We start from the raw sequence: 72,089 nt of genomic DNA, 5'->3' as shown, positions 1-72,089 counted from the left end.
TATGAATGTTTAAGATACATTTTGTAAATTCACACAAAAAAAAAACATCAACTCTCCTATAATTAAGACCGTCCTATAACATAGGACGGGTCCAAATAGAAGAGAAGCCCAATATAAAAGTGTAGTTACAAAACCATAACAATGTTGGTACCGTAATGTAGTAGCAGACTAACAAAACCGTAATTGGCAATAAAATGGGGAGAAAACACACTGCTCCTCTAAAATGTGCTTTGCTAACTGCTGCTAATCATCATCCTTCTGAGCATGTTTTGATTTCTTTTTTTTTTCATTGATAAATTGAATTAATCGACATTTAAGTTATTAATGCCTATATTTTTTTTTTGATTAGGTAAGAAAAGTAGATTAATTCTCTGGGATATGACAAACTTATCTCATCCTTTCGAATGAGTGAGGTAAGTTGAACCACCGACTTTCAAACCACCTCAAAAGGGTTGAACATGAATGTCTAATATAAGCCATTTACAGTGGCGGCCCGTAACAAGTGCAATTCGGTTCGCTGAACCGGGGCCAAACAAGGTTGGGGGCCTCATCTGGAAACAACCCATTATAATTTATATTTAAAAGTTTTTAGTTAACAATTGTACTTCCCCTGTCATAGTGGTAGATACAAGCAACGTAAAAGCTCAGCAAAAATCCAAGGCTCGATCCTTAGAGCTGTCATTTTTACATGTTTTTTTTTGTTCGCATGGGCAACATGACCTCATTTCCTTCGACATAAATTGCCAGTTGATGAGTCACTCCCTTAATATTCTTTTTCTTTAGTTAGTTTAAAATTTTGCTTCCATTCTTTCTTTTAATCTCTTTAATGTTTTTCATTCATATGTTTTAAAAAGTCATTTGTATAAATTTAACCAAAGAGTAATTATTTTGTGAGACAGACTTATTTTTGTGAGACGGTCTCATTATTCAAATTAACCGCCTCACGTCGTGAGACCGTCATATTAAACAATTTATGTTAACCAAGATATTCCGTTCACCATATTAAAAACAAATCTACCTACGATATTCAAGAAATGATTCATTACCAAGAAATTGTTGATCTAAAAAAAATTGTCAACTATTACAAGCCCGTTTTTCTTCAGACGGCTATTTCTCGTCTGAAATAAGACCGATAATATGTTATCATTTTACAATAAAATGTTGTTATTTTCTGATAACATGTTACCATTATTGTTCACATCATTTTCAGGGTAAAAAATGACACACCTCTAGTCATAACATTTTGTGAATTAATTGATTACATTTTCTTAAAAAATGGCAACATTTTATCTGTCTTATTTCAGACGGGAAAAGAGCCCGTCTGAAATAAGAATTTGCGATTACACACATGTTACTATTAATGGTGCACTTTCACTACTCAATTTTTTCTTTGTAGCCTTATTTTTTTCAAATTACTCTTAAGAAACAAATTGTGTACATGGAGGGAATATATATTTACGAAACTAGTACGATTAAAGTTTATGATTAAAATCAATAAATCGACGTCCTTTATTTGTATTCACATCTCGCAACATTCGAGATTTTGAATATAGCCTTATTTTTTTCAAATTACTCTTAAGAAACAAATTGTGTACATGGAGGGAATATATATTTACGAAACTAGTACGATTAAAGGTTTTTTTTTTTTTTTTTTTTTTTTTTTTTTTTTTTTTTTTTTTACAAAAAAATATGAAATACTTGTTAAAAAATTTATTCAAAAAAATGGGGTTAGAGAGAGAAAGCTCTGCCTTCTCTCTAGGAATCTAGGGTTCTGATCTTGCACTATGGCAAGGAAGGCTATTACAAAAAAATCCCAAAAAAAACGTCAAATTAAATCGCGTGCAAAACTTCGTCTTTCTTTTAGCAATTGTTCTAATCTTGGGTTTGATATGGCTACTACTGAATCACCGGCTAGGGTTGATACTGCTAGTGTAGAATCATCGCCTAGTATTGACAAGGATGTTGGAGAATCTTCGTCTAGGGTTGAGGGGATCCCACAATCTGAGAATGCCAAAACTACGCGTGAGATGAGTGAGATTGTTGGGATTCCGACTCTAAACATGGAGGTCATTGTTGAGGACGCGGCTACTGATTCGGAGGATGAAGAGGCTGCTGAGGAAGGCTGGACAGAGGTTAGAGGTAAGAAAACTCCTTTGTCTGATCCTCCTAAATCATCAATGCTTCAACTTACCCATGAGGATGTGCAACCAGAGATTGAATACTGGAAAACGGCAGTCGTATGTTATGTGTTAGGAGGGAATCCACCTTGGGAACTCATCAATGGCTTTGTTAGTCGCTTATGGGGGAAATATAAGTATGATAAAATTGCTCACTTACCCAATGGTGTTTTCCTTGTACGATTTCCCACAGCTGAATGTCAGTCCTTGGTGTTGCAACAAGGGTTCCCTATGTTTGACAACAAACCTCTTGTCGTCAAACCTTGGACTGAAAATGGAAGTCTTACTAAGGAAAGAGTGCAGAAAGTTCCAATATGGATTCGTATGTGTGGCTTGGCTCTTAAATTCTGGGGAAAGACTTGTCTAGAGAAGTTAGCATCATTGCTTGGCAAATTCTTGAGCTGTGATGGGGCTACCTTAGATAAAACTAGGATTGGCTATGTCAGGCTCATGATTGAAGTGGAGGTAGGACAGGAGTTCCCTGAAAAATTGGTATTCCTGGATGAGAAAGGGGAGGAGGTATGGATCAGGATAGAATATGAATGGAAACCCATTATCTGTTCTATTTGCAAAGGAGTGGGGCATGGTAGTGATGTCTACAAAAAGCCTACTAAGGCTCAACCTATGAATGCTCCAGTGCCTAAAGTTGCACCCCAACCACGAAAAGTTTGGAGACCTGTGGCTAAACCTCCACAGAATGTGCCAGTGAGACCTGCTCCCAGTAGTGCTAATCCACCTACTGCTGGGTTTGTTAGAGTCCCTGACACCACACCTGTTTCTGCTGTTACTAGGATGGTTAGACAAGAGCATCAATCTGGCTCATCAGGACCTGGGATTGCTGGGCCTTCATATGTTGTTGTCTTGACCAGTCCTACAAAAAATGTGAATGGGGGAGTGTCTGAACCACCTGACATTGTTAATAATGGATAATCTGGGCTGCTGGAATGTTCGGGGTATGAATAAGCTCTCTAAACAGTTAGACATTAAAAGATTTTTGCATCACAATAATGTAGGTCTTTTTGGTTTAGTTGAGCATAAAATAAAGGATCAAGATATGAATGGAGTTCTTAGTAATTTGGGTCAGCATTGGCAAGGTATTAATAACAATAATCAGCATCCTGGTGGTAGGGTATGGATTATATGGATACAACAAATTTTTCATATTAGCTTAGTGCATATGTCTTCTCAACAAATAACAGTTAGGGTTAATGAACTCTCTTCTGGTGACACTTTTCTTTTCACTGCTGTTTATGGTTCTAATGATGATGAGGAAAGGAAAGATCTATGGGTGGATTTAATGCATATTAAAGATGGGTGTAATGTTCCTTGGTGTCTCTGTGGGGATTTTAACAATGTGCTGGACTTCCATGAAAAAATAGGTCGACCTGTGTTATGGGCTGACATTGCTGACTTTAGAGCTTGTGTTGAGTATTGTGAAGTTACTGATGTCAAAGGTCAGGGAGCTTTCTTCACATGGAACAACAAGCATGAACCTTCTACTCGAGTCTTTTCCAGGATTGACAGATGCTTGGTTAATGCTGAATGGATGAGCAGCTATTCTGAATGTTATGCTTACTTCCTTCCTGAGGGGTTATTTGACCATAATCCTTGCATCTGTTATAGGAGAAATGTAGCACACAGGAAACCCCACTTTAGATACTTCAATATGTGGGGGAGTGATCCTAGTTTCAAAGGTCTCATTCAGTCTTACTGGAATCAACATGTCTCTGGCACGCTCATGTATCAAGTGGTCACCAAATTAAGGAATCTTAAGAAGCCTTTGAGGGAGCTTAACAGAAATGGGTACTCTGATATTGAGAAAGCAGTGGGGGTGGCTAAAATCAGACTGGACAGAGTTCAGGAGCAGATGCACAATGATCCTGCTAATCACTTGATACTGGCAGAGGAATTGGAAGCTGCTTCTACTTATAGAGAGCTTTGTAAGGCTCATCATAGCTTCCTCAGTCAAAAAGCTAAAGTGGCATGGCTCCATGAGGGTGATGAAAACACTCAGTTCTTTCATGCTCAAATTAAAACTCGACAACTCCAAAACAAAGTTCTTCAAATTCAGGACTGTGAGGGTAACAGTTACTGCAGTCCCCCTGATATTGAACAGGCCTTTTTGAATTATTATGTAGACCTGCTTGGCACTAGCAAAGCCACTACTGATGTTCACAAAGCTACTGTCAGAACAGGTCCTATGCTTACTGAACAACATAAAACCACTTTGCTCAAGCCTGTGCACCCTGATGAGGTCAAAGCTAATATTTTTGCTATCCCTGCCACAAAATCCCCTGGACCTGATGGCTTCTCCAGTCAGTTTTTTAGGGATTCATGGGATGTGGTTGGTCCTGATATCACTGCTGCTGTCCTTGACTTCTTCAGTACTGGAAAGTTATTGAAACAAACTAATACTACCACTCTTACACTTATACCAAAAGTCCATAATCCTACCTCTGTTACTGAATTTCGTCCCATTGCTTGTTGTAATATCATCTATAAATGCATTGCCAAGATTTTATGCACAAGACTTGGAGAGGTTTTACCTGACATAATTAGCAGTAATCAAGGAGCTTTCATTAAAGGGAGGAACATTGTTGAGAATGTGCTTATTTGCCAAGACCTTGTGAGACTGTACAATAGAAAAGCTGCTTCCCCAAGATGCTTAATCAAAATTGATCTCAGGAAAGCTTATGATACGGTTGAATGGAAATTTGTTCATCAAATGCTCATTGCTATGAAGTTCCCCAAGAGGTTTATTGAGCTAGTTATGATCTGTGTTACCACACCTTCCTATTCTTTGGCCATCAATGGAAATTCCTTTGGCTTCTTCTCTGGCAAGAGAGGGTTAAGGCAAGGGGACCCCCTCTCCCCCTTGCTCTTCACCCTTTGTATGGAGTACCTTTCTCGAATCTTAAATGTCATTGCTCAGCAATCAAATTTCCAGTTCCATCCTCTGTGTAGGCCTCTTCAACTTAACCATCTCCTTTTTGCGGATGACCTACTTTTATTTTGCAAGGGCACTGAAGTTTCTATCATGTGGTTGTTGAGGGGGTTTGCTACTTTTTCTGCTTCTTCAGGGTTATGTCTTAATAAAACAAAGACTGACATCTACTTTAATGGTATGCCTGGAACTACTATGGCTAACATTCTTCAGGTCTCTGGTTTCAGGAAGGGGACTTTACCTTTTCGATATCTGGGAGTTCCCATATCATCCAAAAAATTGTCCAAAAATGAATGCTCTAAGCTTACTGAGAGAATAGTTGCTAAGATCAGAACCTGGGGCACTAGGCACCTCTCTTATGCAGGGCGTTTGGTGTTAGTTAATTCTGTACTATCCACTATTCACACCTACTGGGCAAATATTTTTCTGCTTCCCAATGGGATCATGAACAAAATTGACTCTATTTGTAGGAACTTCTTATGGAGTGGCAAGGATTCATATGCTAGAGCACCTAATGTGAATTAGAAGACTTGTTGCACTCCTAAAGAAGAGGGAGGGCTTGGTATTAAAAATTTGAAAGAATGGAATAAAGCTTTGCTTGGGAAGTACACTTGGTGGATAGCTGCTAAGAAGGATCACCTATGGGTTCGTTGGGTGAATCATGTCTATATGAAATCTGGTGACTGGCATGACTACACTGCCCCATTGGATTGCAGTTGGTCATGGAAGAAGATTGTCCAGGTTAAAGATTCCTTCAAAGCAGCTTATGTTGGTAACCAATGGCTAGCTCAAACTAAACCTTACACTGTGAGTGATGGTTATCAATGGATTCGGTCACCAGCTATGAAAGTTCCATGGAGGTATACTTGCTGGAACCCTCTTAATATCCCAAAAACTTCATTTATTTATTGGGCCAGCAAACTGGAGCGTTTATTGACCAGAGACAGAATTGCTCGCATGGGTTTTGGGCATGAGACTACTTGCTACCTGTGTGAGACTGAAACTGAGACCCACCATCACCTGTTCTATACCTGTGAGTTCAGTAAGCAGTGCCTCAGATTTCTGCAGCAGAGTTTATGTATCAGATTTCCTTCACATTCTTTTGATCAATGGTGTGCATCAGGCAGAGGTAAAAGCAAGTTACAAAAGAGAGTGGTTAGTGCTTGTGTGGTAAGCCTTACTTATGAAATATGGCATGCAAGGAACATTGCACGTCTTCAGCAGCAGGTATGCAGACCTGATATTCTTGTGCGCAGGATTGTCACTAATGTTAAGCATCGCTGGAGTAAGAACAATTACAGTACCCTACATCAGCGTGATAAAACTTGGATGGATAAGCTAGGCTGAGAGTTTAGTTTTTTTCCCTATTGTTCTATGAGAATGTATATGCATACGAACTAATTGTTGTATTTGGTTCATTCTTTTATTAATATACTTACCCTTCACCAAAAAAAATATGAAATACTTGTTGGAAGGGTCTCCGTCTAATATTTGAAACAGGGCCTCAATATTCCTTGCGCCGCCCTGACCATTTAAGGTATTAATGCTTATGCCTTACCTTATTTGATGAGCCCTAAAATTAACACTTTTTAAATTAAAACATCTAGTTTTCAACTTATAAGAATTAACACTTGTTATATAAGTGACTTAAAAAGATTTTTGTTTTAAATTTACAAGAATTATAGAGTATTTTTTTTGGGGTTATAAGCAACAACATGTCAACTTAAATTTAAAAGTGTTAGTTTTTAACTTAAATTATGCGGTTTTTAATTTATAGTTATAATATTTCAAGGCCAGACCCAGTCTCATACGTTTTCATAGTGTTCAACTAGGATGACAATTTAAGAAGTCAAAATAAAAATATTAGATTTTAACTTGAATTTAAAAGTTTTAGTCTTTAACTTAAATTGCAAGGTTTTTAAATTATAGTTAACAATTTTCTAGTTCAAACCCAACATCATACTTTTTCTCAACTTAGACATTGAGTTTTAAACATAAAATATTGAGTTTTATATATAAAACTTGAGTTTGAAAATAAGGTTTGAATTGCGTAACAAAATTATGAGCTAAAACTAAACCATATGGTTTTCATCATGAAATCAAGTTCTTACCTACAGACACGGTCTCTTTAATAGAATGTACGTAACGTAGATATAGATTAGATATTTGGATCGTCGCCATTGTCAAGCTAACTCAAGCATTCTACGATGTTCAGCCATAATGGTCCTAAAGTTTATTACATTAGTATTTTCATAGTCAATGTGAGACTCGAACCCACACCATATGCATTGTTGCATATACTCTTCCATTTAAGCTAATTGGCTTTTCATATATTTGACACGTACATGCGTTAGTTCCAATTATCTGCTTTTATATAATCTCATCCATGAAGGCATAAAGCATCAAGAATAATGATCCATAATCTTGAACTTAAAACTATAAGTTTTTAACTTAATACTTAAAATCGTAAGTTAAAAGAAAACGTACAATATACGTGGGAGGTTATATATTTTTGCCTGTCAACAATATAGGTATAGGCTTTGGACAATTAGGTATTTTATGGTTTGGGCTTTAGATTGGATGGTCTTATAGTCGTTTTATAGGACAGTTTATGAAAAAAAAATTGGTTAATGTTATGGATGATGCTCACGTAAAAAAAAAAAAAAAAAAAAAAAAACAATGATGTGGTGATGTTTCTCATGCACTTGTCATTTAATGATAGTGTACCTTAATGATGATTACACAAAAAATAATCACCAAATTGTACACCTAACAAACCCTACACACAATAAATAAATAAATCACCAATTTGTCCTTATGTCCCCTCTTGCACAAAATTCGGCCCATTTACTTGTGAAATGGTACTATTCGATCCGTCTCTCCCTTGTGACGGATATAGTCCGTCTTCAATGAAAATTTGTGTTATATTATTAGCTACTTGTACTATTGGGTTTTGGGAGCACTTTGGGGGCCAATATCCATTTGACCAATTTGGAGACAAGCGTCTACGTCATTTCTGTTATTCTTATATGCTGGTGAACGGTTATAATGTCTAGCAGTGTAGCTTATTTTATCAACATCGATTATGGGTATTCTTTGTAGAAAGAATAAGGTAGGAGTTGTAGAGTTCCCTCCTCATTTACTCCAAAATTGTACACATTGTTCTCGAGTTTGTTTGACTCGTCGGGCAGTCTTGAAAATTATCTGTACTACATTTTTATGTGTTGTCATATTTGTTTAGATTGCAAACCACTTTTGTTGACACACATCATTTACACATTATTAGCTTGTGACCTTGTAAGGGGTACTTTTTTTGAGTAAAATGTGCACTAGTGCATCTGTTACTGACACACTAAGGCACTTGATGAAGCTATTGCTAACATATCTTCTTTTGGCGATGCTTTTAGGAGAAGATGAGGTACAGGGACGACGCCGTTAGAGGGCTATGGAAAAAGTAGCACCTTTCTGCTACATTTGAAAATGAGTTTTTAATGAGTTAGATTGTTAACTGTTTCTTTGAGTTAGATGGATAAGGTAGCCTTTGTTTCTCCAGGATGTTATGTTCTCGTGTTATGCGTCATCCCTTGTATCAAGCAAAGTTAGATATATTAATATACATGATGTATTGGGTTAAAACATTAGATCATGAAACAACAAAAGCAAAGAGCAAGGGGAATTAATAACTCACTACTAGAAACTAATAAGTAACCACATAATAAATTATACGGAAATTTCTCATGGTACCCTCGAATTTTGGCAGATTACACATGATCATTTTAAATTTCTACATATGGTACCCTTGTGTTTAACTTTTTCTTTCCCAAAATACCCTTAGCAGACTTTCCGTCATAACGCCGTTAGTTTATACTCCCTCCATTTTCCTATTTTCACCCATTTCCCTTTTTTGGCAAATTATCTATTTTCACCCCATTTCTCTTCTTTCCTTATTTAGACTATCTTTTTCATTCTTTAATCATTCTTTTCACCTCACTTACATCTCTTTTATCTATATCTATATCTATACAATATAGTTAAAAGCCTACTTAAAGCATTTAACATTAATTACTTGATTATCTAACTAAAAGTAATCTCTAAATACCATGTGTTATATACTTATAAAATACAAACAAAATACAAATATTAGATGTAAATACAAAAAACAAATTAATACAAACTCTTTATTTTCCTCTCATAAATTTGGTATCAATCTACCTATTCATTTAATTTTTATTTCTTCTATTTAATAGATGGTATTTTGGGTTTTCCTCACAATTATTATACTTTGTATTTATTTCACCATAATTTTTTATCCCCCCCCCCTTAGTTCACAAAACATTATTTTTCTCTCAAATAAATTCTTGAAATTAATTAGATAATTAATTACAAAAAATTTCTTATATAAATATTACAACAATCCTATTTTTCATTTTCATCCAAAAAGTTGGTGGGTAAAGTATGCATATATAACCAATTGAATTATTAATTTTTTTTATTATTATATTTTGAATTAATTAAGAGTTAGAATCATACTCCGTATTTAATTATTATTGTTGTGTTTGTATTAAAATTGCAGAAGGATGACATACTCACATATCAAAAACATTGCATGAAATCTGGAAATAATGGTTATGGAACTTCTTTGCAATTATCTTTTGACTTGAATATATTTTTCATTTTTATTGAGTTTCCTCTTTTTTTAGGGTTATTTAACATAAATACTTTAAACTATAGTGGATCTTCTCATAATACTCCAACCTATATTTTAACTCAAAATAAACCCAACTTTTGGGTATCCTCTCCGAAAATAGAATTAGATTACCGATTACCTGCTTAACAAGTCATTGCCACTTTAATGAACAATAATACAATATTAATAATAAAAAGATATTTAACCCCCATTCTCCATCACTCACCCATTCATCCTGATTCACACCACACCTCGCCAATCACCTGCTTACGGCCACCATGGGTCAGCTTCCTCTGCCCAAAATCAATCAACCACCCAAGCTTCTGCCCTGATAACCGTGAACCTCCACGGGAATGATAATCAGCAAATACAAGTTTCGACTCCGTTCCGGCATCGATGCACAAACCAACCCATAATTCACCAATTGAATCTTTATCAATCCATCCTCACCCTCCAACCACCATTAATACAAGCATCACAACGAATTCGGCTCAGAACCGAATCCGATATCTCACGCAACACCACAACTACGACAATAACCAGGCAAGCCCACACTCACTTCCGAGTTGACACCATGGTCTGGCCTGACGCAACCTAGAAACGCTGAGCCATCAATTCGACATATCGCTCACCGCCGTGACGTCTGTATCAAGCCAAATGAGGCCACCCCCGAGCCCAGGTCTAATGCTACTACTTCGAGTTTAAGCTGACGCATACCACCATCGTGCCCCACCACCGCATTTATGGATCACCACCACTTCCATACAGTCACCATTGCAACAATATCCACACTCGTCAAGCCACCGAAGCTCCAGGTGGTGGTGGCGGTTGTTGAAGGAGGAGAATAAGGATTTTTTTTGGTAGAATGTAAGCTTTATCATTAAAATCAACACCAACACATACAATTTCAGTCCTATGATACATAGTTGACTCTAACTATAAGACAAATTTTAAAACAGCTCAAGAATTTTCAGCCACTCTATATCCCGATTACACAAGACAATAGGCAGCTTACTCTTGAGACGAATTTTGACAGCCAATTTGATTTGATGAACAATCCAGTCAGGCTTCATAAAGAACCCCTGCATCCTCACCTGATTTCTTTGGTGCCAGACCGAGTACCACACTGCAAGGACAATCACAGTGGTGACTCTTTTCCGTACTACTTTAGACCATCTTTTCTGTTTGATGCTCATGGGTTTATTGGGAGTAGAGAAAATTAGGGTTTGGGAGGATTGGGAATCAGAGAAGACGGATTTGGACAACTCAACAAGTTCATTATTGATTGTTAAGGGAATTGGAGGAGAGGGGTGAGATTAGATGGGTAATTAGAGCTAAGTATCTGAAAATTGGAGGAAATTAAAGGTTGAATTAGAAGAAAATAAAAGGATCCAAATAAAAATGGAGGAAATTGAAAGGAGGGAGGAAAGAAAGAAAAATGGAAGAGCAAGACGTGGTAAATAGGAGAGAAGGAGGAAGAGAGAAAAAAAAAGGGAAGTGGGACCCACAATAAAAATAACCCGTTGCTTCAGGTTAATAAAAACACAATTCTATTACGGGAGGAAGGGTATAATAGTTGGGTATAATGCTAGTTAAATTAAAGTCTAGAGTGATTTGAGAAGTAGGCATCATAGTTTGGAGTATTCTTATTAAATAATCTTATCTTAAATAACAACCAATATTAAATTTATAATAATATTTTGAAGATAAAATATTTGATTACTTTATAAAGTTTCATAAATTGTTCTACAAGACTGTCTTATAGCATAAGACCAGCCCATAACGCAAAAATCAAACAATTAACTTATAACTCTCTTTTTTAATCAAATAACCAAAAGCCCCCAAAAAATACTCCCTCCTATTCACTATATATAATCTTTCCTTTGTTTGTGGCACAAGTATTAAGACGAGGAATAAAATAGGAGTAAAAGAGTTGGGTGGGTTTGGTGATAGGAGCGATGAATGAATAATTATGAGTTAAACAAGGAATTGTGAGCCAAAACATTAAGAGAAATAATAAAATATGAGTAAAAGAGTCGGGTGAGGTTTGGTGATAAGAGAGAGTAGTGGATAAAATAAGAGTAAAAGTTTCAAAAAATAGAAAGGGTAATAAAACCTGAATAATCCACTTTAGAAAAGAGGGAAGATTATAGTGAATATGAGGGACTAATTAATAGACTTGTAAAAAAATATTTTAATAACCTAAAATTTTACAGAATTACTTTTTCACATACGTGATTTACTATTTCACATACATTTTTTCATTAACTTTCCATATCATACCCTTTTACTAACCTAAACAAATTATGTTTTACATGTGCGTTTTCCCTAAAATCGAATCTAATCGCTACTAAGACTTGTAAAATGGATTATAAATTTCCAATTAGTAAAGTAATTAGGAGTATTAATATGTTATTATGTTGAAATTATTAGGGTTTATCAATTAATAAAATTAATATGTGTAATTGTTTATAGGCCAAAGTTGTGGAGTTTCATATTAGTGTGAACGAGAGCAATAATAATTTCTGTGACAAATTATCAGTGGCCGCGTGATGCAGTGAGGGAATGAGGATTGATTAATGGGACAATTTTGCATACAAGAACTTCATGCAGACATGATGTTTTTGCATTGATATCCATGCCTAATGCTGATGATATCAAAACTCTTCCAATTTCGTTTACACAAAACCAAAGGCGTTCAATCATTTGGCAGTAAAAGACTCATCTTTTATGCTCAAGTTTTCGAATGACGGGAATTTGCAAGTAGTTGATGAACAGAAGAGAGAAGAGAGAAGATCGAAGATTTATTGCTTATGTGCGGTAGTAATTCTATCATTTAGAAAGGACAAGTCAGGGTCGGCCGGAGCATGGTCGGTGAAGCATGGGTCGACTGGAGTATGGTTGGCCGGAGTGGGTTACCGGAGGGAGGTGATAGGAAAGGAGATGAAAAAAACTAATTGGGTGTGATAGAAAAAAAATGATAAGGGTATAATTGTAAAAGGCGTATGTGAAAAAGTAAAATTCGTATGTGAAAAAGCACAACCCAAATTTTATATTAATAACTTGTATATTTAAATATATTAATTTTTATCGTAAAATGTCGAGTTTTTTTTTTTTTTTTTTTTTGACAGAGGTGAAAAGATGTATTACATAAGGTTCAGACTCTCCGAGTCCATAATACATCCACTAATTAAAGCAAAAGCAATATCAGTAATACAAACTAATAAACGTAAGATGGAATGGAATAGAACGGAAAATGGATAACGAGCATATGCCCCAGCTTCACCTTCATCATCACAACTGACTTCCAAAGACCGCTGGCACATACGAGCCGCTGGGTGACAACAACAAGGTGTACTTACGCTCTTGCGAAAAGAACGAGATAAAAAGGGTGAAAAGCAAGACAACGAAGTCTGCTATCGATGGAGATTACTCTCCTACACCTTAGTAATCGTACCCATTGATCATAGGACCAACAAACCAATAAAACCAGCCTGAAGATAATTGAGAACAAGGGCAGTCCCGCAATCAAGCTCCATTCCACAGGGTCCAAAAGGCACCGACCTTGATTTCAAGACTGAAGCAGGACCCAAAAGGAAGCGGGACAGGACACCCTAGACCTTTGAAGGGGACTATTTCTCAAGGAGATCTTTATTGAGGAACATGATAAGTAAATTAAACTGACTAAAACAAACATGACCATGACACTTATAACTAAAATCATGGATAATAAAAAACCACCACAACCACCCTACTCAACACTACAAATCGCCCCAAAATGAAACTGCCAAATCAGACCAACACCACAAACCAATAACTATGATGAACCCGTGTCAAACGACAGAAGAGAGAGTCTCCCGAAAATCAACAAGATCAGAACAAAATCTCCCACAACAGACCCAAGCCAAAACACGAAACCTAAAACAACAAAACACGGACTACCCCGAAGCCCCAACTGAACCTTAACAGAAAGACCAACATACAACAACTGTGACCCTTAACACCAAAAGGACATGCAAACCCGAAAGGTAGGAGACACACTACAAAGCCACCCTTTACACCAACGACTCCTCCCAGGACCACCGCCACAACAACGAACAGACTGAACAAAGAGACGACACTGACAGACAAAATTGGAAAAGGAAAAGGGACCGATAGATGGAGGGAATGGGGGGATCACCACATCTGACCCAAATCACAACCACATAGGACGACAATGCAACAGACGGATGAGCTATACTCATCGACACAGGGAAACAAAACCAAGAAAACCAACCCAGAGATGGGGGATATGGGGGGATCACCCCTGGGAGGAAATCCAAAGCCACGGAGACAGGACAAGGAGACGAGGGAGGGGTCATGCAAGACCACCAAACACCGGGAAAGGACATGCAAGACCATCAAGGCCCAAGACAAGAAACAAACTGGCAAAGAGGAAGACCGTGCAACCATCAAGACCCAAACTTCGAAGGATCGGACAAGGAAAGACAAAAGAGACCGTAAAAGATCCGATCTTGCCGGCGTCGGAGAAACAGAAACCCATCCGAAGAAACAATCGGGTATCAAAGTGAAAGGTAGTTAAGCAGGAGGTGGAGGTACGACCTCCGGAGACAGGCCAAAGAATGGCCACATCTCCGGAGAGGCAGTTTTAAAGTAGAGGGATGTAGAGGAGTAGGCGGCTAGTGGTGGATCAAGACTCAGAAATTGGGGATTTTTAAGGGGTTTTTTTTAGAGGAAATTTAGAGAGAGAAAGTGGCGGCTAGTTGTTTTTGTTAAACTAAAATTAAAATATAAATTAAGTCAAATGTTATTTTCGGGCTTTTTTTTTCCTTTTGGGCAATTCTTATGCTATAGGACAGTCCTATAGAAGATTCGCTGATAAAGTTTTGAAAATTAGTCACAAATCACCTAAATTTCGGGGTTCAATCGGTTCGGATCAAAATAACAAAATTCATTGATTTTGGACTAGACTGGACCAAAAATAGAAACTTCAAAAAATGAGAATCGAAAATCAAACCTAAATGAATCCGGTTCGAGTTCAAATCAGACCGAATAATTCAATTCGCTCCATTTTTTGGTGTGGACCTAAACTTGCTTGGCCACATGTGAGTGAAATGACAACCGAAATCCCGTACAATGTAAACCCACGTCGACAACCGATTGTCTTCCCGCCATTTTCCCCACTCTTATCCCAAATTCTCGAGAAATTTCAAAATCATCGCCGAAAACCTAATTTTGTCGCTCTTTTAATTTTTCTAATCTTACACGCTATTGATTCTAAGCTACACGTGTCTTGTAAATTCTAATCCAGCTAATTTTCCGACGAAATTTCACGCTTGTTATCTTCAATTCACCTCGCAATTTCGCATGTCTCAATCGTCCGATATTTGGCGGAATTTAAGGTTTGTTTCTTAATCGTTATTCATTTAATTCTTGCTTGATATAAGTTACATTAATATCATAATCATCGCTTTTTATAATAATTTTTCATTTCGATTCCGGCGTTTTGGATTGAAGCATATGATGTCGATTAAGTTTATTAATCGGGAGAACTGTTGAGTTTTGCGATTTTCGGACGACACGTAATTGAAAGGTTTGGTTAATCAGGAATTTCAGTCAATTAAGTAATTTTAAAATGTAGTTCACTTGTATTTATGTTAATTTGACCTTATTGTTGGTGGTATGTGATGTGATAGTTGATGCAAGATTATACCAAATTACATTGTATTTGTATCTATCTTTTTGCTTTTAGTGATTGAGTGATGTAACACTTTCTATGATTAATTGATTAGGCTCCATTTTTGGTCTTATGTGGCTCTAGTTTGGTATTATGTGATGTCATCGTTGAATGCTATGCTTAACTACACTTTCTCAATTTTACTATTGAATTTTAAGTGTAAAGATGTATGGGCAATGCATAGTCATTATACAAAATCGTGTAAAGTTTGTAATCCATCTAACCGCGCTGTTCTCTAGGGCTCACTTGGTATGGGGGTAATTATTGCCGGAGTAATGAAGGCTAAAACAAGAAGAAATGGGAGGATATTGGTGGCTAGTGGTGGTTGTGGAGGGTGGAAAGTGGAGGTGAGAGAGGAATTACTACCTCCATATGGAGGTAATACATTACTTAGGGGAGGGGGTAACTATTACTCTCGTAATGGAGGGGTTATTACACTATCTTTCCCTATTTTTATCTCCAACCACCATCATTTTCCTCCATTTTTTAGTTCATTTAGTCTCTATTACCCTAGTAACAATTACCCCCATCCCAAGCGAGTGTTGTCCTTATTTTATGAATGTTCTGCTACTTACACAACACTACCTCAGTATTTCAAAGGCTTGGCTCGCACAAATTGCAGGGAACAACATTTCCTATGTATTAGCAACACATAGATGTTATTTTCGAATGATCCAAATGAAATTTGTAACGTAGGTTACTCGGATTTTTAAAGGATTGAGTAGGAATCTATGTTCTCTGGACTTGTGTACATTTATATTTCCATGTGTCGGATTCATAATTTTTCAAATTTTGAGGTATAAAGATTTTGACCTAGTATGAGGATACGGGTAAAAATTCATATATTTGATTAGATATATGAATTAGTGAGATTATCTAAAGTGAATTGCAAAGATGTATGAAACAATGATTTAAGATCGTAAAAATTCATACTATGTGTCATATATCTTTCGCTTCTTTTGTCCTGCAAGCCTTTCCATCATTGCATAGTACAAGGAGATGTGTCGAGCTCTTAAGTGCTAGGCAAAGATTTCATACTCGTAACATTGAGGGTTCATCAGACATGGTATGGCTACAAAATTGACGAGTGAATGCAACATACTCTGTCAGTCCGTTGTTAACAACTAGGCACACAACATCTTGTTAATTTTTTTTTCTTTGGCGACCAATCCCTTCTTAGTGATTTAACTTTATTCGGAAATCCTGTCTGCCAATGAAATGCTGGATATGTAGTTATGTTCTGTCAACTTGTCAAGTAAACAATTGGTTTAATATGCCAAGTTTTAAAGCCCAAGTGTTCTTGGCGAAGCAGGTGATTTGATTATGTTTATTAAGTACGGTGGTTGGATAAATGTGATGTTCCAGAGACTAAAAGGGATAAATCAGAACAAACTTACAAGTTGATAAATCCAAGGGGGAAGCTTCTGGTTACAATGATGTGGATTTAATAATGTTACATTTTTGGTGACAAGATTGCCATAGCTCGTGCACCTTATTGTCTGTTTCGAAGGTCATTTTTGGCAATCTTTTGAAGAAGTTGAATGGATTGCTTTCTAATTCTGATTTTCAGTTTTTCGCAAAACCAGCTAGCTTAGAAGCTTTAGCTGTTTTATGACCATGGTGCACTTATAGCCTAGATAAACATCAAATAACATTGCTCTACGCCTCTGCACATATGAGAGATTTTAAAATTTACTTATCATGAACAGGCTCCAAATGATGACATTATGGTGATTAAGCGTGTCTTTCTTTTTTAATTACGCTTAACTTTTTCCCTCATTGTCTTTCTCTCATTATTGAACTAACAATTTGTTGAGTGACTCCTTGCATTACAAAGAAGTGTGTTTAACATCTTAAAATTGATCAAGTAAACTTCTTGAATACGGGGAGGTAATTATGTGTGCAATATTTGGTTGAACCAAAGACGAATTTTGATAAACGATGTATTTAATAATTTTACTAAAAGTTCAGGGAGCTACATATTATTTTGGCTGTATAGTGAGATTTTATCTATTTGTTTACCCCACAACCCGAATAACAGACCAATGATTGCCTAATTAGTACATTTAATGTTAAGGCAGCTACTACCGTTTGCAGAATTGCAGTCAGGTATTGTTAACGGATTTGGAAGAAGCTGTTTCTTGAGGTAATATAATAATGATAAATGTATAAATGATTATTGTTTGATTTATGTATAGTTTACAGGCTGCTTTTTTAGATGGTGGGTTTGAAATGGGTGAGCAAACCCACAATATTCTTACATCAATATCTTTTTGCGTATGTGTTTCGAGCGGAAACAATTTAGGTCAATACCTCCAATGTGCAAATCTGTTAACGTTTCTTTCATCCAACTAAGGTTGAACGTGAGTTATCAAATTAACAGAATGCTAAAAAAAGCCGTGCAAAAGTAAGCTAACAAACTTTCCCTTGAGTTTTATTGTCATTTAACATGCTCGTCTCAGCCAGAAGCTTCAATTAACCAGAACAGTCAAAAAGTATGCATCTGTCATTTGGCTTAGGTACCCAAAAATTTAGCTCATTCTATTCTTTGGAGTTATCTCATTCGTTTTTAACACAAATATTTGGCGGAGCAGGTGAGGCAGATCATTTGGTATGGTAAATGAAAAATGATGAAGGTTATTTAGGTAGACCATATGTTGTAGTCACTAAGACATCTTAGATTCCGGAATTAGAGAAGGGATAATTCCATTGAATTGACCAATAGAGGAGTTTGGGATAATGTCAAATAATAAGAGTGTTTACGAAGTGTAATGAGCATGATATGCCATCTGAAATTGCAGGTTTTAAGCTGTTCAGCATTGAAAAGGGCTCGAGTTTAATCATCATTGGGACCACTGATGCTCCAATCTATTCTATCCACGTGTCTTAACAATGGCTAGGTGGACAAATGAGTGTCCTTCAAGTCTTCAGTATCAGGACAGTTCTTCTCAACGGTCAGTACATTTTGTCTTCCTCTGCATCTCTATTTTATTAGTAGGCTAAGCTTCTGTCATTGCTGATTCCCATTTTACTATTAGTTCATTGGATTAGATTATATTTCTGACCACATACTAATAAACAATATGCATGGATTGCTTTTAATGGTATGAACTTGTACACAATCTATTGGTTGTTTGGATCTCATATCCCAATATAGCTCCATAATATAATTGTTAAAGCTGTTAATAATTCTCCTTGGACAAATAATCAACAAATGTTGAAGCTACTGAACAGCTCATAACAGTACATAAACTTAGGCATTATTTGATTAATTTACCTAATACCTACACCTCAGCTAGACATTTTATAAAATATTAGTCGCTCATTGGGGTAAACCATACATAAGCAAGCGCTAGAGTTAAGACAAAGCTAATACCGAATCAAGTATGAGTTGTAATTTTAAACCATATATTATTCTCTGCTCTTTGAAACTGCTGTTATTATAATCCGTATTGTCTCCCTAATCACAACCATTAAGGCATTTGCATAATGTCAAGCCAATGTGTGTCATCAATCATACTGTAATTTAGTTTATGCTGATCTTTGGCTATCATATAGAATTATTAATCTCATTCTATGCTAAAATATAGAATTATTAATCTCATTCTATGCTAAAACTGACAAGCATTAAAAGATTAACAAGGGCTTGGAATTGTGTGGTAGAGCTTGCTATAACACGTATTGCAAAATTTTAAGAAGAAGACACATGAAGCAAATCTCAGTAGACTTAAAACAATAGGTCTTGGTATAGACGGGTGGGGCGAACAGACGGGTAAAGACCTCTAATAAAATGGGTAGGGGGACAAGGTGGGGCACCTCCTATGTGCTTTCCACTTTATGGCAAATGGGTATTTTGTGAGGGAAAATGGTATCCGTCTATACGTATAGACGGATAGTGTCCGTCTATAATGAGAATTTGTGGACTTAAAATAATGTTTGACTATGTCTTATCTTGGGAAGAAAAGGCTAGATAGGACACTTTTGCACATGATCTTTGATGCGCATGTACACTGTTCACATGTCTTCATTGACATACAAAATTATAAAATTTCCAGATAAATACAAATTTGGAGGTTGGAGCCATCCTGAAACTGTGATGTACGTCATATATACGTATATACCATGCCACCTGTTAGATTTGACGCAAAAATGTAAAATTTTCTTTGAAAGGAATAATGCAATATTTTAAAGGTGGCAAATTATTGTTGATTAGGTGGTCATTAAACGAAACTGCTTTTTGATCACCAATCTTTGTTCTTGGACTTGATGGCCAACTGAAGTTATGATCTATTCGCTAGCATTTTCATCTCCTCGAATCAGTGATAGATGTCATAGATCAATGAAAAAGATTGTGTCAATGTTCAAAGTTACAATCGAGTTTATGCCCAAGAATAGGCCCTGACTATCAACAAGAAGAAAAAAAGGAGCAAGTGACCAGTGACACTCATCAACTAGAAGATTTAAGTGCATGACATTAACTGATCAACTACTGATCAACTCCTCTGTCTGACTGTGTCATAGTGCGTGTGTGTGGAGCTTAGCGTTTTTCTGAATAGTTCTCACTTCTTTTGATCTAATGCTCTAGTAATACACTTTTTTTCATAATACACCTTATTTCTTTTGGAAAGCAACTGAATGTCTCAAATGACATTATATTAAGTCACATAGTGAGCTACTCATGCATTTCCCTTCCAAGCCCTTGTTATTGGGGGCTATTACTGGCTTTATAGCTACTTTCTCTCTTTGGAATAGGATGAAATAAGTCAAAGGACTCAATAAAATGTGTTTATTCAAGTTGTTTTAAAGGGCATGAGGTGAATCGAGGTCCAAGGGGTAAGGTGAGGATACGTGCCTTATAGACATGAGGAACACTATGGCCCCTATCTTTGCAAACAAATTTGTATTTTGAAAATGAAAATCTATGCAACAATACCATATTTTAGATCTCAAATAGGGCTAACATGTATAGAGGTAAAGTTAAGGATAATTTGGCCAAGAGAAAGGAATAATATAATGATATTAAGCAAACAAATATGGTAAATGCATAGTAGTGCGCCTCGCTAGTTGTTGGCTTGTTGCATAGTAGTACGTCACACTAATTGTGCCTTATATACAAGGGCACAAGCCATGGTTTTAAATCGCGGTATCGGTTGGGGTAACGCGTCGCGGAATCATCCTCGACTCGGCCGTCGCAGTCCAAGTCACCGTTATCTTGGTGATGTTTATTTTAAAATTTTGTTGATATTTGATCATATGTTGTCTATTTCATATCAAGTTAAGATTAATCTATTTAGAATAATTAATTTGGACAATATTATACAATGTTTTAGTGATTTTCATTACAACTTTTGCCCGTGCAAGTTATAACTCGGACATCTAAGTGTTTTTCATCGGTTGTTTCGGCTGATTCTTTCCTATTTTAAATTTACTCGGTATATCTCGTCGGCGGCCTCCCATAGTGATTAATCTCGGCCAATACGAAACTATCGAACGAGATTTTAAACCATGGCACAAGGCACATCTGAGGCATTTTGGCTAATGCCTTACTTAGATATGTGGGCCAAATAGCCAAATTGGTAAATAAAGTGGAGGGTTCTTGCCAAATTGGTAAAAAAACTTTCATATTCGCCAAATTGGTAAATAAAGTTGACACTTGCTACCAAATTGGTAAAAAAAGTTGAGACTTAAACCAAATTGGTAAAAAAATCCTTATGTGCCATATGAATAAAAAGTTCGGGTAAGCAACGTTCAAGCCTAAAATGAAAAGAAAAAATTGTACGACCCTAATGTCTTAGAAGAAGTGATATTGTAATTTTGCCGAATTAACTAAATTCAAGGTTATGAAATATTCTCCCCCATCTCACTCATTTGTTTACCAAATCATTGGGACAGACTACATAGTCATAAAGAAAGTAATATAAAATTTTAATTAAAAAATTAGCAAATTAAAAAGCACAAAAAATATACGCGGCTTATTTTCTAACCCAATCCACCATTAATTTTTATATTTATACCAATCTCCCTTACTATTAAGAGAATAAAACTCTTAGTAGTTTTCCCGCCTAAACATATGCTCGAACTATATATGGAAACAATAACAAAATTATATTTATTTATCGTTTACCTCATTTACAAGAAATAATCACTATCTCTAATTTATTATGCAATCATTTCCATAAATATTATTTCTTCATTAGTTATATTCTAAAATTACCCAAATCTGCTTCTTATGCAAGCTTTACTTTAATTATTGTTCATCACTTACACTCTGAAATTACATAAATCTGCTTCTTATATTATCCTTCAACAGTTACTCTCTAAATATGGTGTTTTTTTCAAGGACGTGACATTTTTTAAGTATTTTTTTATTAGAAATAAACAAAAATATTAGTTTAATTATTTGTAAATCGTCTTTTTAAATGCGTGGTGTACTATTTTCGTTATAAGGTTAATATGCATTTTAATTAGATTTTACATCACTTAATTGTATTTTAATGTCATAAATTAGTTTCATGCAATGATAGAGCATTATAGAGTTATTTTTTTATACTAAAGTAAAAATAGTTTAAAACAAAAATAACTTAACTTAAAGTGTCTCTTGATGATACTAAACTTTCATTTTCTACTTCTTAATAAGATATATTAGTACATTATAACATTAAACTGTAAGTACAGTTAATTTATACAATTAATTTAATAAAATGTCTCTTTATAAAACAAAACTAAAAAATAACGTGTTGTAGCACGGGCTCTACACTAGTTTGTATTAATCAGATTGTTTACTTATACCAATTAGAAGTGACGGTAACAAAATCGAGTTGAAAGGTTTTATCGGTTACTTAATTTATTATCTTTTTTTTTTAACAAAAAAAAAAATCGCATCTAGTTCCAGAAAATTAAAAGTGTAACAAAATCGAGTCGATAGGATATTAACTCAACTCGAATTAATTCGTATTAAACCCGAAAATAAAAAATCAAAGAAATTAAGGTTGTAGTTTTATATTTACTTCTAAACGTCGATTTGTACGATTACCATCACTTTTCTTACCGATTTGTCGCATAAGGGTTTTTTTACCAATTTGGTAGCAAGTGCCAACTTTTTTTACCAATTTGGCGAATACGAAAGTTTTTTTACCAATCTGGCGAGAACCCTTCTCTTTATTTACCAATTTGGCTATTTGGCCTAGATATGTGTGTATAAACGAAGATGTGCAGATATGAATTGTGGTAGGAGCCCGTTAATGCATTATTGGTCATTTGCAAATAGTGTGTTTTTAAAACATATAAAATTCGTAGATAGACCTCTATGTAAAACAGTCTTACTCAATAATTTGTGTCACTGGAGAGGTCTTCGGCCAGTAAATTCTTGATGCTACCAATAAATGAAATTGCAGTAAATTCCTGCTAACTTAATTCATTAGGATGTACCTCGAATATTTTCATACAAATAGTATCATATTGATACATTGCTTACTAACAATGGTTAATCATGTAGAAATTTTTCCATTTGTCATCTATTTTTAACAATAATGAAGTACAAATCCTATTATATGTTGCTCTAAGAGGATTTTGAATTTGCTTGCATTGTGGAAACATTTAATTGGACAAAGTGTTACTTTCATTCTGCTTTTCAAAGTGTATTGGGAAACTCAAACATTTGAGCCGAAGGTATCTTATTGGTTTTGGTTCTTGTTGCATCTCAAATTGTCAACTGCAATTTTTTTCCTTCTCAATTACTCTCTCCCTTCCCTTTCTTCAACTACTTATTGGATGGAATGTGTGGAGGCCACATTTCTTTCTTTGTAAAAACGCTTTTTATTATAAGGATATTTTATCATTTTATGGAATGATAATTGCATCTTAATAATGAGGCGATTGGTCTTACATAATTGCTGTTGGTACCATTGAATGAGATGTATAATACGCCTTCTGTTCCATTTATTTGTTTACCTTTTTATTCTCGGTGAGGGGTATTTTAATCAAAGGTAAACAAATGATTGGGATGAAGGGAGTATGAAATTGAACTGTTGTACAGTTGATGGCCTACAACAATATTATTTGATTATTTGTGATAATGCAGAGATATATTCTTCGTACATTTTCCAGGCTTCAATTATTAAAGGTCTTTGAGCTTAAGTTTGAAAGTAGTATTCTCCAATTACTCCGTATTAACTATTTAGTGACCTCTTAAAATTATGTAGTCGTAACAGTTCGAAATGTAGATGACACACAGTGACAGTAAAGCTGTCTCATGCATTGAGGCAGCACCATGTTACCACCATTGTTGGTTATTTTGCTACAAACAGTGATATAATTTTAATGAAGGTTGGAACAGAAAAATGCATTTTAAATGGCCACAAATTTGGGCTGAATATTAATTCTACACCATATTTAGCATTGTTTAAATTTCCTTATGATGCTTTACACTTCCATCCTTCTAGAAAAAGGATAAAGGTTACATTCTTTTGAAAATTGTCTTGAAAATATTTACTGCCCTGCTTTGTAGATTTTTAAGATTTTTTCTTAAAGAAAATAAAGCTCGTGGTGGAGTCTATAATAAATAATCTAAATCGTTGAATTTGTTTGCTCAATCATGTCAGTTCTTGGCGTTCTCATGTTTTGCTACTATTGATTGAAGGATGTGTCTTGAATTGTTTAATCTGGTATTAGAGAATTCTCTTTTTTGTGCAGTCTTTTTATTTGTAAATGGTAAATAAATTATTGAAAAGCAATATGAATGCATATTGATACTCTTTTTTTTATGTCGTTTAGCAGTTGAATTTATGGATTCATTGGCAAATCCTACATCTAGAGTGGAGAGAAGACTATTCTATGAAAAGAGGTACGGTCTTTGTTTTGGTAATGCCTGTTGATTGGATTAGGGACACTTTTACCGTGGGAATTCTTATTATTTGCTCTTTGGTTACCCTACCACATTGTTTAATTCTGCAGTTGGTTTATTTGAAAATTTTAGAGGGCTACATGGTTTTTGTCTCTGTTGTATTTGACTTGCGAAATCCGTCTCTCATTGGCTGCTGCCTTGTTATAATTTGTCCACGACTTTGGAGGTTGGACAACTCTTACGATCATTATTCATGGTATTAAATTGGATTATGACCCCATTTCATGATCAGTTTTATAGAGATTTTGAATGTCCATGTGACCGGATTTAAAGAAAGCAACTGATATAATACGCTTGCGTATGAAATGTCGTTCAAAACTAAAATCACTATTGTCTAAAAGTTGAAGGATGGCGGGTGTTCGGTGTAAATTAAGGTTTATTTACCTTGTTTAAGATCTCTCTTATTTCATAATTTCGTGGACAATTTTAGTTTTTTGCATGATACTCATCACCGCTGCAACCAGTGACAGTGACCGACTGACTGTGCAATAAATTTATAGAGTATGTTATTGGCTTGCATCCTTGCACTGGCTTGGGTTAGAGCGTTGATGAGAATATGCTACAAAGTGATGATATTATTCATAGAAAATGACTAGCTCGTGAACAAAAATGCTTTGCAGCTCTGTTTTACATTAATAATAGATGTCAAAAAAATAATAGTGTTGAGAAATCTGGTCAAAGAAAGAAGAGCCAGCTCTACTCTGAAACATTAAATCAAGGCAATATTTTCCTTGGATGGCCGCCTTCTATTATTGTCACTGACTTAGTGATTGTTTATATTTAATATTTACTACCTCCGTCTCAACAGATTTTTTACGTTTTATTAAAGTACTCCTCACAAGTGAATAAAACTGTAAAGAATTTGTTGGGACGGAGGGAGTAATATTTTATTTTTCATTTAGTGACAGTTTTACTGACTAGGTTGTATGTATATAACTGTTTTACAGAGAGAAGTCTCACTTTGATACATTACATACAATCTAGGTCTTTAAGATTCAAGCTGATTAGAGCAATTTTAGTGGTGTTGCTTGATTAAGCAAATTAGCTTTGTCATGCTGGATAGCTTGACAATAAAACAATAAGAAGGTAGAAGAAAATACAAATAGAAAAAAGAGAATGTGGACCATTTGCCAAAAACAATTTCAAGCAATTGCTTGTCATTATCGTTGCTCTAATATGCAAAATTTTCTCCTTTCCGCTTGTTTTTAGAAAAACGACATCAAATGTTCAAATTGTCATAAATCTTAAGTTCTTTGTTGTGCTTTTAAGTCTACGAAGATCTGAAATACCTATAATTCTTATTTTCCTAAATTTACATGTTGGGTTTAATGTTCCAATTCTTTATATGGTTGAACTTATAACAGCTTGTTCCCATTGTGGAAGAAATACTTTTGTACTCGATGTGAACAATAAAATTGATTGCCTAAAAACACGATTAAAATGTATCGTCTATGGAACAATCCATATGAGGTTAAACAAATAAAAAGTAAAGGGAAGTTTAGTATAGTATTAACATAGAGAATGGCTTTGTTCTTTCCGATATAATTTCAACTCACTTAAGTTTAACTCAGCATCTATTATTTCAGCTCAGCTCTAATAACTTTAGCTCAGTTTCAGCAAATTCAGCTCAACTCCTATAAGGCTATAAGTTCAGTTTAGCTCTTATAAGTTCAACTCATATTAATATTACTGTCAAGGCAAGGAAAGGAAAGCGGAAAAGCGAGAAGGGGAGGCGGAAAACAGAAGGAAAGCGTAAGAATGGAGCGGATGAAGGTTTTGTTGTCGAGGAGGGTGATGATGTGGGTGATTTGGTGGTATATGGCATTGTTAGGGTTTAGGGCTTGGGGATTTCTATAGATTTTGTTTAATTGGACAACACGGTCCCTTCCCGCTCCTTTAAAAAGAGGGTGAGCAAGAAGATGTTATCCACGCTCTTCATAGGCTAATAGCGGCTCAATTTCGACATTTCATTTTCATTGAGAGGGGCAGACCAAGTTGGAAACTCAATACATCGGATTCATTTTTTTATGAGTCGGCATATCTGGTATTCAACCAAGATTTTACCCTCACTAATTAAGCGGGAAGTAGCCTCTAGCTCTCAACAGTTGGACTAGAACAATAGGAGGAAGATCTTACCCGTCTTGAAACCCATGCAACCCAATCTCCAATTTAGTACATGCAACAAAGTTTTTATTGGAAAAGCGTAAGTTGACACTGAAGTGAAGGGGTACGTGGCCAAAGTGTGTTGGTTACAGACAGCTAATGTGAATCCTGAAAGCAAGCTTAGGAGAGTCTCCTTAATCCTCATATGATGATGACCTGTGACATACGGTACCACTTTTTATTGTATATTAATCCCATATTTATGGTACTATTATCATTATTATACAACTTAGGTGTGTATGATTATGGGATTTTTTAATGTTTTAATTATAACATTTAGTATGAGATAGTGAGAGATTATGTGATCTAAAGAGGTCTAATATTTCTCCAAAAAGAAGGGACACGTCGCCTATGTTATAAACAGAGGACGGCACCCAACCCTGTTGACTTCCCCATGTATGTCACACTCTCCTCCTTTATATACCCTTGTACCCTCTTTACGGACCTACATCATTTTTGCCCTTGTTTTCCCAATCTCTAAGTCTCTCTTTCTCTCTCTGTCTCTTAAAAGCTGTTATTTAACACATTTTTAAATTACTTCTTGTTAATTACTACCATGGGGAGAGCACCTTGTTGTGATAAAAATGGACTCAAAAAGGGTCCATGGACTCCTGAGGAGGACCAAAAACTTGTTGATTACATTCAAAACCATGGTTATGGCAATTGGAGAACTCTTCCTAAGAATGCCGGTAGGTTATCGATATTCGCCATTTCGTTCATTCATCTAGTCTTAGCCTACTAGTTAAAATTGAGGTATCATGACAATAGGTCACGGGTTCGAATCCCCCTCCTATATTATGTTGATTTTGCGCCTCATTTGACAGCAAAAAAAAAAAAAAAAAAAATTACTCATCTAGCATCAGTGAGATATTGGACACAAGGGTTTTGTGAAAAAGAAAAATATTTTGAAATGTTGCAAGTATTGAGCTATGAAGTGTCGAGGTAACATAATTTGAAGCTTTGAACCTAATCATTATTTTATTATAATGTTATATAGGCCTTCAAAGATGTGGTAAGAGCTGCCGCCTTCGTTGGACGAACTATCTACGGCCAGACATCAAGAGAGGAAGATTTTCATTTGAAGAAGAGGAGTCTATAATTCAGCTACACAGTATCTTAGGCAATAAGTAAGTTTTCTTTCACTTTCTAGTTATTATACAGATTGAGGAAGAAGTGTACAATAAGCTTTGTGATTTGTCCAAACAAGTTTCTAGTTTTTCCTTCTTTGGACCATTTTTAAAGATGTAGATGGGTTCATGCACTAAAAGATAACAAGTCACAATCATCACAATGATACCTTGTTTTTTAAGACTAATCCCTGCTTCTTTATTTGACTGTTTTAGATGGTCGGCTATTGCTGCTCGCTTACCAGGAAGAACAGACAACGAAATCAAGAATTATTGGAACACAAATATTAGGAAGAGGTTGCTTCGGATGGGAATCGATCCCGTGACCCACAGCCCTCGCCTTGACCTTCTTGACCTCTCTTCCATCTTTGCTAACTCACCTCACTTCAACAATTCAATAACATCTTCTCAAATGCACATGTCAAGATTGCTTGGCTTGCAACAACCTGTTGTTAACCCACAACTCCTAAAACTAGCCACTTCCCTTCTTTCGTCACAACGACAAAACCCGAATTCTTCTCTTATGGAACATTTTCGTGAAAACGGGCCGTTCTCCAACAATTCTCATATACAGTATGGCTTCAGTAACACAATGACACAGAGTACTCAAATCCAAATCCCAATCCAAAATCCAATCCCGACTCCCACTACAATGACGACTACTGCCACAACTACAACTACAAGTGATACAAATGTTGAACCACCTTTTAACGAATCTCAATTAATGGACCCTACTTTTGAACAATACCCAACAAATATTCCCAACTTGGATGCTCAAAACTTCGAGCAATGGCAGAGTAATGGTTTTGTTAATATGGGCCCTTCAAATCTTGGCTATGATGGCTCTCATCAAACTCTTGTGGACCCAAGTTGCATCTCTGATGAATCTATGTTACACCAAAACTTCATGAGCTACACACCATCAGTTATGTCTACTCCATCTTCGAGCTTTACTCAATTGAATTCAAGCTCGAATTCTACTTCGTATGCCTACACCAGTGGGACTGAAGATGAAAAGGAAAGCTATTGTAGTGAGATGATCAAGTTTGAAATCCCTGATTTTCTTGATGTTAACCAGTTTCATTATGTTACTTCAGACAAACTGTTATTGTAATATGATAATAATTGCTATATTTTTTAGCTTCCTTTTTTTTTTTGAAAAAAAAAAAAAATTGTGCATATATAGTGGAACTGTACAAAATATTCATGTAATTTTCAGCTGATGTATGAATGAAGACTTAGAATTTCATGAAGCTCTCACTTTGTTTTACCCTCATTGGATTGATAGTGATGGTTTCCCTCCCTGAACATAGTTATTTTTCCACATCAAGGTGATCCACAAAATGACGGAAGACAATTTTGTAAGGTCGGGGTATGCAAATGGAAAATAATAGACAAAATGTACTTTATTGATGAGTAAAAAACGTATTACGACAATAAACTCCGTAAAAAAAAACATAAATAAATTTTTACAATAATATGATAAAACTCCGTTTAAATATATTATTACTAAATTGTACCAAAAAATACGGGGAGTAACTACAGTGGCGATTTGAGGATTTAGATCATGCAGTATGACATTTTAGTAATTTTTTTTTAAGGTTCAAATGAGTGCACTATGTCGACTTTAAGAATTGAACCTCCGATCTCTTAGTTGGAGTAAGAGAACTCTTACCATTTGAGCTAACTATCAAATAATAGTGTAATTATAATAAACAGTGGCGGACCCAGGGTTCATATAGTGGGAGTGCACTTTTCAACTGAGTCGATAAAGCTGAAGCAACAAAGCAAACCGATCGGTCAAATTGGAATGTATATACAGCGAAAATTTGATTTTAATTTATAAAAAGTAAAATTCAAAGTGACATGGAAATGAATTGGCCTAAATTTTAATTAGTTTGAGATAATTTAAACTTTTCAATCACTTTATCGAAAAAAATATCATATATTTTCACAATTATTTGATGAACACCTAAAAGAATATTGACAAAATTTATCTTTTTGGTAGATTTCAAAACCGCTCCATACTTCCATCAATCTAAAATAGAACGTAATATACATAATTTATTTGAAATTTGCAAAGCTGTATGAAATTAGAGCTCTACTATTTCAAATTTTGGAATTAAATTATATAGATATAAGTTGAACAAAAAATAAACATTTAGAATAAAAATAGGTAGCAAAAAATTACAAAAAAAAAAATTATTACTCCAATAATAGATCAAATTCCACTTAAAATATACAATATATAAATTATAAAATTAAAAATTGAGGATTTCAAAACGATGTATCAATAGTACATCACACGGGTGTAAGTGCACAAGCCTTGGCGACTTGGAGTAAAGAAGACCAAAAAAGAAAGGAGGGAGTGTGGAGGTTCGAACCTGCGAACTCATGTTCACAAGTGCAAGTTTTATCCACTACGCCATGAGTAATATAGTGAAATTTTTGACGCGCAAACAATATAGATAGTTACATTTACGTTATTTTCAGAAAAAAAAAAACCAAAAACAGAGGGTGCGCACCCCCCGGTCCGCCACTGATAATAAAAATGTAAACAATTCTTATGAGCGGCCTCAACTCCTTTGAAACGGTTCTATGGATACAATGAGAGTTATTTGGTAAAATAACCTTTAAAAAAATCGAGTGATCAAGGAAAATACTTTTGCTACATTCATTTAAAATAATTGTAGGCAAACTAAAATTATTGATTCACAGGAAAAGGATATACTATATTATCTTTGAAGTTAATAATGTATATAGATAGTGAACCTATATTATTATTTGCATGCAGTGGTGGCTGGTGGATCATGCATGCACACAATTTAGAAGAAAGCTATTGAATTGATTCCTTCCGTCAATCAGTGTCGTCGTCTTTTTTATTTCTCGACAAACCTAATATGGTTATTTCTTTAATCACAAACAACCTATAAAATGCAACTACATATCTTTTGATTAACGACTCTTTGATTTTAACTTTTAATATTCATCGACTTCTATGATTGCTGCATACGCTTTGCTGACAATTATTCACGACTTTTTTTAATTCCTTAGTTTCATTTTCAAAGTTGTTCTTTTCATCCGCCAAACACTAAACTTATATACATATCCCACTAATGTATAATAAGATTATAAGGAATTATAGTTGCTAATCGTATCCAATCTCCAGCCATCGCGGTATGATTAAAAAAAATAAAATAAAGGAAAATGAGATAGCGCCACCGGGTGTTACTCAAATTCAGTAACACCCGGGATAAAATAGTAATTTGATGAACTATTTTGAATTTCAAACAAAATACTAGTGAAGGGCAACATAGAACTTTAACTAATATTATTAGTTACACAATAATTAAAGATTTTATCTAAGAAATACGTCCGTAACTAAAAAAAATCTACACGCCAATTGTAAGCAATTATTATACTCCGTCATCATCAGAATTGCCGAACTGGGCACTTGATTTTTTCATAAACAAGTTTGCATGATACCCTTTACCCTATTATTCAATGTAGATCATTCAAAGTTGGGCTATCTAGGACAAACTGTAAGCAATTACACGCCAAATTGTAAGCAATCATGCCCTTAACCCATGATTCAATGAAGATCGTCATCAAAACCAAATTCATGATATATGATTGGGTAAAAGTTATGATGTGAAGATTATGAACAATCCAGTATATTAGAACATAATTATGGCATTCACTTGTAATTTTCATAATATATGCAAAAAACTATAATTGTGTACATCAATGGTTTCCTTCTTCATGTGTCTTAGTGACGATAACGGAAGAGATTGATTACTTTTCACATTTTCAGAAATACTCTATTAGATGTAGTTTAATTTTAATGAGTATCTTTTATATTTTATTTTATTCATATAATAGATTGTGAATTACAGCTTTATCCCTACGATATCTAACGCAAAAATGAAAATTACTTTTCAGTTTTTTTATTTTTTATTTTTTATTAGTGTGTTACCGACTTTCAGTAACACCCGATGTCGCCCTAACACTTCCCAAAAGAAGGTTTTTTTTTTTTTATAACAAGAACTCGTAATAGGTGAATAGTTATATGGCCGGAAAAATAATATTTCTGAGAAAAATGTTACTAAAATTATGGATTTTACAACCGTTTTAAGTTAATTAAGGAAAGTACTTTCATAAAATTGTAGGTCCATGCTTGAACACAAGTAAATACTACTATGAGCTATATGAGCTAGATGTACATTCTATGATAAGTTTAGTCAATGCTTTATAAATAGTATTTCCTTCTAACTAATCATTTATTTACCTTTAACTAAAATATTCTCACAATTAAAATATTCTCACAATGAAATAGTACAAAGTTTAATTATTAGTTAGTGCCATTTTCGTAAAGTCTAGCCAATGCATACCAATTCATCAGTGTAGTTACGATATTAAGATTAAAAAAACCCATTCTACACATTTTTGTGTCAAACATCGGGGTATCGACAGAGGCGTCTTAAAGTAAATCGAGGTTTGGTGTACCACAAAAAAATGAGGCCCATATATAAATGTATAAGTATACTACATGTAGAGGTTTGTATTAAATTTTATTAGTAAAAGTTATAAATTCGGTGGCCAAACCTGGAGACTCGGTTATGCCGCCCGTGATTGCCCGGGGTATTAGACACCCTTGGGTATCGAAAAATCATTCTTATTTAAACCAAATGGTTTTATTCAAACACGCAAAATATAAAATAAAAATTTTTGTTTAAGATGAGTGTATCTTAAACTTTAAATGGATCAAATAAAATAGATAAGACAAACGTAAAATGCCTAAATATTAACAAAATAACTTGGTCTATCAATATGAATGAATACTATTTAGGTCCTGTTTGGTACTCAGCAGATTAATAATAGCAGAAGCAGATTATAAATGACAGATTGGATTAAAAGGTTTGACTAGTATGTTTCAATTAGCAGATTTAATAAAAATGTTTGGTAGTTAGCAGATTTAGGTTAATAGATTGTTGTATCTATATGAAAATGGTTGACAGATTCAATTTTCTCAATTTACTAATGTGAATATGCTGGGTGGATCAGCATATTGGAAAACAGTAGATTGAAGCTCAATCTACTGTTTCAATATGTCATTTACCAAACACGTAAATTAGTAGATTGGTGAGTCAAACATGCTAAAAGACTTGAATATGCTGAAAATTTATCAATCTACCGTTTATCAAACACCCCATAAACCATTTTAAGACGTACTTAAAATTAGAAAATGGGAGAGAGATTTCAAACAATGACAACTTTACTACTTTATTTAGAAGTAAGAGAAGCAGGGAGTAGTATAAAAGTAAGACAAGTTTCACAGATACCGACAGTGAGTCCCGGCAACCTTGCCGGAGACAACTCTCACTACATGTGAACTAGACACGTGTCCCACCTCTCATATGTCATTGTGACTTGTGAGTATTCACGTAAAAGTTGTCAAAATAATAGCATATGCTTTTTTCTTATTTTGTCTCACTAATCGGATGTCACGTGTCTTGAGATTTACGACTTCACCATGCCAAATAATCGCCAGGACCACTACTTTTTCGTTTATCAAGTCCCAAAAAAAAAAACTTTTTTTTTAATTAAGAAAAAAATTAATTTTTCTACTCGTGAAATTCACGCATCGTTTATATTTATATGTAGTTATATGTAGTTGTAGGTTTGACGATAATGTTTATCTTTGTTAAGTAAAAGATTATCGTCACAATGATGTCTTTGTTTATTTGTTGTAAATAGATATGAACAATTTTTTTCATTAGACACCTTTTAATTAAGGGACTTGCTACATCTCACGCACCAATTTACTCAATTCCGCGCATTTTTCCCCTTTATTCCGAGTATACCCTCCCATTTCTCACCCCTACTATCAGAAAAACCAGAGAGAATTAAACCCCAAAAAATTGAGAAACGCCACCGCCTCCCAATCACCGACGCCACACTCTACGCCGCCATAACCCCTCGACGCCGCCACAACCCTCCTGCACTCGACGCCACATTCGATCACCATATCTGACTTGACCCATACACGTCTGTTCGATATGTTTGAGAATACACTACCCCACGTCTTCCTTTAACATGTGCTTTCAAATTTGCAATGCCCAATTCACAAAATAGTATGTGCTCAACGGATTAATTAAATTTGGAGGTGTGAAACAGAAATAAAGACTCAAAATACGTACAATTGATAGAACTAAGATTCTATTAGAATAAATATTGGGTAGGGTGGTCAACGGCGAGGCTGGGTAGGGTTATGACCGTTTTACGAAAATTGGACAGTGTTGAGAAATGCGTAGGGTACTCGATCGAGTGGCCCTCACTCTTTCGAGTGCATCTCTTGTTACTCGATCGAGTAACCCTTACTCGATCGAGTAGCCCTAGTAATTTGTTTTACGTGCCTCTGACATTCACCTACTCGATCGAGTAAGTCACTCACTCGATCGAGTGACCTGTACTCGATCTAGTGACCCCTGTTTTGGGTCATATGCTTATCTTTTGACTTCGTTGCTTATTATGTTTAATTCAAAGGTGTTATTTTACTTCTTTATGCATTGTTTTACATGTGTGTCGGTCTTGATGCATAAGTTACCCAATCTTATGATATAAAGAGTGGCACCTATGATGAGTATGAGTTCGGTGGGGAGCACATGAGATATATGTGGTTATGATAGATAGTGGAAAAAGAAAAGGAAGATTGATAAGGCTTATTCACTACAAAAAAAATGTGTCTTTAGCTACAGCAATAATCCGTCGCAAACAAGTGGAAATCCGTCGCTAAAGGGTCATTTGCGACGGAATTTGCGATGAATGCCGTTTGTCGCACAATTTAGTAGCAAATGGAGTTATTTGCGACAGAGTAGTAGTCACAAAGTTTTTAGCTACGGAATTTGCGACAGAGTTTATTACTGCGACAGAATTTAATTTCAAAAAACCATTTTTCTTTTGCGATGGATTTTGCGACAGAATTTCAAAATAACATGTTTTTTTTTTTTTTTTTTTTTTTTTTTTTTTTTTACTATCAAGTTCAATTTTTACAAACACATTTGCAAATAGACCCTTATAATCCCTCTTTGTATCAAGTTCTTTCTTATACATCAAAATGAAAGAACACTTATAAACATATGGAATGAGTGTAATTCTTCCGATGTGGGACGAAAAAAAATCTAAGGTCCGTCGCAAATTCCGTCGCAAAAAATAACATCCGTCGCAAATTCCATCGCAAAAATATAATCCGTCGCAAAAAATAAAATCCGTCGCAAATTCCATCGCAAAAATATAATCCGTCGCAAAGTCCATCACAAAAATAAAGGCCATCGCAAATTCCGTCACAAAATTAAAGTCTGTCGCAAATTCCATCACAAAAAATATAAGCCATCGCGAATTCCATCGCAAAATAAATTTCATCGCAAATTCCGTCGCAATGTTTTGGCGCCAAACACCCGCCAAACTACTTTGTCACAAGTTCCATCGCAAATACAAGTTCCCTCGCAATTTCCATCGCAAATGTCATTTTTGCGACAATTTTTTGTTTCCGTCGCATAATGCTCTCGCAAAGAGCCTTTTTTTTTTGTAGTGATTGAGGCATGAAGCATGTTTTGGTGAGATGAGATGAGTGATATGATTGTGTGTTGAGTAATGTAAAAGTAAGTGGAGTTAGGCAAGGGATGATGTGAGCCTAAGGAACGTGAGAATGAAAAGATAGAAAGGAAGGATGTGGATAGTAGCAACTTGAGATGTGTAAAGAATTATGGAGGGAGATGGTTAGGAATTGTGTTGGTTAAGAATATATGCAATGAAAGGACGTTTTAGAGGGATTGAGAATACTGGTATATAGTGGACTATATGGAGACCTGTCGCGACGTGGATTTACAGATAGTGAGTGAGTTTGGGAATTTGTAGTATCAAGAGGTGAAACTAATGTGTGATTTCTTTGGGCAAGTAACGGTATGAAATGAGTTTTGGGATTCTAAAAAAAAAAAAAGTGATTGGTAATAAGTGTGAGTGATAGCATGAGATGGTCTGGACTGATTGGTAATAAGTGTGAGTGATAGCATGATAAGAGAAGATCCATGGTAAGAAAGAGTGAGATGATATTGATATGAAATAATGAGATTTGAGTTTTGGAGCAATGAGAAGGTAACCGGAGCACTAAGGAGTTAGATAGAAGTAATAAGGAGTTGAATTATCAATTGGTATTGTTGAGTGTAAAGAGAAAAGAAGGATAAAAGTAAACTGAGAAAGATGTTGACCGGAATTATGTGATATAGAAGTCGGGAATCGTCCAGATGAATGATACTATCATGAGGATATTAATTAATGGTTATATAGGAGTTTCAGAACAACATGATTAGTCAGGAGTTTCGAGGAATTAAGGGAGTAAGAAGTTGGTAGAGTATTTGCACGATAGGAGATCTTGGTGGTAACTTGGGTGACGATACAATTAAGGATGGAATTAGAAAGAGTGTTGAGGTAATTTTGTTGATGGATTTGATGTTCGTTATTTGGGATGTTAACCAAAGATAGAAAAGAAACCATGATGTTTAGAGATGAGTGTAAGAGGTTTGTTATACGAGCAATGGTGGTATTGTGGTGTTGTCACTAGTGGTTAAGGGTGATGATTAGATAAGAAAGATGGCAATTATAAAGAGGTTGATTTTGTAGAGGCTGGATTGATATGTACGTTTGTGAGGAAGTATAAGATGTGGTCTTAGGAGGCGGTAGTAGTTGAGTATTAGTTGTATGGTTACATTTGTCAGAAGATGATAGTTATGCTAATGAGAGAATGTGTTATGAGGGGCATACGAGTTAAGCTCGAGCGAGGGGTAACCTTTATCCAGTGGTAACTTACGTGATCAGGATTGACTAGTTGGATGTGATTATGGGTCTATGATGTGTATAAACGTTTGTGTGAGGTTCTGACCTCACGATAAGTGGTATGGTGTGATAGTCATAAAGTTATTATATGAATGTTTTGTGATATATGTTGGGTACGGTAAACTAATGGAACGATGTTCAAAAGTGATAGTTTGGGTGATCTGGCATGACTAGTTATATTTGGATGTGTATTCATGATATGTGTTTATTCCGTAAAAAAAAAAAACGGGTATGGATGATATTCATGGGTTCTTAAATGTTTATTCCGTATAATATGTTGTGTTGTGATCCAGTAAAGCAGTTTTGAGTAAGTTTTTTTTTGTCCGAAAAGTTATACTGAGTCAGTGTTTATGGGAATTTTATGTGGTTGTGATGTCTATCGATGTGGTTGTTGTGCCTCGGGTGGTGATCCATCCGAGCACGGTACTTCGTGTTGTGATGCAGGTATTTTCACGCTGCGGTGCGGTTGTTGGTGGCGGTGTTGCGATGCCGTCACTGGTTGTGGTGGAGTAGGCGGGATGATTACGATTCGAGTTTCGCAAGTACATACCAGTTATACATAGATTGTTGTTTTGTTTGATGTTGCTTCCTGTGAGTTTCGAGTTGTACATATAGATTGTTTTTTTTTTTGTTGATGTTTCTTGCTAATTTCAGCTTGAGAGTGAGGGTAGAGTATGATATGGAACAGAGTTGTGTATGTTTCTGTTGTTGTCGTGATATAATGATATCCTGTTGATGGGACGCTGTTGCGAGAGGTTGATGGAGTACTTGTGATGTTCTTTTAGAGGAGGCATTGATTGACTTAGTACTGGCAAGTGATTCGTGGAACATGTGTTATACAGATCTGAAAGCTGCAGGTGGTCCGTAATCTTTTGTTGAGACAGTGAGTATAGGGTGCTGGACATTAGTATCATGGTAAGTTGTGGATGAGTTTGTGGTAATAAAAGGGAGAAGTTGAGGATCTAGTGTGAGTGTGTGTAATAATTGTGGATCGTGAGTTCTAAGTATGGAGATAGGTGCATGTACATAGGACTATGTCGTTTTGGCGGTAATAGGGAACATATGAAGTTGTGGTTAAGCTAAAGATTTTGTGGTATAGGTTAGGTGGTGTGCCGAGTGAATTGAGGTATGAGAACCGTTTAAGTAAGAGAGCCTTGGATATAGGAATGGTGAGTGTTTAGCTTATAGGCGGTTATCTTTGACATGCGATGGTGATGAGGATAATGAAAAAATATAGCTAGGATTTAGTATTAGTGAGTTACGAGGACGTAACATTTGTCTTAAGAGGAGTAGGATGCGATAAAAGAGGGTTTCATGGTTGTGCATGTTGTAGTATATTTGGATGTAGAGTGTTGGTGTAGTATAAAGGATGGATCTTTGTTGTGATTGATTTTGTTAAAAGGGCATAGTCGTGCTTGTAGTAGTTCGATGTTTAGGAATGTGAGAATATTTCGATAGTGTTGAAAGTTGGATGATGATATTTATGAGTTCGATAGTTTTGGCAGTTGGATGATGATGTTTATGAGTGTGAGTAAACTTCGAGGACGGAGTTCCTTTTAAGGGTGGTAGAATGTAACATTCCGTTTGATGTTTATGAGTGTCTTGATATTGGATTTTCTATTGGATAATATGTTAGTGAAACGGAGCTAGCAGCGTTTGTGAATGGTAGTTGGTAGTGTATGGAGTTAGTGTCGAGAGAGTCTATGATGTAGTTGATACGATATTGTGGGCCATGTTGTGGAGGTAGGAATAGTTGGTGGAGTTGGTGTTAGAGTTCATGTCTTATAGGTTGGGGTTTTGTTCTGAGTTTATAGTCGCGTTTTTGTGTCTTGACCGAGTTAGTATGTTTGTTTTGAGTATGGGTTTAACTTCGGGGACGAAATTCTTTTTAAGGAGGGAAGACTGTAATACTACGGTTTTTTATGTCTATGGGTACTCTATCGAGTGGGGCTTACTCTGTCGAGTAAGTATGTTTTTATACGAAACAGTAGTCTGTCTGATGGGTACTCGATCGAGTATGTGTGGCACTCGATCGAGTAAGGGGCACTCGATCGAGTAAGTGAGTCTTGCGGGTTATTTTAGCCGGGTTTTGTTAATTACGCGTAGTTAGTATAAAAGGATTCCGTCACCTTTCTTAATCGGTTTTCACTTTTGTAAAACCTTTCAAGAGAGAAAAAGAGTTACGTTGTTCTCCTTCTTCGCGTTGTTAACAAATCCCTAAGGCTAGGAGTCTCGGATCATCTTGTTCTTTACGCCGTTGTGATCTTTGTGTCGAGGGTAAGCTTTTTATATAATTTTTATAACGTTTTGTTAAAGTTGGTTGAAATCCTAATTGAGTAATTTGGGGGTGTTGGGGAGTATTGTTGATGTTAGATTGTGATTGTATGATTGTATGTTTGATAGGAAGTAATTTCAGTGAAGGACGATGTTGATTAGCTAATTGTGACGATCTTGGTGATTGCTGTTTCAGGTAGGGTTTTCCCTACTTAGTATTAGTCACATGATGTGGTTGGTGATTTGATTATGATTGTTGTTAAAGTATAATGTTGGTATTGTGACGGTTGTTGAATATTATCGTTGTTGATTGTTGTTGATTGTATCTGTCTGTGATCTTCGGGGTGCGTCCCTGGCTGAGTGGAGTCACTTGCGGGAGTAGCTTCACGCCCTTGATTTGCCTTCTGTGAAACCCGCCACAGAAGGGATGTGCACATTAATGAACATGGGTTTTTCGCTCGGATGAGATGAGCGGGGCTTAGGTGGGTACGGCTGCGGTCCCCCACTGGCGGTGTGGAGTATCTGTTGCGATGGGTACTCTAGCAGGACTACACACTTTAGTGTGTAGTCAGTGGTGTGGAGATTGATTATGGAAACTGGGGTTGATGTGACGATTGACCTGTTTGGCATTTGTTTTATTGTGATTTGTGTTGTGTAATTAGTACTGACCCCGTTGTTTGTTTTGCAAAACTGTGGTGATCCATTCGGGGATGGTGAGCATTTGTTGAGCAGGTTTGATACGATACATTTAGGCTAGCTGGGATGAGTCATCACTTGTCAATTAGAAGAGTCTTCCGATGTGTCAGACGATGTTTATAGTTGTTCAGTTTTGCTAGTAGACAATTTTGGTTTCGGATTGTATTTCATTTAACAGTTTTGGTTTGAGACATGTAATCACTTAAACTATATTTACTTTTAAATTACGTTTCTTTATTGTCTTATGATTATCATTGCCTCGGATAACCGAGATGGTGACGTTCCTATACCTGAGTGGTCCTGGTAAGGCACTTGGAGTATGGGGGTGTCACAAAGTGGTATCAGAGCGACGATCCTGAAATCTGTAACCAATGAACCTAATTAATATAGGGAGTCAAACTAAAATAAACCCGGGTAGAAGTTGTAGGAGCTAATGCAAAGACTTGGGAGACGTTCTAAAGTCGCGAACTTGCCCTACAATTTTGAACCGGTCACTATGGGGTGTCATGGGATCGTTATGTGTTTACTAATGTTCTATTGCGTATGTTGGATGATGTGTTATATGAATGTGTTGGATGGATGGGTGTTATATAGTTGAATGGAAGTGTGGTGGAAAAGATGAAGGTAATTTTTCATGATAACATGAATTGTGGTGGGAATTTCTACTAGTTACTATTGTTTATATGCATATGATTGGATGAATAAATTATATGAATACTGGTATGAATATGATCTATGAATTGGTTTGAAAAGATGAAGTAAGGAATTGCATGAGAATATGAAATTCATGTGGAGAACATGTTTATGTGATGGAAGTGGATTTTCTACTTTTGCTATGTTAGTAACATGTGAATAGGGGATTTTATGTCGTATATTATGTTATTGTTGTACGTAAAGGTATAGAATAAAAGCAAGTGGGTAAATCATGATTGACAAGTTAAATAATCTATGTGCATGATGAATGTTGTTGCTTGGCTTTTGGAGATAGTAACATGTGATTAGGAATACAGGTTTTATGAGTATTAAGTTGTTTTTGTTTACCTTGTTGCCGTTTAAGTTGTTTGGAAGTAAAAATCAAGTAGTTGTATTTTTTTCGATTATAGAGAAGTTGTCTTTAAACTGTTATAACTTGAGATGTATATATGATTTTGATGTGATTCCAATTGGAAGTGATAGCTTGTTCTATTACGATTCTAACGATATGTTACACGCCTAAAACGACCAATAAACGAGTGAGTTATGACCGTTTCCGAAAATTGGACAGTGCTGAGAAATGCGTAAGGTACTCGATCGAGTGGCCCTCACTCGATCGAGTGCACCTCTTGTTACTCGATCGAGTAACCCTTACTCGATCGAGTAGTCCTGGTAATTTGTTTTACGTGCCTCTGACATTCACCTACTCGATCGAGTAAGTCACTCACTCGATCGAGTGACCTGTACTCGATCTAGTGACCCCTGTTTTGGGTCATATGCTTATCTTTTGATTTCGTTGCCTATTATGTTTAATTCAAAGGTGTTATTTTACTTCTTTATGCATTGTTTTACATGTGTGTCGGTCTTGATGCGTAAGTTACCCAATCTTATGATATAGAGAGTGGCACCTATGATGAGTATGAGTTCGGTGGGGAGGACATGAGATATATTTGGTTATGATAGATAGTGGAAAAAGAAAAGGAATATTGGTTAGGCTTATTGAGGCATGGAGCATGTTTTGGTGAGATGAGATGAGTGATATGATTGTGTGTTGAGTAATGTAAAAGTAAGTGGAGGTGGGCAAGGGATGATGTGAGAGTAAGGAACGTGAGAATGAAAAGATTGAAAGGAAGGATGTGGATAGTAACAACTTGAGATGTGTAAAGAATTATGGAGGGAGATGGTTAGGAATTGTGTTGGTTAAGAATATATGCAATGAAAGGACGTTTTAGAGGGATTGAGAATACTGGTATATAGTGGATTGTATGGAGATCTGTCGCGACGTGGATTTACAGATAGTGAGTGAGTTTGGGAATTTGTAGTATCAAGAGGTGAAACTAATGTGTGATTTCTTTGGGCAAGTAACGGTATGAAATGAGTTTTGGGATTCTAAAAAAAAAAAGTGATTGGTAATAAGTGTGAGTGATAACATGAGATGGTCTGGACTGATTGGTAATAAGTGTGAGTGATAGCATGATAAGAGAAGATCCATGGTAAGAAAGAGTGAGATGATATTGATATGAAATAATGAGATTTGAGTTTTGGAGCAATGAGAAGGTAACCGGAGCACTAAGGAGTTAGATAGAAGTAAAAAGGAGTTGAATTATCAATTGGTATTGTTGAGTGTAAAGAGAAAAGAAGGATAAAAGTAAGCTGAGAAAGATGTTGACCGTAATTATGTGATATAGAAGTTGGGAATCGTCCAGATGAATGATACTATCATGAGGATATTAATTAATGGTTATATAAGAGTTTCAGAACAACAGGATTAGTCAGGAGTTTCGAGGAATTAAAGGAGTAAGAAGTTGGTAGAGTATTTGCACGATAGGAGATCTTGGTGGTAAGTTGGGTGACGATACAATTAAGGATGGAATTGGAAATAGTGTTGAGGTAATTTTGTTGATGGATTTGATGTTCGTTATTTGGGATGTTAACCAAAGATAGGAAAGAAACCATGTTGTTTAGAGATGAGTGTAAGAGGTTTGTTATACGAGCAGTGGTGGTATTGTGGTGTTGTCACTAGTGGTTAAGGGTGATGATTAGATAAGAAAGATGACAATTATAAAGAGGTTGATTTTGTAGGGGCTGGATTGATATGTACGTTTGTGAGGAAGTATAAGATGTGGTCTTAGGAGGCGGTTGCTAGTAGTTGAGTATTAGTTGTATGGTTACATTTGTCAGGAGATGATAGTTATGCGAATGGGAGGAAGTGTTATGAGGGGCATACGAGTTAAGCTCGAGCGAGGGGTAACCTTTATCCAGTGGTAACTTACATGATCAGGATTGACTAGTTGGATGTGATTATGGGTCTATGATGTGTATAAACGTTTGTGTGAGGTTCTGACCTCACGATAAGTGGTATGGTGTGATAGTCATAAAGTTATTATATGAATGTTTTGTGATATATGTTGGGTACGGTAAACTAATGGAACGATGTTCAAAAGTGATAGTTTGGGTGATCTGGCATGACTAGTTATATTTGGATGTGTATTCATGATATGTGTTTATTCCGTAAAAAAAAAACGGGTATGGATGATATTCATGGGTTCTTAAATGTTTATTTCTTATAATATGTTGTATCCAGTAAAGCTGTTTTGAGTAAGTTTTTTATGTCCGGAAAGTTATACCGAGTCAGTGTTTATGGGAATTTTATGTGGTTGTGATGTTTATCGATGTGGTTGTTGTGCCTCGGGTGGTGATCCATCCGAGCACGGTACTTCGTATTGTAATGAGGATATTTTCACGCTGCGGTGTGGCTGTTGGTGGCGGTGTTGCGATGCCGTCACTGGTTGTGGTGGTGTAGGCGGGATGATTACGATTCGAGTTTCGAAAGTACATACCAGTTATACATAGATTGTTGTTTTGTTTGATGTTGCTTCCTGTGAGTTTCGGGTTGTACATATAGACTGTTTTTTTGTTTGTTGATGTTTCTTGCTAGTTTCAGCTTGGGAGTGAGGGTAGAGTATGATATGGAACAGAGTTGTGTATGTTTCTGTTGTTGTCGTGATATAATGATATCCTGTTTATGGGACGCTGTTGCGCGAGGTTGTTGGAGTACTTGTGATGTTCTTTTAGAGGAGGCATTGGTTGACTTAGTACTGGCAAGTGATTCGTGGAACATGTGTTATACAGATCTTAAAGCTGCAGGTGGTCCGTAATCTTTTGTTGAGACAGTGAGTATAGGGTGTTGGACATTAGTATCATGGTAAGTTGTGGATGAGTTTGTGGTAATAAAAGGGAGAACTTGAGGATTTAGTGTGAGTGTGTGTAATAATTGTGGATCGTGAGTTCTAATTATGGAGATAGGTGCATGTATTGAGGACTATGTCGTTTTGGCGGTAATAGGGAAGTTGAAGTTGTGGTTAAGCTAAAGATTTTGTGGTATAGGTTAGGTGGTGTGCCGAGTGAATTGAGGTATGAGAACCGTTTAAGTAAGAGAGCCTTGGATATAGGAATGATGAGTGTTTAGATTATAGGCGGTTATCTTTGACATGCTAATGGGTATATTGTCGTCGGGTCACCCAATCAAACACATTTATAATTCTCAACAAACAACTAGTTAGCGGTAAGTCGAGGTCGATCCATGGGACGGTGGTTACTCAAATTATTCAATCTAATTATGGTTGTGCTTGGGGTTGTCACAATTATAATGGTTTGATGATTCTAATCTAATAAAAGCAATAAACAAGCAACAAAAGGAAAGATGTAAACAAATGACTAAAAATGCTAGGATATCATGTGTTCATAAGGAAATCATGGGAGTTGATCATACAAACATGTTTTCAATTATAAGCAAGCAATTATTGTTGTACAGGAACCGAGTTGGTTTATGTCTTACGGTTCTTAGGAAGAGTTGGGTCCCAGAGCCGAATCGATTAGATTGTACAACACCTACAAGTCGACTTACTTTCCCCCTAATCACTTCTATGCATGGTCTAACTAGACTCGAGTTGGTTTATATCTTACAAGTCAAGTTGAATAGATAAAAGATGGTTGTAAATGCAAGGATTCATAAGCTTAGCATTTCATCAAACATAACATGTGCATAGGTTGATATCACAACAAGCAAGCACATTAATTAGGTGAACATATTAGATTAAGCATGAATCAATCCCCATGTTAGTTTTCCTAACTACCCATTAATCCTAGCTAAGAGACTACTCACTCATTATCAAGTTTGACATGCTAACAAGGTTGTCAATCATATTAACAAGGCAAAACATGATGAACAAGTAAGAAAGATTAACAATAATTAAAATAAGGATTAAGAGAATTATACCTATGGAGATTCCAAAATAATAATGCAAATAATAATAGAAGTATTTGATGATTGATGGAAGGTTGTCAATCTCCCAATAAACCCAAATGATCTTCAATTACCCAAAAGTAATAAACTTGAATTACTCAATAATAAACTTGAACAATAATTAAAGGAAAGATTAATGTGTGATTTGTGGAAAGGTTAAAGAGTAATCTATTCTAATCTACTCCTAATGAAAGCTTAACCTAATCTAAAGAAGGATTGAATTAATCTAATGAAACTTGATGGTTTGATTATTACAAATGGGGTATATATAGTGGTGCATCATTAAGTTAAGCAAGGGTATTTTAGTAAATAGCATTGCTAAGTTTGAGTAGGGAAATGCTCCTCTCGAAAAAAGATGCGAGTCTCCTGTTTGCTAGTCTTTCAAGAAATATGCGCGGATCATGGTTCACGTAGCAAGAAAAAGCTTCCTGTCCAACAATATGCTCGTCCCGAGCGAAATATGAGCATCCTGAGCCTCAACCCGAGCGGGTTGAATTTATCCCGAGCGGGTTGAGCTGTATCCTGCTTCACTTGAGTTCGGATTGTAAAACGGACGTCATTTTCTCATCCGGACTCCTATTGGAGTGATTCAAAAACCTAGACCACTTGATTTTTCGACGCCGTTTCATCTAGCATACTTTCAGAGCCAAATGAGCAACTATTGGTTTGGGTTCCGAGTAATTTCTTCTTTCAATGTCTTCCTTCTCGTCATCCTTGCTTTTTAGCCTAAGATGCCTCTATATACTCTTTATTTCTACTTCCTTGGTCATCATTCTTGCCTCCTCTTCATACTTAGTCCATCAAATATCATCAACAATCTTCCAAATATGCACGAAAGATGGGAATTTCCGCCTTATTATCTCCTTTCCTACAAAACATATAAAATGCACTAGGAAAGCAAATAGGAAGGATTTGACGGATAAAATGGTCATGAAACGTTATAAAAGTATGTAAAATAGGTTCAATTAGGGGACTAAATGTGCACAAATAATGTTCACATCACATGCGGTGGTGATGAGGATAATGAGAAGATATAGCTAGGATTTAGTATTAGTGAGTTACGAGGACGTAACATTTGTCTTAAGAGGAGTAGGATGCGATAAAAGAGGGTTTCATGGTTGTGCATGTTGTAGTATATTTGGATGTAGAGTGTTGGTGTAGCATAAAGGATGGATCTTTGTTGTGATTGATTTTGTTAAAAGGGCATAGTCGTGCTTGTAGTAGTTCGATGTTTAGGAATGTGAGAATATTTCGATAGTGTTGAAAGTTGGATGATGATATTTATGAGTTCGATAGTTTTGGAAGTTGGATGATGATGTTTATGAGTGTGAGTAAACTTCGAGGACGGAGTTCCTTTTAAGGGTGGTAGAATGTAACATTCCGTTTGATGTTTATGAGTGTCTTGATATTGGATTTTCTATTGGATAATATGTTAGTGAAACGGAGCTAGCAGCGTTTTTGAATGGTAGTTGGTAGTGTATGGAGTTAGTGTCGAGAGAGTCTATGATGTAGTTGATACGATATTGTGGGCCATGTTGTGGAGGTAGGAATAGTTGGTGGAGTTGGTGTTAGAGTTCATGTCTTATAGGTTGGGGTTTTGTTCTGAGTTTATAGTCGCGTTTTTGTGTCTTGACCGAGTTAGTATGTTTGTTTTGAGTATGGGTTTAACTTCGGGGACGAAATTCTTTTTAAGGAGGGAAGACTGTAATACTATGGTTTTCTATGTCTATGGGTACTCTATCGAGTGGGGCTTACTCTGTCGAGTAAGTATGTTTTTATACGAAACAGTAGTCTGTCTGATGGGTACTCGATCGCGTATGTGTGGCACTCGATCGAGCGGGGCACTCGATCGAGTAAGTTACTTACTCGATCGAGTAAGTGAGTCTTGCTGGTTATTTTAGCCGGGTTTTGTTAATAACGCGTGATTAGTATAAAAGGATTCCGTCACCTTTCTTAATCGGTTTTCACTTTTCTAAAACCTTTCAAGAGAGAAAAAGAGTTACGTTGTTCTCCTTCTTCACGTTGTTAACAAATCCCCAAGGCTAGGTGCGTCGGATCATCTTGTTCTTTACTCCGTTGTGATCCTTATGTCGAGGGTAAGCTTTTTATATAATTTTTGTAACGTTTTGTTAAAGTTGGTTGAAACCCTAATTGAGTAATTTGGGGGTTTTGGGGAGTATTGTTGATGTTAGATTGTGATTGTATGATTGTATGTTTAGTAGGAAGTAATTTCAGTGAAGGACGATGTTGATTAGCTGATTGTGACGATCTTGGTGATTGCTGTTTCAGGTAGGGTTTTCCCTACTCAGTATTAGTCACATGATGTGGTTGGTGATTTGATTATGATTGTTGTTAAAGTATAATGTTAGTATTGTGACGGTTGTTGAATATTATCGTTGTTGATTGTATCTGTCTGTGATCTTCGGGGTGCGTCCCTGGCTGAGTGGAGTCACTTGCGGGAGTAGCTTCACGCCCTTGATTCGCCTTCTGTGGAACCCGCCACAGAAGGGATGTGCACATTAATAAACATGGGTTTATCGCTCGGATGAGATGAGTGAGGCTTAGGTGGGTATGGCTGCGGTCCCCCACTGGCGGTGTGGAGTATCTGTTGCGATGGGTACTCTGGCAGGACTATACACTTTAGTGTATAGTCAGTGGTGTGGAGATTGATTATGGAGACTGGGGTTGAGTGACGATTGAGCTGTTTGGCATTTGTTTTATTGTGATTTGTGTTGTGTAATTAGTACTGACCCCGTTGTTTGTTTTGTAAAACTGTGGTGATCCATTCGGGGATGGTGAGCAGTTGTTGAGCAGGTTTGATACGATGCATTTGGGCTAGCTGGGATGAGTCATCACTTGTCAATTAGAAAAGTCTTCCGCTGTGTCAGACGATGTCTGTAGTTGTTCAGTTTTGCTAGTAGACAGTTTTGGTTTCGGATTGTATTTCATTTAACAGTTTTGGTTTGAGACATGTAATCACTTAAACTATATTTACTTTTAAATTACGTTTCTTTATTGTCTTATGATTATCATTGCCTCGGGTAACCGAGATGGTGACGTTCCTATACCTGAGTGGTCCTCGTAAGGCACTTGAAGTATGGGGGTGCCACACCGCAGCCGTTCCCACCTAAGCCCCGCTCATCTCCATCGAGCGAATAACCCATGTTTCTTAATGTGCACATCCCCCTTCTGACGGGAACCACAAGGGGTGAATCAAGGGCGTGAAGCCACTCGCACAAGTGACTCCAGTCAGTCGAGGACGCACCTATCGAACCACAGACAATCAACAACCAATCACAATACCAATGTAAACAGTGCCAAAAACCAACTACTATATAATCAACACGCCAATCAACAAAACAACCATCTTATAATCATTTACACAATAACTGAGTAGGAAAACCCTACCTAAAATGAAATCACCAACTACCAAACACAAGCAGCGGATCAAAAGTCTTCCTCTATGAAATCACCTCCTATAATCAAATAATCATATAATTACAATCTATATCATCAACAACCCCAATAATTCCCAATTCACCCAATTACGGTTTAAACAATATTAACGAATTGACATAAAAATTGTACAAGGATCTTACCCATAATACGACGATCTCAACGGTATAAAGAACTCCAAAATCCGACAACTCTAGCCCTTGGATTTGATAGCAATGAGAGAAAAGAAACTGACATTGCTTTGTTTTCTTTTGTAACAAGGTTTAGAATGGGGTAAAAATTAAAAAGAACTGTCGAATTCACTTTATATAACTTTTCACGCATTGCTATTAATCCCGGCTAAAAACTCGTATAACCCGACATACTTGATCAAGTAACTAAGGTACTCGATCGAGTACCGCCTACTCGATCGAGTTTCCCTTACTCGATCGCGTACCCATCAGGCAGAACGTACTCCAGAATGAAAACTAACTTACTCGACAGAGTAAGCCCTACTCGATAGAGTACCCAACAGCTCATAAATCTGAGGTATTACAGTCTTCCCTCCTTAAAAATGAACTTCGTCCTCGAAGTTTAAACCCATACCGAAAAACAAACTTACTAACTCAACTATAACACAACGACACAACTAAAACTCAAAAATAAAACTCAAACACAACTCATTATGACTCAAAACAGACACTAACTTTACCAAAACTGACATAAAATCGTACCAAAACCTTGTGCGATCATCTCCTACCCCCTAAAAGAAACATGGTTACGTCCTTGTAATCATACATACCTGATCAAAAAGAGACGGGTAATGTTCCTTCATAGCCTCCTCTGCCTCCCAAGTTGCTTCCTCAATGTTGTGATTGGACCATAAAACCTTTAGCAACACTGTCTCCCTAGTTCTAGTCTTACGAACCTTGCAATCTAGGATCTCTTTTGGCACTTCTAGGTAAGACAAGGATTCATCCAACTCAATGTTCTCAACCTCTAGCACATGAGAAGGGTCACTCACGTACTTCCGTAGTTGAGGCACATGAAACACATTATGTACACGATCTAAAGATGGTGGCAAAGCTAACCGATAAGCAACCTCTCCCACACGATCCAAAATCTTATAAGGGCCAATGGACTTTTTGCTTAGCTTCCCTTTCTTACCAAATCGCATCACCCCACGCAAAGGTGACACTTTCGAAAGAACCTTGTCCCCAACTTGGACTCAATGACCCGATGATGTAAGTCCGCATAATTCTTTTGTCGATCTTGTGCTACTTTCATCTTTTGCCGATTCGACTTCTCATGTTCAACCATATCCTGTACCGTATGTGGACCTAAAACCACTGCCTCTGCGCTATCATCCCAGCAAATCGGAATCCTGCATCTTCTCCCATAAAAGGCCTTAAATGGAGCCATCCCAATACTCGTATGGTAGCTGTTTTTGTAAGAAAACTCAATCAGATCCAACCTAGCTTTCCAGCTACCACCAAACTCCATCACACAATCCCTCAACATGTCTTCCACGGTCTTGACTGTTCTCTCTGTATGGTCATCTGTCGCAGGATGAAATGCAATACTCATCTTCAAGGTAGTCCCCATCAATTTCTGTAACTCTTGCCAAAACCGAGAAATAAATCTCGCATCTCGATCTGACACAATGTCCTTTGGCACTCCATATAACCTTACTACATGCGTCCTATAGACATTTGCCAACTGCACCTTACTCCACGTATCTTTCATAGGAATAAAATGAGCTGACTTGGTCAAACAATCAACGATCACCCATATCATGTTATTACCTTGATGGCTCCTCGTCAATCCCACAATGAAATCCATCTAGCTACAAACTTAAATGTCTCCGTCTTCATCCCAGGCCACCAAAATGTGTTCTTAAGATCCCCGTAGAGCTTGTCACCACCTGGATGCTCTTAATACGGTGTGTAATGAGACTCTGTCATGATTATCTTTTTCAACTCCATCCTTAGGTACACACCATCTCCCGTCAAACCGAACACTCCCATTATAATGAATAGAGAACCGAGACATTGTCCCCTTCCCTACTCCAGCTCTCCACTCCCGAATCTTGGGATCAAGAACCTGTTTCCTGCGAATATCATTATAAAGATCCGGCTGAACTGTCAAATCACCTCTAGCACCCCCTTCTGGATCACATGTATCCCCATCTTGCTCACCTCATCTTTTAGCCTCATCAGCGACATAACTTTTTTTTCGTGTAAGGTAAATATATATTAGCTAAAAAAATTCAGTACAATTTACATCATATGGAGTTTCCAGTTACGTTCACTACTCATCTAAAGTCACTATCAACAATAAAACAACAAAAAAATTACTATATCTGACTCTTGACCATCTCTATCCAAAGTAGCTCTCTGTCACTCAGCCGAGTTTCATTCATACTCCAGAACCTTTGCATCACCATACGTATGATATTGTTTACTTGTACTCTAGGCATCAGGACAATGTCATTATGCCTAGCATGATTCCTTTCTTCCCAGACTGCATAAACTACACCAACATGGCAGGCCCCTATTAATTGACGTTATAATCTGCTCCTACCCCTACTGGTTTTTTCCAGTGATGCAACATCTCAGGTCTGAACTCCACTCCCAGGATCTGTTGCAACATCAAGATGAATCTTCTACTATACTGACACTCATAAAATAGAGGTGTGTGATTTTTATTATCTTCTCTACATAAGTAGCACACCTCATCCTAAATAATTCCTATCCCCTTAAGTTTATCTTTGGTTAGAAGCCTATTATGATTCCTCAACCAGAAAATGAAGGAATGTTTGGGCACATTACTCCTATTCCAGGCTACATGAAACCATGGAACATTTAGGTTTATTAACCTCTTATTAGACTCCTCTAATGATGAACTAATTAACTTCTTAATTATTTGTTCTTTAGATCTATTGCATGCATAACAAAATAAAAGATTTATAAGAAAACAATGTCCCTTACATTGTTAATTTCGGTTTTGTGGGCACAAGTAAGGTCTCCTACCTTCACTTGTTCTTGAGCTATGATGAGTAATAGGATGATCCTCCAAAGACTCCAACTATATAAGCCACTCCTTTTGATTACACCCAAAATTATCCCTTATCTCTACTAAATAATATCTGATAGATATTCGTTTAGTAGTCTACCTTAAAATTGATTACTAATACTCATATATTACATTAATAATATTAGTAATGTGATTGAACAAATTGGATCATCATTTCTCAAGTTTATGAGAAAGATGAAAGAGTAGAGAGGAAAAATGCATGTGTAAATGTTGCATGTGAATAGAACAAAAAATGAATGATATAAAAGAAGGAGAAATTCTCCTCTTTTGTATATGAAAACCGGTGGAGGGAGTAGTCCAAGGCATGCATGGACTTTTTCTTTCACCTTTTGTTCTTCTCAAGTGAGTAGGTGTGTAAGACTATTAGGTATAAGCATCATTATTTTATTTTTATCACATAAAATAAAATAACCATAACCCACTAATACCTCCTCCATTTCGGTTCATTCACTTAATATGGACCACCATTTTATTTTGTCAATTTGTCATTTGTCACACAATATGTCACATGTAGTATGTTACATGTTATTAATTAATTTAATGCATATTTATCACATAAATATCATTTTACAAATTAATTAAATTACATACAACAAATTGACTAGTGATACTTGATCACATAAATAAAATGGGTCATATAATTATAATTCACAACATCTTGTAATTATAATTAACCATTCATTCTTATCTCTATTGTTTTTCAAACAATAAACAATTTTAATAATAAAGCATTTTATTACTAAAATAAATCTTATTTAATCCCATTACAATAAGATATAAATATATTCTCTCTCACAAATGAATTGTTCAATTTTAAGGAATTGATTAACTTGTATCGTCATACAATTAATCAACTTTACAGATAAGGGCATCATCCTTTAGGTGTGACCTTAAGGGATCAACTGACCACCACCGTCCTACGACAGTAACGTCAAACTCTAGCAAGCCAATCGTTACCATTTAATGTTGATCAGTTGACTATATAATTGAATCATCCCTTACGTATTCTTTATATGAGATTTAATTATGATATTAAATCATGTGATCGCACTATTGTTGAGGACACATTTTCCAACAGGAACAACAAGTTTTGCATTAAAAAGCCACTGCAGTCCTCCACTAACAGTATATCGTTGCCAGTCCAACTATCATTGTTGTACCCACTTTTGAAAGTATGCATTATAGTGATTTTTTTTTCCAGGACCAACTACAATCACCAGATGCATGATAATCGGTCCAGTTTTGAACTTTCATATGAACATGGTTCACCCACTTGACCCATAAATGGTCCTTCTTTGTGGCCAGCCACTATACATACTTCCCCAACAGAGCTTTGTTCCATTTTTTTGCAGTCTATCAATCCCAGTCCCCCTTCTTTTTTGTTAGCACACACTCTATCCCAGCTAACATGAGGAACTTTATCATAAGTCTCATGACCACCCCACAGATAGTTCCTACAGACAACCTCTATTTTGTTCATAACTCCATTTGGAATGACGAAGATACTTGTCCAATAAAAATGCAGAGTCATGAGTACAAATTTAACTAGAGTTAGCCTTCTAGCATAGGATAAATTCCTGGATCCCCATTACCTTACTCTTTTGACTATTCTCTCAATCAACTGATGCCCCTCATTCTTACTGATCTTCTTAGCAGAGATTGGAACCCCCATATGTAGAATATCTTCAACAATGTGATTTGGTACACCATTAAAGTATGCAGATGACTTGTCCTTGTTCAGTGCCAACCCTGAGGCAACTGAAAAAGTGGCAAATCCCCTTAACAACCACATAATAGATGCTGCATCACCTTTACAAAATAGTAGCAGATCATCAGCAAATAACAGATGGTTCAATCTGATATGGCCACATAGTGAGTGATACTTGAAGGATTCTTGCCGAGCTATTACCCGGAAAATTGTGGATAAATAATCCATGCACAGTGTAAAAATTAGGAGTGAGAGGGGATCTCCCTGCCCTAATTCTTTCTCTCCCTTAAAAAACCCAAAGCTGCTTCCATTTAGTGATAGAGAATAACTAGGAGTCTTCACACATTCCATCAGAAACTCAATAAATTTAGGAGGAAAACCCATAGCCTTAAGCAACTGTTTAACAAAAGACCACTCAACAGTTTCATATGCTTTCCTTAAGTCAATCTTAAACATACACCTTGCAGAAATTGTTTTCTTATTATAAAGCCCAATCAAGTCCTGACAAATCAGGACATTTTCCACAATATTCCTACCTTTTATAAAAGCCCCTTGATTGTATATTATTATGTAAGGTAGGACCTCCCCTAAATTTTTGCATAAAACCTTGGAAATGCATTTGTAATGGACATTACAACATGCAATGGGTTTATATTCTAACATAGAGGAGGGATTGGTAACCTGTACCTTATGGGGAGTTAACAATTTTATAGTGGTTAGTGAGTTTTGTGCTGTAATATAGCACCGATTTGTACTGATCTTTTGAGTATCAAGTTGGGATGTGTTTCTAGTTTGGATCCATTGTTGCTAGCTTGGCTGCTAACTCCATATTTCCAGATTCATTATAGCCCCTTCTTACCCATTACCTCACTTACCCAAATGTAAGTCCTCGGCATGTGTCTTGGTCATAAGTTGGTTGGAATGCGTATTTACGGTTGTAGAGATTTTATTTATGTTAAACTGCATGCATGTTCATGTAGGTCGATTTAGGTGAGTGTCTTTACTTCTTTCTATCTTCTACATATATACTCGCCCTGTGTATAAACTAAGTGATGAGCGACCCGTGAGAGTCCGATATTTAAGAGTCTTGCAAGGTCGACGGTTCAGTAGTTTGAAACATTGATTTAATTCGTTTGCAGTTACCATTTGCCACTTTGTTAGTTGTTGCATTAAATTGGTTTAGGTGGGTGATTTGTAGCCGATGAGTTGGTCCCGTTCCACTAGTTGTCTTTAGTTGCATTCATAGTTTGCTTGGGGACAAATAAAGGTTTGGTTTGGGGAGATTTGATGCGTGTATTTTATATAAGGTTTTTATCTCATTTTTACAGGCATTTCTGTACTATTTACGTAGCATCTAACTACAAATACCGCGAATAGTCTACTTCGATTTGTCTTGGGTAAATTGCAGGTACGGACCAGAAAGAACATAAACCAAGCCTAAACTTATCTCATTTGCATGCATTTGTGGAGAATAAGGAATTGGAGCTTGAAATCCATCACCTAAAGACGCGTGAGCTGACCTCGGAAGGTGCCAAAGAGTCCTATGTGCTAATATAGCTCGATCGGCCAATTATTTGGTCGATCGAATGCTTTATCCATCGAAGATTCACTGGATCAAGCTGTTCTGATGCTCAATCGATGAGGCTGATACAAGGAGTACTCGATCGAACAACATTTCTGTTCGATCGAGAGGAATTTTATGATTTGTCCTCGATCGAGTGGTTTCAATTCACTAGATCGAGAGACTTTGTTATTTATGCGTGTTTTTGCCTTATTTCGTGATGGGCTTTGTAATTGGGATTTGATGTGAGGTTAAGAACGAGGTGATACTCTCTTGACTTCTTCTTCATATCCTCTTAGAGCTTAACTTATCTTTCTTCTCTCCTACTCTCTCATACTCTTGCTCTAGAACTTTTGCCTGGATATTGAACTTGTAATCGGTATCTTTACTCTTTCTTTATTCTTAATCTTAATCATTTGTTGCTTTTTATTTCTTTCTCTCTTACCTTCAATTGCTATTATCAATCTTTTATCGCTTTGTTATCATGTTTAATCTATCTTGCTTGTGTATGATTATTGCTATTTCAATGACAATGTATAGCTAAATTACCTTGCTAAGACATAGGGAAGCCATGATTTTAAGGGATGTGTAAATTGGATTATTAGGTTTGATGCTAGTATGATCTATGTTGTTAAATCGCTGCTTACAATTGTTCTTGTCTAATTGAGTCGACGCAATTAGTTAATAAATCACAGTAAGCCTTAACCTAGATTGGAAGATTTGAAAGGGTGAGACTCGTAGCGAACATTAGTGAGGGCGGAAGCTAAGTTATTTGTGTTCCAGGGCGAATTGAGACCGGAAGGAGATATTCACTGCTCCATAGAATATACTTGCATTGACTTGAGACTTTGATTGCATCAATCGAGAATCATGGTGAACCGACTGTCTTAGCTATTTTCTCTCTACTTGTTTAATTTATACTCCCTTGCTTCCTTTCTCTTTCTTGATCTCATTAGATTAGACCAAACTATTCAAACCCCTAGAACTGGTTACCTAGACGGACTTAATTCAGGCTGACATTTTCACATCTCCCTGCGGAGATCGACCCTACTTACTACTAGCTTCTGTTAGTGTATCTAGGTTTTATTTTTGGTACCTGACGACGGTATCAAATTTTGGCGCCGTTGCCGGGGAGGTGGCATAATTTTGTTGCTTCTATTACGTTTGTCTCTCGTCTCAAGGAATTTATTCCATGAGATTGATCTTATATTTTAGCTAGTTCTTAATTAGTTTTGCAGGATATCTGTTCTAGAAGAGAACATTGTCGTACCTGCCTTGCTGTGAATTCTATCTGCTAGGATGCCGAATATAGCCAGTCATTCAGAGCCTACGGTGGATTCACTTCCAAAAGGTTTCCTGTTACCCACTACTGATTCGGGGACCTTTGGAACCCACCCCTCATATATACAGCTGGGTGAGAGAAATCTCTTCAGGGGGTACCTGGAGAAGATCCTTGCAAGCATATAGAGCTATTTACAGAGTACTGCCCACCATTCCTCTAGTTGCTGGGCTAACACAAGACAGAGTAAAGGGAGTTCTTTTCCTTTTTTCCTTGACTGATGATGCTCGGGAATGGTTGAGAGATTTAGACAGGGAAGCTGCCGGTGTAACTGACTGGAATTCCCTTGCCTTAGCCTTTTACAGGCGATATTTACCACCACAGCGCACTAATGCGTTGAGAGCGCAAATTACTGCATTTGAGAATCTACCTACTGACGACTTGAACGGGGCTTGGATTAGGTTCAAGAAGCTCGTCCGATCTGTGCCTCATCATGGCTTCAAGCGCTGGTTCTTGTGTACCCAATTCTACAATGAGTTGTATCCAGATCAAAGGGATATTCTTGATAATGCGGCCAAGGGGAGGTTTCAGAAGAATGTGGAGGATGATCAAGGGTGGCATCTTATCGTAGAAATGGCCATTCATGTTGCCGAATATGGAAATCCACGAGGAGGTAGGTATGTGAACGAGTTGGTGGTAGTTGAGGTAGAGAGCCCTAACGGAAGGCTAGGTAGTCCGGAGATTATACAGACCATGGGTGAGCACGAACAAGTTTGTGCTATTACCGAGCATGTGATAGTGTGTGGTAGATGCGGTATGGAGGGGCATGACTGTTGGAATAAGTGTCCTCTGACAATAATGCGATCACAACTGTCGATCATAATGATCACATGTTTAAATCTCATTTTTAAGAATACATGTGGGATGTAATATTTTACAGTCAACTGGTCCACACATAACGGTAATGATTGGCTGACTAGAGTTTGAAATTAGTGTCGTGCGACGGTGGTGATCAGTTGATCCCCTTAGGTCATACCTATAGGGTGTTGGGAAATGTGTCATCGACAATAGTGCGATCACATGATTTAATATCATAATTAAATCTCATACTAAGAATACGTGAGGGATGATTCTTTATATAGTCGACTGACCGTTATTAATCGGTAATGATTGGCTAACTAGAGTTTGACATTACTGTCGTGTGACGGTGGTGGTCAGTTGATCCCTTTAGGTCACACCTATAGGATGAGGCCCAAATAGATATTTAATTAATTGTATGCGATACAGATTAATTAATTCCTTAATTATGGGAGTGCAATTTTGCGTCTTATTGTAATGTGATTAAATAAGATATAATTTAGTAATTAAGTTTTAAATTACTAAATTAGTTGAGGTATTATATAAGTTTAGAGGTAGAGGTAATTAGTTATTTAAAGTTACAAGAAGTTGTAATTTTAACTAACTAGTAATTATGCGACCCATTATATGTTGATATAATGGTAGTATATTAGTCAAAAAGTGGAGTGTATATTATATTATTAATTGTAATATTTAAGTGTTAAATGATTACATTAATAATTAATTATGTAAAATAGTTGAACATATGACTTATAAGCATTTGTGGAACAAATGACAAAAGGCAAAAATGGACCAAAATGGGTCCATTATTTCGGCCATATGAGAGAGCAAAAGATGCTCAAGTTTTGTCTTGTTCATTTGTTAGAATATAGTGTGATTGAGACACTTCTATGACACATCTTACAAACATGTTTCTTACACTCTACCCATGATAAACAAACAAGTAAAAACAAATGGAAAAGATTCTCCCATGCCAAAAGGCCACCGGTTTTGGTGCTCTTAAAATGAGCACTTGTTGCTCATTTTTGACTACTCTTGTTTTTGCTTGTTTTTCATTCCATATTTCCTCACATGCAAAATCAACTAAACTCTCTAAAATACTAATACTCTCCAAACTATTACTAGAGGTAGTAATATTAGAAATATTAGTAATATTAAGGGAACATTTCTACTATATATCTAGTTAATATTAATAGGAATTTTTGGGATTAATCTTGGGTGCAAATTATTGTAGTGTTTTCTATACTTGGAGTCTTAGGAGGATCATCCATCATATTTAGCTCAAGAACAAGTGAAGGAAGGTGACCTTACTTGTGCCCACATTTTCGAACCAACTATCAATGTGAGGAACATTGTTTTTCTTATAAATCTTTCATTTTGTTATGCATGCACTAGATCTTAAGAACATATAATTAACAAGTTAATTTATTCACTATTATAGGAGTCTAATAATAGGTATATGAACCTAACAAGTGGTATCAGAGCATAAGGATGTTGCATGCATAATCGGTTATTGTTTTTCCGAGTTAAAAGGTTAACATATAAAACTAAAAATTTGTGATTTATAAGTATAAGCCACGAAATCACCATGCATGTTATATATTCTGGTCCTAAAATGTTTTTAGGTCATTTTTATGATTTATGGAAATTTATTGCTCATTTTAATGATTTTTGGTCATTTTATTACATTTATATGACTAAAATGGGAATTAAAATGCTAAAAATAGTTAAACTAAGTTTATAACCTTGAATATTTTATATGACCTCACATGCATATTTTAAAAGTTGTGTGTAAAAGGTCGAGTTAATTTGATTAATAATGCATGATTTATGATTTTTATGAGATAAAAATGGATTAAAAGAGGTAAAATAGTTAAAAATAGTTAAATCTCGAATTAAGACATGATATTTTAATATGATGTCACATGCATAATTTACAGAGAGTATGTAAATTTCTAGATTAAAATATCTCTTTTAGCATGATTTATGGATTTTTAGAGTAAAAATGGCATAAATAGTGACTATTTTAGCAAAATTAGCTAAAACGTATTGCATGGCTTGAGAAAATTATTTTAAGTTGCATAAATATCCCAATAATCAGTTCTAAAGTTGTAAAAATTAGTGGATTAAGTTTCGGATACTTTAAGTATTTTATGAGATAAAACCGATAAAATGCAACTATATTTTCTCAAAATTAATTCGAAAATTTTAACCATGATTTTTGACATTATGAGTGTCATGAAATTATTCCAGAATGTTCAAAAATTTAAAGTTCAAAGTTTGAAGTTTTTATAATTTAATTTGGATTTATTTCATAAATATTATGATTTTAAGGTAAAAAATGAGCATAAAATTAAATCAAGTTGAATTATTGTCAAAAATTGAGTGATGACTAATTTTTGAGTCCTAAAAAGTGTTAGGATAATTACCTTGAGCTTAGATGTGATTTAAGTGTTAATTAGTGATTTTAAAAGGTTATTATCACGCATTTCTATAAAACCGGGTTATATGTACGACATAAGTTAAATAGGGCGATTTGGTACATCATTTGGCATGATAGGTACATATTATAATGCTTCATATTTCAATTGTTGAATGTCTATTATTTATATAATTTTAAATTATGTAATTTTATCTTAGTATGGCCTTAGTTTTAATCGATATTACCCGTAATGAAAGGGAATATTGATTCGGTTGTAATTTAATGTGATCTCGTATCACTTTTATTTTTATTTTATTAGTTTTTCCATTTTACAAATGTATAATAGGAATAGCTTTGTATTTTTATTATTATTTGTAATTATGGAGCATCTTCAAAGACGGTGCCATTCAGAAAGGTGAACCGACGAAGACGGTGTCTTGGGAGGCGTGCCAATTGAAGATTCAAGGGACCAAAGGAGTTGGTTTCCGAATATGTAATAGATTATTTGATTTTCTATTTTTTAGGAAGGCCATACTAGGAATTTTTATTTATTGCTTTGCATTTCTTTTAATATGTTGCATGCATTGCCAAATCGCCATAACAACACATGCATATCATATCGAGTCATCGACCGTGTCAATTATAATTATCGTAGTTCACTGCTTTAGTTCACTTAAAACGTGATAGATAATAAATTGACAAGACCTCTCACATATAATAATTGAGAAATAGCCTTACCAAATAGTAGAAACCCATGAAGTACCAATTTCATAAGGGAGTTGAGCCGGCTTTACCGTAATACAAACCTTGTTACGTTGGCGAAGTGGGGTAGTAAAATGTTATTACATCGAAATTTGGATTAAGCTCAACGGAAGTATTGTTGACCGTAGTCGCATGTGTTTCGGGCTAAAGATGAAAATTAGAGTAATTTTTATTGACCGAGAGTTCTAAAAGTAGAATCGATTAAAGTGTTAATCCACCGAATTATATTAATAGGGATGAATCGGCTCACCGTGCCCGAGTTGATATGAATTTGGATCTCGGAATCATTTATGTAGTTGGGTGGAGGTCACTATATAAATGCAATACTTGTAGTTAAATTTACGAGTGTTATTAAAACGATAGATGTTAAATTAATTCCTTCATTTCTTATTTTGTAGTCAAATTTGTTTTATCAACCGCAATGGCAACTCCAATCACGTCCGCATCCACTAGTTCTACCACGCTTACCAATATGTCATGGCTCCGATCCTTCATGGATCGATGTAAGTTAGAAAAGAATGGGTCTAATTTCGCCGATTGGGACGCGCAACTTCGCTTGGCCGTGCAAGGTGACGACAAGCTTCGTTACCTTACCGAGGCATCTCTCTCCGAACCTAATGCTAGGTCCACCCCCGCCGCTAGGCAAACCTATGAGGTTTACCAAAAGGAGTCGGCCGCGATCAAAAATGTGTTGATCTTTGCTATGGAGGCCGAACTCCAACGAAGTGCTATAAAGATTAGCACCGCTCATGAGATCTACATGAAGCTTGTGAACATGTTTTCACGAGCTCCTAGGGTCATTCAATATGAGGTAGCTTCCGCATTCTTTGATCTTAACATCAAAGAGGGCCAAAAGGTGAGCCCTCATGTGCTCAAGTTGATGGAGCATGTTGAGACCTTGAAAATGCATAAGGTGGAAATTCCCAATGAACTCGTAATTGATCGCATTCTTCATTCCCTCAACAAAATCAAAGCATATGTTCAATTCCGGGTGAATTTTATTATGCAAGATAAGAAAGTTTCCCTTGATGAGTTGCACAAAATGCTTGTGCAAGCCCAAAGGGACATGGGGCTAAGTGTTAGCACCACCAAAGATATGCTCAATGTCAATCATAAGAGGAAGGGAACTGATGCGTGTCTTTTATATGTTGTTTTACGCCCTATTTTACACGCATTTCAGAGCTCATTTATGTAGTTTATGCTACTATTTACCCCATTTCGTCTACTTTCGTATTTTTATGTAATATTGCAGATTTATGCGGAAATGAGTAGAATTCAAGCTAAATCCGTCCCCGAGTATCTTGCATTGCATTTGTCACGAAGTATTTACTCAAGGAACAAACATGGTGCGCATTTCGAGGCCGGAAAGACAAATCCACGAGAATTTAGAAGTCAAGTATCAGCTACTTCAGTCGATCGACTGATGCCTATGGTCGATCGACCAGAGCACGAGTTCCAGGAGCTACTGTACACTGCAGTCCGGTTGATCGACCGGTCACAGTGGTCGATCGACCACACCGCTAATCTGCGTGAATTAAGAGAACGAGAATTAAGAAGCCCGTTGTGTATTAGGTTTATGAAAGAGTGTTACGTTATATTCCTATATAACGTAACCTGACATTATTCAGTTTTTATCAAGTCTTTAATCATCAAATTCATTAGGGTTAATTCATTAGTTTTAGTTGTTTTCCGTCAATAGAGTATTCTTTGCATTCGGTTTTGATCTTCATTCCTACCTTCCAATCGGTATTTCTCTGTTCTATTATTGAATATTCGCTGCTTTATTTTCGTTCATAGTATAGAATTGCTAGATTAGTTTCCCGAAGCCGAAATTATTGTCTTATGTTATTTGTTTGTTTAATTATTTCAATCATGAATTCAGTAGTTTTATTCCTTAATCTTATTATTGTTTTCGTCATAGTCATGAGTAGCTAAATACCCTGTGCTAGGATGTAGGGAATCTGTAGCGTAGGCGGCATTAGAATAGTAGACCTGGAATCGCGCCACGGTCGATCGACCGCACACCCTGGTCGATCGACCGGCCACGTGAGATCACCTTCGTTTTAATTAATTTAATTTCCATGTTTGACGAATCGAGTGCACGCGACTAGTTAAAAGCCTAGGATTTGACCGACCCAGTTAAGATCGAAAGATAGGGAAGGGAGATAGCCTACCTAATTAAGACGACTAAATTAATAAGATCGAGAGATGAGTTAATTTAGCCTTTTTAGTCACTTTTCAGAACGAAAGTTAGTATTAGTGATATTAGGGACCTGTAGCGAGATCAAAAGATGTTACCTGTAAGAATGGACCGAGAGGACTTCTTATTTTCCCGTCTCACGTGTTTGTTTTAGACCTACCTAGTATACTGCCACCGAAATTATAGTGAACCGACCATCTTAGCACCCTTTTAATATTTGTTTTCATCTGTTTATTTAGTTTACTTTTCTTTTACTGCCTTTAGCTATAGAACAAATCAAAGCAAACCCCCACACTTGTTACTTTAAAGACTAAAATCAGACGACTATTAATTGCATCGCCTCCTTGTGGTTCGACCCTGACTTCCACTAGCTATAGTAGTAGTTTGGACTATAAATATTATTTTTGGTGCACACAACGACAGACATCAAATTTTGGCGCCGTTGCCGGGGAGGCAATTGTTTAAAATTTTTAGTTGTTTCTATTTTTAGTCTTTCTATTAGTTTAAGGGACATCTGTTCCTTAAACTATTCTCATATTCTACTTGTAGCTTATTCTTATGCGCAGGTCACAGGGTGGTGAATTACTACCGTTCAATCCTGAGATTGAGAAGACTTTGCGTGAGTTGAGACGATCATCTAGAGTATTGCCGACAGAGGAAGAGCTGAGTACTCTGTCTAGTTACTACGAGAACGAGCTATTCGAGGAGGATCCACCTTCATCAACTATTTATATTTCTTCAGCTGAGACCGTCACATCTCCAGACATGGCTGAGGAAGCGAGTATAGCCAGTCACTCTGAGCCGACAGCTGAGAATCTCTATAGGGGATTCGCATTACCAGGGATGGACAGAAAATTCGAGCCGAAACCAATTCGGGGGAGCTGCAAATGAAGATGCAGCTAAACATATGGAGACTTTCATTGATTATTGCTGTTCCATAACCCCAACAATCGGTGTGACCCAGGACCAGGTGAAGGAGACCATGTTCATATTCTCTCTTCGTGATGCTGCAAGGGAGTGGTACCGAGACCTGGATCGAGCTGCTAATGGGATCACTGATTGGAAGTCGCTGGCCCTGGCATTTTACAAGAAATATTTCTCTGCCTCGAAGACCAATGCCATTAGAGCGCAGATCACGAGCTTTAAACAGGGTCCTGATAAGAATTTTCATGAGGCATGGGTCCATTTCAAGAAGCTAGTGCGAACTATTCCACACCATGGGTTTGAGAAGTGGAGCCTATGCAATCAATTTTATAATGGACTTTATGACGATCAGAGGGGTATCCTGGATGCGGCAGCTAATGGCAGATTCCAGGAGAATGTTGGAGAGACTAAGGGGTGGAAAATTATTGATGATTTGGCCACCCACAAAGCTGAGTATGGAAATTCCAGGGGAAATCAAAGGAGAAGTGCTGAATCCCCTTCTGTAGCTGCATTAGAGGCTCTTACGGCGAGATTTGATAAGTACGAATTGGGAGGAGCTTCAAAAGGAGGGATCTATCAAGTGAATGCTGTGTCAGACGGTCCTTTCGTCTGTAAAAGATGTGGAGCTGAGGGACATGTTTCAGACCATTGTCCTAATCCCTATGAGTCTTGTGCTGCCTTTCAACATTATAGGCAGACAAATACTTACTTTGAGCCGAATGTCCATCCGAACTTGAGGTGGAGTAGCCAAAATGTCCTAAATCCGACTCCACCTCCACAGCAGCAGCAGCAGCAGAATTATGTGCCCCCTCATAAGCAGCAGCAGCCATATCAAAAGCCTCCGTATGTTCCCCAGCAGCAGCAGCAATCCCAAGGCTCCGAATTTGCCGAGTTGAAAAATTTGTTGCTGAAAGAGTCTCAAGCTAGAGAGGCCGGGATGAAAATGTTGGAGAGCCAAATTGCTCAATTGGCAAGCAAGAATACAACTCGAGCTCCGGGACATTTACCGACGCAGACGGATCAAAAGGAGACCCTTAATGCTATTACTTTGAGGAGTGGGTCCACCATTGAAGGGCCCGCTATGGTCGAGGAAGCTACTGAAAAAGATGAGGCAGAACCAAGTAAGAAGAAGGCTGTAACGAACAGTAGCAAGAAAAAGACGATCAGCAGGTATGTCAGTCGATCGACTGACATACCCAGTCGATCGACCAGTCCTCGAAGTGAAACAACTTCTGGTCCTGTAGAAGTCAGTCGATCGACTGACCAACATGGTCGATCGACTGACAACGCTGCTGATGGTGAGTCTTTTTGTCCTCCAATGCCAAATAACTTGAGGGACCACTTGTTTCGGGGTACGACTACTCCGAAAATATTGCCCAAATGCTGATGGGTCAGTCCCAGTTCCAAAGTATGACCCGATATCGATTAATGGTTCATTCTTGAGACGGTCTGAAGAAGGGTCAAGCTACAACAAAGAGAAGGTAGTGGATTTTCAGCCTAAATCCACTGACGCCGGCATGAGATACCTAGAGGAGAGGGCTAAGTTACTTCTTTCAGCCCCTTATCCAGAGAGATTGGTGCCGACGAAGGAACATGTATCGTTTAATAAATTTTAAAATGTTATTCGTAGCTTAAACGTACAAGTTCCTTTTCTTGAGTTAGTTAATCTAGTGCCTGCTTACATGAAATTTATGAAGCAACATTTGTCTAAGAAGAAGTCACTTGAAACTGTGCAATCTGTCGGACTAACTGAGGAGTCTTGTTCTTATTTGACCCATACTGCACCTCATAAGCTAGAAGACCCAGGCAGCTTTTCAGTCCCATGTAGTATTGGCACCTTTTCTATTGAGAAGGCCTTATGTGACCTAGGAGCCAGTATTAGTGTCATGCCCTTGAGTCTTGCTAGGAAGTTGAAATTGACTAGGTTTGCAGTCACAAACATGACAGTACCGATGGCTGATCGATCTGCGGTCCAGCCTATAGGAGTCTTAGAGGACATTCCCGTGAAAATAGGAAATTTCTTTTTCCCTGTTGACTTCGTTGTACTAGATATACCCAAGGATGCCCACATTCCCATCATATTGGGAAGACCATTTCTGCACATTGCTGGTGTAGTTATTGATGTTGGTTCAGGGACTTTGACCTTCAAAGTAGGAAAGCATTCCATTGTCTTTGCCCAGACAGCTAAGAAGAAAGACCCCATGTGGCCAGTCACTTATAATACGGTTTCTGAAAAGAAATCCTATTTTGTGCTTCCTGATATACCTGTCTCTATGCCCGTTTCTGCTATAACACCTCCGCCCCAGATTGGGAGCAAATTGGAGGAAGATTCTTCTGTTTTGGATATTGCAGGAGCTGGTTTGGGGAAGGAAGAGCCGCATGTTGCTCCAGCTGTGAAGGAGCCAGTCATTCAAAGAGGCGGTCTAGGATGTCTTAGCTATGGCACTGACGAGGAGCCTGATGAGGAGCCAGTCAAAGTGAGGGAGTCCGACTTGGATTCTGATGAGCCGGACGAGGTCATTAATTGGGGAGATGCTGAAGCTGTTGATCCATTGAGTTCTGCGGATGTTGGAGTTGAGAAGAGTGCAGCTGAGAAGATGAGCACTGTAGAGGCTACTTCTTGTAGCCAGAAGCCGAGCAAGTGGGCCATTCCGTGGCCATTCTTGATCAACTATTAGTTGATTAAGGCTTTTTCAAACAACATTTTATTGCTTTTTAAGACTATTTATCGTTTTTCGTGTGCGCGAGACTTCGCATTTTAATAAGTTTGCTTAGGATTTTATATGCTTTAGACTATTGCTTTGGGTTTTGCGCAATTTTGGGCGCGTTATTGTGTGTATTTGCAGGTTTATAGACCTTGATAGCTCAATTTATTGAGCTAATTCGAAGAAATCAGAACTTACAAAGAGATATTGCGATCGATCGATCGCGCAAGATGGTCGATCGATCGAGCTGCGATTTCCGGAGCTTCTGTTCCTGTTCACTCTGGTCGATCGACTGGGTGATGTGGTCGATCGACCATGTCCGCTGCTGTACTTGTTTTCGATCATTCCCCTGCTGAGTTTGGTCGATCATTGGAGTTGAGGGAGTCTTTTCCCCACTTTATTCTCCGACTCATTTCTGTTTTCTTCCGTTTCTTTATTTTACACATCATGTTGCGTTTCAATAATTGTTTTCTCGGTTTTATGCGCGGTACTTTTGTTTGTTCTTTTTAGGTACTTATTGGTAGCACTGCTGGCTACTGAAACCTTCTAGCTCTCGCTGGTTTGGGGAGGTTTCCTTTTGCGCGCTTAAAGTCTTGTGAGTTTCCGAGTCCTTACTTCATGTTTTGTTTAGTTAATTTAACGCAAATTCCCGTTTTCCTTTATTTCACTACATGATTTTGCACAATGGGGACATTGTGTGATTTGGTTTGGGGAAGGGTTTTGCGTTTCATTTCATTTGCTTGCATTCACGTTTACATTTTGTCTTGCATTGTTGTTTATTTTCTCTCTTATATATACAAAATACCAAAAAAATTGAAAAAATTTGAAAAATTTGAAAAAAATGCACGTTTATTTTAGCATGTAGGTCGAGTCGGAACGGTAGTATTTCAATGATGACATTGCATTTTCAGCCGTTTATACCTAAGCCTTGCTAATTGACATGTTATTAGTAGAATCATATATGCATAGTCTACGAATTTTCGTTAATTATTTGCTGGACTTGAGACTTGACTTAGAATTTTTGGCAAACTACATCATTTTATGAGGATTAGAGCCTATAACTGGTGACATCTGTGACCGATTTATTTAGGAATGTGAGTAGTCACTCCTTATGAGACATGTTACATCAATTTGCATAAATATGAACTTGATCTGCTTAATACCTGTATGCATTCGGTTTGTGGTTAGTTGACACATGTGGAAGAGGTCACCCCTTTATTCATTTTGCCCATAAGCCTCATATTGCCAAAAATAGCCTTTTTGTCCCCTTAACTACATCCTACATTTAGCCTTCCCTTGTCAAGCTAGTAGTTTATGTTCTTGGGTTTGTTACTTCGTTTTTGGTAGTTAATGCTCATTTTGAGGTGTTGTTGGGAAATTGAAAAAAGAAGGAAAGGAGAAAAAAAAAAACAGAATTGAAAAAGAAAAAAAAAGAAAGAAGAAAAATGTTTCGAAAAAGAGAAAAAAAAAGAGTGCTGTACTGTTTAATACGGTCGGTCGACTGGCCAACTTGGTCGATCGATTGCAGTCCGAGAAAGAGAAGTCAAAATCACATGGTTGGAGTTTTGATAAGTTGGTGATTTTATTCCCATGCTTTATTATCATCATTTGGGGAATTACAATTATATCGGAGAATGTGAGATTTGTGCTTTCTATTAGCACCGTTTCGATTGAAATTTTGAGCAAGAAGTTGGATGTTGTTATAATTTGGTTCCCTTAGTTACTAGCTTGGCTTTTAACTCTGTTTTTATCCAAATTTATCTTAGCCTCTTCTTACCCATTACCTCACTTATCCATGTTTACCTCGGCATGTGTCATGGTCATTTATTTGGTTGGAATGCATATGCACGGTTGTAGAGATCATTTTCATATTAGATTGCAGGCATGTTCTTATAGGTCGTAGTTAGGTGAGTGTCACTACAAAATGAATTCTTTCTATCTTTACATTATTCACCTGTGCTTATGTGCGATATGAGCGACCCGTGAGAGTCCGAATTGATAAGTCTCTACAGTTGACGGTTCAGCAAGTTTTTAACGACTACATAACTCGTTTGCATGATTCACATTACTAATTGATTGTTAGTTGTTGCATTAAATTGGTTTAGGCTTTACACTTTGCATTTCGCTCTGAGATTGAACTCGTTCCATTAGGTTTTAGGATCGAGTCTAGTTCTTGCTTGAGGACAAGCAAAGGTTTGGTTTGGGGAAGTTTGATGCGTGTCTTTTATATGTTGTTTTACGCCCTATTTTACACGCATTTCAGAGCTCATTTATGTAGTTTATGCTACTATTTGCCCCATTTCGTCTACTTTCGTTTTTTTATGTAATATTGCAGATTTATGCGGAAATGAGTAGAAATCAAGCTAAATCCGTCCCCGAGTATCTTGCATTGCATTTGTCATGAAATATTTACTCAAGGAACGAACTTGGTGCGCATTTCGAGGCCCGAAAGACAAATCCACGAGAATTTAGAAGTCAAGTATCAGCTACTTCAGTCGATCGACTGATGCCTATGGTCGATCGACCAGAGCACGAGTTCCAAGAGCTACTGTACACTGCAGTCCAGTCGAGCGACCGGTCACAGTGGTCGATCGACCACACCGCTAATCTGCGTGAACTAAGAGATCGAGAATTAAGAAGCCCGTTGTGTATTAGGTTTAAGAAAGAGTGTTACGTTATATTCCTATATAACGTAACCTGACATTATTCAGTTTTTATCAAGTCTTTAATCATCAAATTCATTAGGGTTAATTCATTAGTTTTAGTTGTTTTCCGTCAATGGAGTATTCTTTGCATTCGGTTTTGATCTTCATTCCTACCTTCCAATCGGTATTTCTCTGTTCTATTATTGAATATTCGCTGCTTTATTTTCGTTCATAGTATAGAATTGCTAGATTAGTTTCCCGAAGCCGAAATTATCGTCTTATGTTATTTGTTTGTTTAATTATTTCAATCATGAATTCAGTAGTTTTATTCCTTAATCTTATTATTGTTTTAGTCATAGTCATGAGTAGCTAAATACCCTGTGCTAGGATGTAGGGAATCTGTAGCGTAGGCGGCATTAGAATAGTAGACCTGGAATCGCGCCACAGTCGATCGACCGCAAACCCTGGTCGATCGACCGGCCACGTGAGATCACCTTCGTTTTAATTGATTTAATTTCCATGTTTGACGAATCGAGTGCACGCGACTAGTTAAAAGCCTAGGATTTGACCGACCCAGTTAAGATCGAAAGATAGGGAAGGGAGATAGCCTACCTAATTAAGACGACTAAATTAATAAGATCGAGAGATGAGTTAATTTAGCCTTTTTAGTCACTTTTCAGGACGAAAGTTAGTATTAGTGATATTAGGGACTTGTAGCGAGATCGAAAGATGCTACCTGTAAGAATGGACCGAGAGGACTTCTTAGTTTCCCGTCTCACGTGTTTGTTTTAGACCTACCTCGTATACTGCCGCCGAAACTATAGTGAACCGACCATCTTAGCACCCTTTTAATATTTGTTTTCATCTGTTTATTTAGTTTACTTTTCTTTTATTGCCTTTAGCTATAGAACAAATCAAAGCAAACCCCCACACTTGTTACTTTAAAGACTAAAATCAGACAACTATTAATTGTATCGCCTCCTTGTGGTTCGACCCTGACTGCCACTAGCTATAGTAGTAGTTTGGACTATAAATATTATTTTTGGTGCACACAACGACAGGCATCAGGAACCTTCAAGAAAGGCGGGAAGAAGGGGAAGAAGCGAACTCCCAACAAGAATATAGGTAAAGCTTGTGAAGCTAGTACCTCCAAGCCCAAGTACAGTGCCCCCACCGGGGACAAGTGCCACTATTGTTGTGGTGTTGGGCATTGGAAGAGGAACTGTTCCAAATATCTTGGCGACATCAAAGCTTGAAAAGTTATTCCAGTAGGTATATAACTATCCCTATCTTTTATGTTTCAATCTCAATTAGTATTTGATACAAGTTGTGATGATTACCCTTTTTATTGTAAATTGGGCGTCCTAGCAAGGACAAAGGCAAGGAGAAGTAAGCCTAGAGGATCATATGGGAAGCTAGAGTAGCCGACCGTGGTGATGGATCAATGGAAGCTTGGCTTTTATTTGCTTTGTCTTTAATTTTATGATGTATTTCATGTTTTAGAACTATTTTGATTTCCTTGTGTGACTTGGAAATTGGCTTGTATCCTTTAAACACGGGTTGTATTTTGGATATTTGTGACTTGGTTTGCAACCCAAGTCACTTGTTTTATTATGATTACTTGTTCTAAAAACATCATCATTAATTACTTGCGTAGAGAAACCTTAGATAAACAACTCAAATTGATCAAATAGACGATTATGATGATGGGATCATTATATGTCCATAAGCTATGAATTTTATTCTCCTTATGTCATCATTACTAAAAGAAACAACTTACTTATATATAATCAATTAAAGTTGTAATGAGTTTTTTGAACTCATCAAGTAGGGAATTTACGATACCATAAGGACACATTATTCTAAACGGATGGTCAACCATGAGATACCAAGAATAGAGAGTATATTAAACCATATGACATGAATCAGACTGCCATATTACATGAATTAAGTTGCCAAGAAAGGGATGGCCTTTTGAAAGCTAATACATAGTCTTGGTAAACTCCTAATACTCCGTTATATATATATATATATATATATATATATATATATATATATATATATATATATATATATGTTTGTGACTCACAAAGCTATCTCTCAAGAATATAGATATATTTCTGAGAGATAGAGTGGGAGTAGATTGCATAGTCACAAACATCTCTTATAGTTGAAATGTTACTTTGTGAAATTAATAGAATTATAGAGTGGGAGTTGGTATTGAACTATAGTCTATGAAAATAGAATGAGAGCATAGTTCAGTGGGAGTTTATCGCACATGTCTTATTGTTAAAATATTACTTTGTGAAAGTGATAGTATCATGACCTTGTTACATACGAGCCATCGCATTATAATCCGAAAATTGTTACTCAAGAGTAGATTTACTTTAAGGTGAGGGTCTCCTCAAAAGTAAATAGAGCTTTACAGTACATAAATGCATAAGATTTACATGAAGATGTTGATTAAGATAAATTGTGTTAGGAATTGCCATATTTCATTATTAAATTCGCTTTTCTAAAATGGGAATTTAGAGAAGGAAGTGTTTGAAACACAAAATCTTAGATGAAGATCTAAGAATCGAACATATTATGCATAGCCTTCTTAAGTGATCTTAGAATGATCTTAAGCTAATATTAAAGGATTATATTTTTCGTTCATGTGATAATAGTGGATGGGTTCATTCACATGATTGAAGAATCATGATTATATATGAAGTTAAGTGGGAGCTAGAATTTTTTCTCCATGTCTTATATGTTGATAACATATTACTTATTGAGTATAATGTACCAATGCTCTCTTCTGGCAAGAGTAATTGGGAGACTTGGAAAGGGATGCAAAGTATTCTAGATTTTGAATCTATGTGAGAGAATATTGGCATAGAGTTGAGAGTCTTATGAGGATAAGATATTTCACATCTGTTGTACAACAACAAAGTCAAATAGGCTATTCATGTTTATGGAAGTAGAATTACTATGATGGAGTCATAATCATTCACTGAACCTATTAAGTTGTTGATCACATGAAATCAAATTCTAATGTTTCCGCCATTAGAATGATCATGTATGCCAACAGACGCACGTGCCATGATGTGACATATGCTGAGAGTATAACAAGTCAATAAAAGGGATAATTCCGATAATATGGCTTGTGAAAGCCTTAAAGAACATTCTTGAGATTCTTGAGAAGAATTAAGGATTCGTTCACATGTTTGGATGACAAACTAAGTTAGGTGTTGAAGGGTTGCACAGACTTTAGTTTCCAACCGTAAGGGATTTGTTGAAATCCTAGGTTGTCTTGTTGACTAAGGAGTAAGAAATTAGAAAAGTATTTTAGTATCGCGCATTGCAAATTCTACAAAAGGAATCTAAGTAAATTGTGATAAAAAGATCAACGTAGGGATTAAGGGTAAATCCCTCTACAAATGACTTTGTCACATGTTATGCGATAACAGTGAGAGCATCTTTCAAGTTAAAGAACCCAAGTCTAGTAAGAAGTCTAGACATATACTTAGATAAATTCATGTCATAGGAGATGACATTGAAAAGAAGGATATATCAATTGAAAAAGTTGGAATATATGGATATCGGGTATATCCACTTGCCAAGCTTTTATTGTATCTAAACTAGTGTTAATAATACACTAAAGATTATATATATGAAATAGTAATAGTGTATTGACTATTCATATGTGATAATCGCATTTATCGTTTGAGTTTTATTAAACTCACCCATTACTTTGTTGTATCCGAATGGGTTGTAGAGACAAATTGAACCCCATTAAAGTGAACTGGATTGACATGGTATTCGCCCCTAGTTACTTATATGAGGTGACGTCTCGAAGTGACTAGAGTGTGATGCGATTGATGGCAAGTTCAAGTGCCATAGAGTCATATGGG

At 36.5% G+C, this 72,089-nt stretch overlaps 3 protein-coding genes across 5 annotated transcripts; 2 read left to right on the top strand and 1 right to left on the bottom strand.

Annotated features, from left to right (window-relative positions):
* The first annotated feature begins 5,790 nt into the window (after positions 1-5,790).
* LOC141640660 (uncharacterized) lies at positions 5,791-6,468 on the top strand. Its single transcript, XM_074449370.1, has one exon. It carries the CDS (start codon positions 5,791-5,793, stop codon positions 6,466-6,468), a length of 678 nt encoding a protein of 225 aa, XP_074305471.1.
* An 8,557-nt stretch (positions 6,469-15,025) lies between these two features.
* Positions 15,026-28,986, top strand: LOC141642663 (transcription factor MYB102-like). 3 transcript variants are annotated; one of them, XM_074451523.1, is made up of 6 exons: positions 15,026-15,210; positions 17,643-17,691; positions 18,347-18,499; positions 24,321-24,387; positions 27,608-27,737; positions 27,954-28,986. In XM_074451523.1, the coding sequence occupies exons 4-6, from the start codon at positions 24,378-24,380 to the stop codon at positions 28,849-28,851; spliced, it is 1,038 nt and encodes a 345-aa protein (XP_074307624.1). In that variant the 5' UTR covers positions 15,026-15,210; positions 17,643-17,691; positions 18,347-18,499; positions 24,321-24,377; the 3' UTR covers positions 28,852-28,986. The 3 variants fall into 3 exon arrangements, with proteins under 3 accessions (XP_074307624.1, XP_074307623.1, XP_074307625.1); XM_074451522.1 differs by having other exon boundaries at positions 24,318-27,299; XM_074451524.1 differs by lacking the exons at positions 15,026-15,210; positions 17,643-17,691 and having other exon boundaries at positions 18,375-18,499; positions 24,318-24,387.
* Positions 28,987-48,654: 19,668 nt separating this feature from the next.
* LOC141640655 (uncharacterized) lies at positions 48,655-53,221 on the bottom strand. The gene is made up of 4 exons (XM_074449366.1): positions 52,722-53,221; positions 52,448-52,634; positions 48,836-49,060; positions 48,655-48,663 (listed from the first exon to the last, which is right to left on the bottom strand). Exons 1-4 carry the CDS (start codon positions 53,219-53,221, stop codon positions 48,655-48,657), a joined length of 921 nt encoding a protein of 306 aa, XP_074305467.1.
* Positions 53,222-72,089: the final 18,868 nt, after the last annotated feature.

This window comes from Silene latifolia, chromosome 2 (assembly GCF_048544455.1).
Source record: "Silene latifolia isolate original U9 population chromosome 2, ASM4854445v1, whole genome shotgun sequence".
Classification (NCBI taxonomy): Eukaryota; Viridiplantae; Streptophyta; class Magnoliopsida; order Caryophyllales; family Caryophyllaceae; genus Silene; species Silene latifolia.
Note: the sequence above shows the minus strand (reverse complement) of the source record. Positions and strands in the feature narration are given on the sequence as shown.

Coding starts and splice junctions, on each gene's coding strand:
- LOC141640660 (XM_074449370.1), top strand. CDS start 5,791: ATGAAATCTGGTGACTGGCATGACTACACTGCCCCATTGGATTGCAGT.
- LOC141640655 (XM_074449366.1), bottom strand. CDS start 53,221: ATGGGTTTTCCTCCTAAATTTATTGAGTTTCTGATGGAATGTGTGAAG. Junction 52,635..52,721: donor AGAATAGTCAAAAGAGTAAG/GTAATGGGGATC, acceptor TTATTGGACAAG/TATCTTCGTCATTCCAAATG. Junction 49,061..52,447: donor AACAAAGCTCTGTTGGGGAA/GTATGTATAGTG, acceptor CAACTACGGAAG/TACGTGAGTGACCCTTCTCA.
- LOC141642663 (XM_074451522.1), top strand. CDS start 27,167: ATGGGGAGAGCACCTTGTTGTGATAAAAATGGACTCAAAAAGGGTCCA. Junction 27,300..27,607: donor AACTCTTCCTAAGAATGCCG/GTAGGTTATCGA, acceptor AATGTTATATAG/GCCTTCAAAGATGTGGTAAG. Junction 27,738..27,953: donor CACAGTATCTTAGGCAATAA/GTAAGTTTTCTT, acceptor TGACTGTTTTAG/ATGGTCGGCTATTGCTGCTC.